This window comes from Macaca mulatta, chromosome 4 (genome assembly GCF_049350105.2).
Source record: "Macaca mulatta isolate MMU2019108-1 chromosome 4, T2T-MMU8v2.0, whole genome shotgun sequence".
Lineage (NCBI taxonomy): Eukaryota > Metazoa > Chordata > Mammalia > Primates > Cercopithecidae > Macaca > Macaca mulatta.
Genome location: NC_133409.1, coordinates 149,183,745 through 149,255,390, shown reverse-complemented (window position 1 = coordinate 149,255,390; position 71,646 = coordinate 149,183,745). Strand labels below are relative to the sequence as shown.

General features: G+C 41.8%; 2 protein-coding genes, 1 long non-coding RNA gene and 1 pseudogene across 6 annotated transcripts; 1 reads left to right on the top strand and 3 right to left on the bottom strand.

Annotated features, from left to right (window-relative positions):
- Positions 1–29,545: 29,545 nt before the first annotated feature.
- Positions 29,546–38,763, bottom strand: MAMU-DPA (major histocompatibility complex, class II, DP alpha). 2 transcript variants are annotated; one of them, XM_015136066.3, is made up of 5 exons: positions 38,577–38,763; positions 34,566–34,811; positions 33,939–34,220; positions 33,559–33,725; positions 29,546–29,888 (listed from the first exon to the last, which is right to left on the bottom strand). In XM_015136066.3, exons 1-4 carry the CDS (start codon positions 38,674–38,676, stop codon positions 33,571–33,573), a joined length of 783 nt encoding a protein of 260 aa, XP_014991552.3. In that variant the 5' UTR covers positions 38,677–38,763; the 3' UTR covers positions 29,546–29,888; positions 33,559–33,570.
- Positions 38,764–41,084: 2,321 nt separating this feature from the next.
- On the top strand, positions 41,085–51,155 carry LOC114675357 (HLA class II histocompatibility antigen, DP beta 1 chain). 3 transcript variants are annotated; one of them, XM_028842594.2, is made up of 6 exons: positions 41,085–41,249; positions 45,060–45,323; positions 49,353–49,634; positions 50,166–50,276; positions 50,607–50,630; positions 50,927–51,155. In XM_028842594.2, exons 1-5 carry the CDS (start codon positions 41,150–41,152, stop codon positions 50,624–50,626), a joined length of 777 nt encoding a protein of 258 aa, XP_028698427.2. In that variant the 5' UTR covers positions 41,085–41,149; the 3' UTR covers positions 50,627–50,630; positions 50,927–51,155. The 3 variants fall into 3 exon arrangements, with proteins under 3 accessions (XP_028698427.2, XP_077856425.1, XP_077856426.1); XM_078000299.1 differs by having other exon boundaries at positions 50,166–50,293; XM_078000300.1 differs by lacking the exon at positions 50,607–50,630 and having other exon boundaries at positions 50,166–50,293.
- Positions 51,156–55,360: 4,205 nt separating this feature from the next.
- LOC144340430 (uncharacterized) lies at positions 55,361–61,481 on the bottom strand. The gene is made up of 3 exons (XR_013416537.1): positions 61,454–61,481; positions 57,666–57,818; positions 55,361–57,371 (listed from the first exon to the last, which is right to left on the bottom strand). It is a non-coding gene; the product is annotated as an uncharacterized LOC144340430 (long non-coding RNA).
- Positions 61,482–68,780: 7,299 nt separating this feature from the next.
- On the bottom strand, positions 68,781–70,732 carry LOC144340618 (collagen alpha-2(XI) chain-like; annotated as a pseudogene).
- Positions 70,733–71,646: the final 914 nt, after the last annotated feature.

Below are 71,646 nucleotides of genomic sequence, written 5' to 3'. Positions count from 1 at the left end.
ATTTATTTATTTATTTGTTTGTTTGTTTATTTATTTATTTTCTTTCTTTCTTTCTTCTTTCTTTTCTTTGAGACAAAGTCTCATTCTTGTCCCCCAGGCTGGAGTGCAATGGTGCGATCTTGGCTCACTGCAACCTCTGCCTCTCGAGTTCAAGTGATTCTCCTGCCTCAGCCTCCAGAGGAGCTGGGATTACAGGCACCTACCACCATGCCCAACTAATTTTTGTATTTTTAGTAGAGACAGGGTTTCACCATGTTGATCAGGCTTGTCTCGAACTCCTGACCTCAGGCGATCCACCTTAGTGGAAGAAATTTCTAAGCAGCAAAGCATTCAAGATGTGACTTGGGTGCTGTTAAAAGCATTCAGTTTTAAAAGGGAAACATCATAAAAGTTTGGAAAATTTGCAGCCTGACAATGTGATAGAAAAGAAAATCCCATTTTCTGAGGAGAAATTCAAGCCAGCTGCAGAAATTTGCATACATAACAAGGAACTGAGTGTTAGTCCCCAAGACAAGTCCCTTCTGCTTCTTCCTCTACCCCTGTATTTTCCTCAGTTCTCTAAATTGACTCAGCTCCAGATCAGGTCAGAATCTTCTCCCATGATCTAGACCTTCAGACTCCCTAGTGAGGTATGTGTTTAGGGGTGGACATCCCCCTTTCCAACTTCCACAATTTGGGCACTCATAGTATTTGGGATGTCTCCCAGGTCCTGCAGGAGCAATCTGCATCCTTCAGAGGGTCTGTGGGTTCTCTCAGCTTTCCCAATTTATTCCTGCGGTAGGTCTGGAGCAAAAATTTATGATACGAGACTCCACACGCTGCTCTGTTCATCCAAATTGGAGGGGCAATCTCTTCCTGCCTCCCATCCACCATGATTCTTTCCCCTATTCTGTTGTATTCTATCAGTTTATGTGTCTTTTTTTTTTATACCAGTACTCTACTGTTTTGGTTACTACAGCCTTATAAAATGTTTTGAACTCAGGTATTGTGATACATCCAGCTTTGGTCTTTTGGCTCAGGATGGCTTTGCCTAGTCAGGTTCTTTTTTGGTTCTATAAAAGTTTTAGGATTGTTTTTTCTATTTTTGTGGAAAATAACATTGGTATTTTGATAGGGATCACATTAAATCTGTAGATTGCTTTGGGCACTATGGTCATTTTAGTGATATTAATTCTTCTGATCCATTAGCATGGAATTTCTTTCCATTTGTTTGTGTCCACTTCAATTTCTTTCATCAGTATTTTGTAGTTTTCCTTGTAGGGATCTTTCACCTCTTTGGTAGAATTTATTCCTAAGTATTTTATCATATTTTTTGTAGCTGTTGTAAATGAAATTGCCTTCTTCATTTCTTTCTCAGCTATTTCATTGTTAGTGAATAGAAATGCTACTTATTTCTGTATGTTGATTTTGTATCCTGCAAGTCTACTGAATTTCTCATCAGTTCTAAGAGTGTTCTGGTGGAGTGTTTGGTTTTTCTAAATATAAGATTATTTTGGAACTTGCTTTATGAGCTCTTGCCAGCAAGATGGTGGATAGGAGACAGGGCTACTGTTCAGCACCTCCTTGGATGGACAGAATAGTACTATGTTGAGTAGGAGGGGTGAAAGTGAGTATACTTGTCTTTTTCCAGTTCCTAGAGAAAAAGCTTTCAAGTTTTCACCATTCTGTATGATGTTAGCTGTGGGTTTTTGTTACATAAAGCCTTTATTATATTAAGGCATGATCCTTCTATGCCTAGTTTGTTTAGAGTTTTTACCATGAAAAGGCATTGAATTTTGTCAAATGCTTCTTCTGCATTTATTGAGAGAGTCATATGGATTTTGGCCTTCACTGTGTTGATGTGATGTATCACGTTGACTGATTATTGTATGTTGAAACATTCTTGCATCCTTGGTGTAAATCCTTCTTGATCACATTATATTATTGTTTTGATCTACTGTTTGGTTCAGTTTGCTACTATTTTGGTTAGTATTTTTCCATCTGTATTCTTCAGGATTTTCACCTTTAGTTTTCTTTTCTTGGAGCATCCTTGTCTGGTTTTGCCATTGGGGTAATACTAGCCTTGTAGAATGAGTTTGGGAGAATTCCCTCCTCTTCAGTTTTTTGGACTAGTTGGAGGAAAATTGGTGTTAGTTCTTTGAAAGTTTGGTGGAATTCATCAGTGAAACTATATGCTCTTGGACTTTTCTTTGTTGGGAAATTTTTTGTTACCGATTCAATTTCATTACTCATTATTGGTCTGTTCAGATTTTCTTTCTTCCTGATTCAATCTTGGTAGGTTGTATGTTTCCAGAAATTTGTCCATTTCCTCTTGTTTTTCCAGTTTATTACCATATATTTGTTCATAAACGTTTCTGATTATCTTTTGTATTTCTGTGGGATCAGTTGTAATAGCTTCTTTTTCATTCATGATATTGTTTACTTGGGTATTCTCTTCTTTTCTTTTCTTTTCTTGGTTAGTCTAGTGTGGGGGTTCAGTCAGGATGGTGAGATAAATTGTAAAATTATAGGATATAGACACAAACCTTCTTGGAAGGCTGAAAGGTATTTGCAAAAGTCTCAAGATAGGGTTATGGCTGAAAGCAGCATAATCCTTACCTTGAGTTAATTTCCTGGGGCACAGATACAAAGGAATGTAGAGTAGTTTATCTAAATAGGTTGTTTACATGTGGTCATAAGACCAACCTTTCATCAACTGCGGGTGCATAATTGCTCTCTACTCAGGGAGTCATCAACCAGGTCAATTACCCTCTACTGGTGTTTACTCACGACCTTTGTCATTTAATCTTTACTGAATAAATGTCAGCTTTGCTGGCTGATCAGGACCACGGCTGCAACTCTTTTACAGCACCTTCCTTGGTGTCTGTGTGTGGCCTGCAGTCTCAGCCAAACTGACAAACAAGATATCTGTGTCAGTGTACATCTGTCATCCATTGCTGGGTCAGGATCTGTGGGTCAAACCCCCGCAGCTGGTGCCCTGTGTGAGGAATGCTGCAAAGGGAGAGTGATGGACCCCCTGAAAACAAAGGTGAAAAAGGAACTGCGCAGTCAGTGAGTAATCAAGTCATTGGTGCCCACTAGGGATTTCCAAGTTTGGGGCGGGAGATTGTTCAGGCTAAGGTTTCATCATGGGATAACACTTATCAGCTTAACAGAAACAGTATATAAAATATTGAAACAGCTGCTTAAAGCTAGCAGAGCGTTGGTTTTGCAGGCTCAATTAAGGCACCTAATGCAAACTGTTGTATCCCATAATCCATGGTTCCCCAAAGAAGACACGCTAGACCTAGAGCTCTGGGAACAAGTAGGAGAAATCTTAAGCAACATCATGTTCAAGGGTAACGGGTCCTAGTATCATCTTTAACACTATGGGCCTTAGTAATGGCGGCTTTGGTCCCATTATACCCGGAAGAGCCTAAAAAGGGAAAGGAGGAGGCACCGTCACGTACTTTACCACTCCCGAGTCCCTCAGCCCTGATATCACCAGGCGAAAATAATAAAGAGGAAACGGAGGTTTTGCCTGAGCCCCCTCCTCCAATAGATAGGAAAAAAGACAGGAGACACGCTCCAGCTGTGGGACTTTGTCTTAAGCAAGCAGCATTAGAAGGGGAGCTCTTAGCCTGCCCGGCAATGCAAGACCGACAACGCAATTAGGTACATGAACCCATTTCTTTTAATGCTTATAAGGAGCTAAGGAAAAGCATTAAAGAAAATGGAGCCACTAGCCCATTTACGAAAGGAATGATTGAGGCCTTGGCAGACCACTTTTGTATGACTCCATGGGACTGGTCAATGGTAGCTAAAACAGCTTTGAAGCCTAGCCAATACCTCCTCTGAAAGGCAGAATATGATGAGTTGTGTGAGCAACAAGCCAACCAGAATCAAGTAGCCGGGCAAGATATAACAGCTGATATGCTCCAGGGGAAGGGTCCCCATGCCGATGTACAACAACAACAACTAGATTTTGATCCCCAGGCCTATGCTCAAGTGTCTTTGTGCGCTCTCAGGGCTTGGGACCGAATTCCTGAAAGTGGAGTTCAGCAGGGATCTTTTATAAATGTTTAACAAGGGCCTCAGGAGCCATTTGTTGAGTTTATCAGTCAGTTAACCTAGGCAATTAAGAGACAAATTAGTCACGCCCAGGCTGCTGATACCTTATTGTTGCAATTGGCTTTTGAAAACGCTAATGTGCATTGCCAGCAAGCAATGCAGGCAATCAGAGGAAAGGCAGCCACAGTTGCGGAATTTATACAAGCATGTCAGCTGGCGGGAACTGAGACACACAAAGCCAAAATATTGGTTATGGCATTAAGACCTCCTAAAGTGAAAAGGGAGAGAAACCAAAATTGTTTTCTATGTGGACAGCCAGGTCATATGAAGAGGGAATGCCCCCATAATAGAGACCAAGGTAACTCAGGGGAAGAACCCCCTTCTATATGCCCCTGATGTAAAAAGGGGAAACACTGGGCAAATCAATGCAGGTCAAAATTTGATGAAAACGGAAATCCTGTAAGTAATCAGGTAGGAAACGTCATGAGGGGCCGGCCTCAGGCCCTGCTTCAAACTGGAGCAATGCCAGTGGCTTTCCTCAGTCAGATGGAAAGCCCACGGTCCTCTCTCTCAGAGTAGCCACCACTGGGAATGCAGGACTGGACTTACTCTGCTCCAACAAATTAGTGCTGAAAGAAGGAGAAGACCCTAAAAGACTTGCAATCGGGATATGGTGCCCGCTGCCTCCGGGAACAGTGGGATTAGTCCTAGTGCGGTCTAACCTATCCAGTAAAGGAATTAATGTGCTCCCCAGGGTAATTGATAGTGACTACCAAGGTGAGATATTGGTTATGATGGAATGTAAAGGTCTGCATATTCTTCCCCCTGGATCAAAGATAGCTCAGTTACTGATTTTACCATACTGGGTCCTCAATGCCCACAGGAAGGAAAGGGGAAAGGGAGGTTTTGGGAGCACAGAAGCCACAGGAGTATATTGGAATCAGTTAATCACTGATCAGAGACCCATGATTATCTTAAAAATTGGAAATAAGAATTTTACTGGTTTATTGGACACAGGGGTGGACATTTCAATCATTATTGATCAAAACTGGCCAGAAACTTGGCCTTGGGTCACTCAGAAACAAAAAATTGTTGGCACTGGGGAAGCACACACAGCCAAGCAGAGCACACACCCCCTAGCCTGTTGTGATTCAGAAGGAAGAAAGGGAGCTATACAATCTCCAATCATGCCCATCCCTGTTAATCTTTGGGGATGGGACCTATTAGCCCTTCTAATAGGATCTGCAGAGGTCACTCTACAGACCCCTTTCTAACAGTGGCCACTGTTACTATTCTTCCCCTACCCCTGACGTAGCTCTCTCAAGATCCAATTTGAGTAGAACAGTGGCCTCTGAAGGGAGAGAAATTACAAAAAGCCCTTGAATTAGTTGAAGAGCAACTAAAGGCTGGACATGTAGAACCATCTAACAGTCCTTGGAATTCGCCCATTTTCATCATCCCCAAAAACTCTGGGAAATGGAGACTTTTGCATGACCTATGTGCTATTAATGCTAATTTGCAATGTATGGGACCCCTTCAACAGGGCCTCCCTTCCCCCATGGTGATTCCTCATGATTGGCCTACAGTCACTATTGACTTAAAGGACTGCTTTTATACACTTCCCCTAGCAGAACAGGACAGAGAAAAATTTGCATTTACAATACAAGCTATCAATAATGAAAGGACAGCTTGTCTATTTCTTTGGAAAGTGCTTCCTCACGGGATGCTAAACAGTACTTACCATGTGAGTATTATGTAAATCAAGCTTTGCTCCCCAGGAGAAAAGAATTTCCCAATTGTAAGATTATTCATTTTATGAATGATATTTTACCAGCAGCCCCAACAGAGCCAATACTTTTAAATCTATATACCTCTGTAATAAAGAATACACAGCTAAGAGGTTTAATCATTGCACCCAAAAAAGTACAACTTCCTCTCCTTGGAAATATCTTGGGTACATGCTAACTTTCCAGTCAGTAAGACCTCAAAAGGTTAAATTAAATACTAGCAACTTACATACCTTAAATGATTATCAGAAATTACTAGGTGATATCAACTGGCTCTGCCCCACTTTAGGCATTCCTACTTATAAGCTGCAAAACCTGTTTTCTATCTTAAAGGGCAATACAGCCCTGGATTCTCCCAGATATTTAATCTTTGCAGCAAAAAGGAAAATCGAGGAAATAGGACAAGCCGTTTCTCAGACGCAACTAGATCGCATAGACACCCATTTTTCCATCCAGTTGTTTATTTTTCCCACCAAACACTCCCCTACGGGGTAAATAGGATGGATGACCCCAGGACTGCACTTTCTAGAATGGGTTTTTTTTTTTTTTTTTTTTTTTTTGCTCACATACTGGGACTAAAACACTCTCTCCCTATATTCAATTAATCAGTAAAGTAATATATTCAGACCACAAACAATGCAGTCAGTTGCTAGGTTATGATCTTGATATCCTGATATCATATGATCATCAAATTACTTTTTAAGTAAAAAGTATTTTGAAGCAGTTTTGTCTCTATTGTTAGATCTGCAAATAGCTCTCTCTGATTACACAGGACAAATAGAGCATGTTCTTCCTGCTAATAAACTCCTTCATTTCTTATCCTGTACTCCTGTGATTTTGCTGACAAAAATAGTTCACTCCCCCATATCTAATACTTTAACGCTGTTTACTGATGGTTCGGGTAAACATGGAAAGGCGGCAGTCTGGTGGAGACCACATAATTCATTCACTCGATCTGGGTTTACTAGCACTCAGAGAGCTGAGATCAGAGCCCTGATATTGGCCTTGGAAACTTTTTCTACTCAGCTCATCAATATAGTTGGCGATTCTGCCTACTCTGTTTATTTATTGCAAAAACCTTGAAACAGCCCTAATTAAGTCCACTCTGGAGCCCACCCTGTGTGCTCTTTTTCTCTGACTTCAGCAATTGCCACATCAATGTACACATCCTATTTTTATTACACACATTTGAACCCACAGCTCACTGCCTGGCCCATTGGCTTATGGCAATGATCAAGGAGACCTTCAGGTTATGGCATCACTGCTTGACCAAGCCACACAATTGCATCAATTTTTCCACCAAAATTGGAGAAACTTATCTAAGCAATTTCAACTTAGCCAGAGACTGGCTAAACAAATTATCCTACAATGCCCAGATTGCCAGCTAAAAGGCATGTCCCCTCCTTCAACAGGTGTTAACCCTAGAGGATTAGAACCTAATCAGTTATGGCAAACAGCTGTTACACACATCCCTGAATTTGGAAAACTAAGATATGTACATATATCTGTTGATGCCAACACTCATCTAATTAGTGCACATGCTCTTCCTGGAGAGTCCACTATATATGTCATTAAACATCTTCTTTTAACTTTTGCATTTATAGGGCGGCCCAGAAAAATTAAAACTGATCATGGTCCAGCTTATGCCAGCTCACAATTTCAACAATTTTGTCACATGTGGAATATCCAACATTCCATAGGCACCCTGTATAACCCCTAAGGACAGGCCATAGTAGAACGTGCCCTCTCCATCCTTAAAAATATGCTCAACAAACAGAAAAGGGGGAGTATGGGTAAAGACCCTGCAACACTATTGGCACAAGCCTTATTTACCCTTAATTTTTTAAATGTAGATGACAAATTTCAATCAGCTATAGAAAAGCACTTTTTACTAAAACCTCTCAAGACATAAAACCTGCCGTTTTATGGAAAGATGTAAACAGTAATGTATGGTGTGGTCCAAATGAATTGTTAACTTGGGGAAGAGGGTATGTTTGTGTCCACACCCTCTCAAGTCCTCTTTGGATTCCAGCACAACACATCAAACCATACCATGACGTACGTGGCTAGGACCCAACCCAGTACCAGAAATGAAGGAACTAACCCTGCGCAATCCACGGCCCTGGATGATGTGGCTTCCATGGATGACACAAGCCTGAACATCACTTGGGGGATGCTGAAGAGGAAAACTCAGGAGGCTGAAGGAATCCTTCTCCAGACACAGACACCATTCACTCCACATAATTTGCTCCTTGCTATGTTTTCTGTTGTACATTGCAACTCACATAGAGTATTGATCCTTTACTATTATTATTATTATACTTTAAGTTCTAGGGTACCTGTGCACAACGTGCAGGTTTGTTACATAGGTATACATGTGCCATGTTGGTTTGATGTACCCATCAACTCATCATTTGCATTAGGTATTTCTCCTAATGCTATCCCTCCTCCAGGCCCCCATGCCCAACAGGTCCTGGTGTGCGATGTTCCCAGCCCCGTGTCCCTGTGTTCTTATTGTCCAATTCCCATCCATGAGTGAGAACATGCAGTGTTTGGTTTTCTGTCCTTGTGATAGTTTGCTGAGAATGATGGTTTCCAGCTTCATCCATGTCCTGGCAAGGACATGAACTCATTCCTTTTTTATGGTTGCATAGTATTCCATGGCATATATGTACCATATTTTCTTAATCCAGTCTATCATTGATGGACATTTGGGTTGTTTCCAAGTCTTTACTATTGTGAAGAGTGCCACAATAAACATACGTGTGCATGTGTCTTTATAGTAGCATGATTTATAATCCTTTGGGTATATACCCAGTAATGGGATCACTAGGTCAAATGGTATTTCTAGTTCTAGATCCTTGAGGAATTGCCACACTGTCTTCCACAATGGTTGAACTAATTTACACTCCTACCAACAATGTAAAAGCATTCGTATTTCTCCATATCCTCTCCAGCACCTGTTGTCTCCTGACTTTTTAATGATTGCCATTCTAATTGGCATGAGATGGTATCTCATTGTGGTTTTGATTTGCATTTATCTGATGACCAGTGATGATGAGCATTTTTTGATGTGTCTGTTGACTGCATAAATGTCTTCTTTTGAGAAGTGCCTGTTCATATGCTTTGCCCACTTTTTGATGGGGTTGCTTTTTTTTTCTTGAAAATTTAAGTTCTTTGTAGATTTTGGATATTAGGCCTTTGTCAGATGGGTAGATTGCAAAATTTTTCTCTCATTCTGTAGGTAGCCTGTTCCCTCTGATGGTAGTTTCTTTTGCTGTGCAGAAGCTCTTTAGTTTAATTAGATCCCATTTGTCAATTTTGGCTTTTGTTGCCATTGCTTTCAGTGTTTTAGTCAGGAAGTCCTTGCCCATGTCTATGTCCTGAATGGTATTGCCTAGGTTTTCTTCTAGGGTTTTTAAGGTTTTAGGTCTTACATTTAAGTCTTTAATCCATCTTGAGTTAATTTTTGTATAAGGTGTAAGGAAGGGATCTAATTTCAGCTTTCTACGTATGGCTAGCCAGTGTTCCCAGCATCATTTATTAAATAGGGAATCCTTTCCCCATTTCTTGTTTTTGTCAGGTTTGTCAAAGATCAGATGGCTGTAGATGTGTGGTGTTATTTCTCAGGCCTCTGTTGTGTTCCATTGGTCTATATATCTGTTTTGGTACCAGTACCATGCTGTTTTGGTTACTGTACCCTTGTAGTATAGTTTGAAATCAGATGGCGTGATGCCTCCAGCTTTGTTCTTCTTGCTTAGGATTGTCTTGGCAATGTAGGCTCTTTTTTGGTTCCATATGAACTTTAAAGTAGTTTTTTCCAATTCTGTGAAGAAAGTCATTGGTAGCTTGATGGGGATGGCATTGAATCTATAAATTACCTTGGGCAGTATGGCCAGTTTCACAATATTGATTCTTCCTATCCATGAGCATGGAATGTTCTTCCATTTTTTGTGTCCTCTTTTATTTCACTGAGCAGTGGTTTGTAGTTCTCCTTGAAGAGGCCCTTCACATCCCTTGTGAGTTGGATTCCTAGGTATTGTACTCTCTCTGTAGTAATTGTGAATGGGAGTTCACTCATGATTTGGCTCTCTGTCTGTTATTGGTGCATAGGAATGCTTGTGATTTTTGCACTTTGATTTTGTATCCTGAGAGTTTGCTAAAGTTGCTTATCAGCTTAAGGAGATTTTGGGCTGAGACAATGGGGTTTTCTAAATATACAATCATATTATCTGCAAATAGGGACAATTTTACTTCCTCTTTTCCTAATTGGATACCCTTTATTTCTTTCCCTTGATTGATTGCCCTGGCCAGAACTTCCAACACTATGTTGAATAGGAGTGGTGAGAGAGGGCATCCCTGTCTTGTGCCAGTTTTCAAGGGGAATGCTACCAGTTTTTGCCCATTCAGTATGATATTGGCTGTGGGTTTGTCATAAATAGCTCTTATTACTGTGAGATTTGTTCCATCAATCCCGAGTTTATTGAGAGTTTTTAGCATGAAGGGCTATTGAATTTTGTCAAAGGCCTTTTCTGCATCTATTGAGATAATCATGTGCTTTTTGTCATTGGTTCTGTTTACGTGATGGATTACGTTTATTGATTTGCATATGTTGAACGAGCCTTGCATCCCAGGGATGAAGCCAACTTAATTATGGTGGATAAGCTTTTTGATGTGCTGCTGGATTCCGTTTGCCAGTATTTTATTGAGGATTTTCGCATCGGTGTTCATCAGGGATATTGGTCTAAAATTCTCTTTTTTTGTTGTGTCTCTGTCAGGCTTTGGTATCAGGATGATATTGGCCTCATAAAATGAATTAGAGAGGATTCCCTCTTTTTCTATTGATTGGAATAGTTTCAGAAGGAACAGTACCAGCTCCTTTGTACCTCTGGTAGAATTCGGCTTGTGAATCCATCTGGTCCTGGACTTTTTTTGGTTGGTAGGCTATTAATTATTGCCTGAATTTCAGAGCCTGTTATTGGTCTATTCAGAGATTCAACTTCTTGCTGGTTTAGTCTTGGGAGGGTGTAAGTGTCCAGGAATTTATCCATTTCTTCTAGATTTTCTACTTTATTTGCATAGAGGTGTTTATAGTATTCTCTGATGGTACTTTGTATTTCTGTGGGATCGGTGGTGATATTCCCTTTATTATTTTTTATTGCGTCTGTTTGATTCTTCTCTGTTTTCTTCTTTATTAGTCTTGCTAGCAGTCTATTTTGTTGATCTTTTCAAAAAACCAGCTCCTGGATTCATTGATTTTTTGATGGGATTTTGTGTCTCTATCCCCTTCAGTTCTGCTCTGATCTTAGTTATTTCTTGCCTTCTGCTAGCTTTTGAATGTGTTTGCTCTTGCTTCTCTAGTTCTTTTAATTGTGATGTTAGGGTGTCAATTTTAGATCTTTCCTGCTTTTTCTTGTGGGCATTTAGTGCTATAAATTTCCCTCTACACACTGCTTTAAATGTGTCCCAGAGATTCTGATACATTGTGTCTTTGTTCTCATTGGTTTCAAAGAACATCTTTATTTCTGCTTTCTTTTCGTTATGTACCCAGCAGTCATTCAGGAGCAGGTTTTTCAGTTTCCATGTAGTTGTGCAGTTTTTAGTGAGTTTCTGAATCCTGAGTTCTAATTTGATTACACTGTGGTCTGAGAGAGTTTATTGTGATTTCTGGTATTTTACATTTGCTGAGGAGTGTTTTACTTCCAATTATGTGGTCAGTTTTAGAATAAGTGAGATGTGGTGCTGAGAAGAATGAATATTCTGTTGATTCCGGGTGAATAGTTCTGTAGATGTCTATTAGGTCCGTTTGGTGCAGAGCCGAGTTCAAGTCCTGGATATCCTTTTTCCCTTCTGTCTTGTTGACCTGTCTAATATTGACAGTGGGGTGTTAAAGCCTCACATTATTATTGTGTGGGAGTCTAAGTCTCTTTGTAAGTCTCCAAGGACTTGCTTTATGAATCTGGGTGCTTCTGTATTGGATGTATATATATTTAAGATAGTTAACTCTTCTTGTTGAATTGATCCCTTTACCATTATGTAATGGCCTTCTTTGTCTCTTTTGATCTTTGTTGGTTTAAAGTCTGTTTTATCAGAGACTAAGATTGAAACCCCTGCTTCTTTTTTTTTTTCTTTTTTTTTTTTTTTTTTTTTTTGTGCTTTCCATTTGCTTGATAGATCTTCCTCCATCCCTTTATTTTGAGCCTATGTGTGTCTCTGCACGTGAGATGGGTCTCCTGAATACAGCAAACTGATAGATCTTGACTCTTTATCTAATTTGCCAGTCTGTGTCTTTTAATTGGGGCATTTTGCCCATTTACATTTAAGGTTAATATTGCTATGTGTGAATTTGATCCTGTCATTATGATGTTAACTGGTTATTTTGTGCATTAATTGATGCAGTTTCTTTATAGCATCGATGGTCTTTACAATTTGGCATATTTTTGCAGTGTCTGGTACCAGTTGTTCCTTTCCATGTTTAGTGGTTCCTTTAGCAGCTCTTGTAAAGCAAGCCTGATGGTGACAAAATCTCTCAGCATTTGCTTGTCTGTAAAGGCTTTAATTTCTCCTTCACTTAGGAAGCTTAGTTTGGCTGGATATAAAATTCTGGATTGAAAATGCTTTTCTTTAAGAATGTTGAATATTGGCCCCCACTCTCCTCTGGCTTGTGGAGTTTCTGCCGAGAGATCTGCTGTTAGTCTGATGGGCTTCCCTTTGTGGGTAACCTTACCTTTCTCTCTGGCTGCCCTTAATATTTTTTCCTTCATTTCAACCTTGGTGAATCTGACAATTATGTGTCTTGGAGTTGCTCTTCTCGTGGATTATCTTTGTGGTGTTCTCTGTATTTCCTGAGTTTGAATGTTGGCCTGCTTTGCTAGGTTGGGGAAGTTTTCCTGGATAATATCCTGAAGAGTGTTTTCTACTTGGTTCCATTTTCCCCATCACTTTCAGGTACAACAAACAAACGTAGATTTGGTCTTGTCACATAGTCCCATATTTCTTGGAGGCTTTTTTCATTTCTTTTTACTCTTTTTTCTCTAATCTTATCTTCTCACTTTATTTCATTAATTTGATCTTCAATCACTGATATCCTTTCTTACACTTGATTGAATTGGCTATTGAAGCTTGTGCATGCATCACGAAGTTCTCATGCTGTGGTTTTCAGCTCCATCAGGTCATTTAAAGTCTTCTCTACACTGTTTATTCTAGTTAGCCATTCATCTAGCCTTTTTTCATATTGTTAGCTTCCTTGCGATGGGTTAGAATGTGCTCCTTTAGCTCAGAGAAGTTTGTTATTTCTGACCTTCCGAAGCCTACTTCTGTCAACTCATTGAAGTCATTCTCTGTCCAGTTTTGTTCCATTGCTGGCGAGGAGCTGCAATCCTTTGGAGGAGAAGAGGCATTCTGGTTTTTGGAATTTTCAGCTTTTCTGCTCTGGTTTCTCTCCATCTTTGTGGTTTTATCTACCTTTGGTCTTTGATGTTGGAAACTACAGGTGGGGTTTTGGTGTGGATGTCCTTTTTGTTGATGTTGATGTTATTTCTTTCTGTTAGTTTTCCTTCTAACAGTCAGGCCTCTCAGCTACAGGTCTGTTGGAGTTTGCTGGAGGTCCACTCCAGACCCTGTTTGCCTGGGTGTCACCAGCAGAGGCTGCAGAACAGTAAATACTGTTGACTGATCCTTCCTCTGGAAGTGTTATCCCAGAGGGGCACCCACCTGTATGAGGTGTCTGTTGGCTCCTGTTGGGAAGCATCTCCCAGTGAGGCTGACTGGGGGTCAGTGACCCACTTAAGGAGGCAGTCTGTCCATTCTCAGAGCTTGAATGCCATGCTGGAAGAACCACTGCTCTCTTCAGAGCTGTCAGACAGGGACGTTTAAGTCTGCAGAAGTTGTCTGCTGCCTTTTGTTCAGCTATGCCCTGCTCACAGAGGTGGAGCCTATAGAGGCAGTAGGCCTTGCTGAGCTGTGGAAGGCTCTGCCCAGTTTAAGCTTCCCAGCTGCTTTGTTTACCTACTCAAGTCTCAGCAATGGTGGATGCCCTTCGCCTGCCAGGCTGCAGCCTCACAGGTCGATCTCAGACTGCTGCACTAGCAGTGAGCAAGACTCTGTGGATGTGGGACCTGCCAAGCCAAGCACAGGAGGGAATCTCCTGGTCTGACGTTTGCTAAGACCGTGGGAAAAGCACAATATTTGGGCAGGAGTGTACCCTTTTTTTCCCAGGTACAGACTGTCACAGCTTCTCTTGGCTAGGAAAGGGAAATCCCCTGACCTCTTGTGCTTCCCGGGTGAGACAATGCCCCGCCCTGCTTCAGCTTGCCCTCCATGGGGCTGCACCCACTGTCCAACCAGTCCGAATGAGATGAACCAAGTACCTCAGTTGGTAATGCAGAAATCACCCATCTTCTGCGTCGATCTCCCTGGGAGCTGCAGACCGGAGCTCTTCCTATTCAGCCATCTTGGAAGTGACCCTGGGTGTTGATCCTTTTTATGCTCTCGCTTTATCTGCAACCTGTACCTGCTACACTCTATTGGGCTCATATCTTCGATCCACCTTTCTTTCACCCTGTCACCTGGGCAGAGACTCTCTTCCCAACCTTTAATCATGTAACTGCTTAGCTAGGAGGGATAGATTTACTCCCAGTGGGGTCCCTCAATAATGGCACACATTGGACTAAGGTGCCAGATAACCCTACATATCACTCCACTATCCTTCCACTGTGTCTAAGTTATAAAGGCTATAACCCTTACTGTGTACTTGCCCAAACACAATTATGGCTACATCATGGCAAAAGAAATGCCTTAAAATCTAAGCTGCATGTAGCCTGAAACTGGGTAATGTAATCAATGCCTCTTTCCCAAACATTCCTTCTTGTGCTAAAGAACAAAGCTGGGAAAGTAATGGATTCCACTTTAGCCGGGAGGTCTGTCATGGAGACGAAGCCCGTAGCCTCCAGCTAGGCAATTATAATACCTTAGCTGGGCGTGGTGGCGCCTACCTGTAATCACAGTTACTTGGGAGGCTGAGGCAGGAGAATCGCTTGAACCTGGAGGCAGAGGTTGCAGTGAGCTTACATGGACTTCATGCTGCCCTGGAATATGTAGGGGTGTGACAAGATGCACTGGCATTCCAACAGCAACTAAACTGCACTGGGAGTATAAACGTATCTGTGTCACTTCTTTACCAGGGAATCAATCAATACATAGTTGGGATGAGGTGAAACAACACCTCTGGGGAACCTTTCATGGCAATTTAACAGCAGATGTAAAACAGTATAAAACTAAAATTTTAGAATCCCTTCCCACTATAGATCTACACACCCAATAAACAGCCATATGGAAGGGTGTGCAAGATCATCTCTCCTGGTTAGACCCCCACTCCTGGGGTTCACTCTTTGACTGAAAAAGAATGTTGCTAATTATACTCATGATTGTCTTATGTTGTTTGCTAATTCTAGGATACAAAGCCAGAATAAGAGCAATGACTGCCTAGACTGACAGATCTGTTGCTGCACACATCTGTATGCTTCAGTCAACAGAACCCGATGCAAAAAACAGAAAAGGAGGAGATGTGGGGGTTCAGTCAGGATGGCGGGAGAAATAGTAAAATTATAGGATATAGACACAAACCTTCTTGGAAGGCCAGAAGGTAATTGCAAAAAACTCAAGACAGTGTTGTGGCCGAAAGCAGCATAATCCTTACCTTGAGTTAATTTCTTGGGACATGGATACAAAGGAATGTAGAGTAGTTTATATAAATAGCTTGTTTACTCTTCTGGTCATAAGACCAACCTTTCATCAACTGTGGGTGCATAATTGCTCTCCACTCGGGGCAGGGGAGGGGGGTGGTCAGCAACCAGGTCAATTACCCTCTAGTGGTGTTTACTCACGACCTTTGTCATTTAATCTTTATTGACTAAATGCCAGCTTTGCTGACTGATCAGGGCCATGGCTGCAACTCTTTACAGCACCTTCCTTGGTGTCTGTGTGGGGCCTGGACCCTCAGCCGAACTGACAAGCAAGATATCTGTGTCAGTGTACATCTGTCATCCTCGCTGGGTCAGGGTCTGCAGGTCAGACCCCCATAGCCTAGTTAGTAGTTTATCAATTTGTTTATCTTCTCAACTTTTTCTTTCGTTGATGCTTTGTATTTTTTAACATCGATATTGTATTTTCTTCTGCTCTGATCTTTATTATTTTTCTTCTGCTGATTTGGTGTTTTGTGTGTTCTTGCTGTTCTATTTTTGTAGAAGTGCATTGTTAGATTATCTATTTGAAATTTTTCTACTTTTTTGATGTAGGTGTTTATTGCTATAAACTTCCCTTTTAGCATGCTTTTGCTGTATTCCACAGGTTTGGGTAAGTTATATTTCCATTTTTATTTGTTTCAAGAAATTTTTTATTTCCCTCTTAATTTCTTTCTTTCTTTTTGTTTGTTTGTTTGTTTGTTTGAGGCAAAGTCTCACTCTCTCACTCTGTCACCCAGGCTGGAGTGCAGTGGCACAATCTTGGCTCACTGCAACCTCCACCTTCCGGGTTCAAGTGATTCTCCTGCCTCAGCCTCCTGATCAGCTGGAACTACAGGTGTGCACCACCATACCCAGCTAATTTTTGTATTTTTTAGTAGAGACAGGGGTTTCACCATATTGACCAGGCTGGTCTCGAACTCCTGACTTCATGATCCACTTGCCTCTGCCTCCCAAAGTGCTGGGATTACAGGTGTGAGCCACCACACTGGCCTCCCTCTTAATTTCTTTATTTACCCAGTGGTCATTCAAGAGCACATTGTTTAATTTCCATGTATTTGTATAGTTTTCAAAGTTCCTCTTGGTATTGATTTCTAGTTTTATTCCATTGTGGTATGAGGAGATATAATTTCAATTTTTAAAAATTTGTTGAGGCTTGTTCTGTGGCCTAACGTATGGTCTATCCTGGAGAATGTTCATGTGCTGATGAGAAGATTGTGTATTCTACAGTCGCTGGATAAAATATCCTGTAAATGTCTGTTAGGTCCATTTGGTCTAAAGATCATTTTATGTCTAATATTTCTTTGTTGATTTTCCATCTAGATGATCTGACTACTGCTAAGAGGAGGGTGTTGAAGTCCCCCATTAATATTTTATTGGAATTTATCTCTTTTTAGATCTAGTAATATTTGTTTTATAAATCTAGATACTCTAATGGGTGTGTGTGTATATATATATAATTGTTATATTCTCTTCCTAGATTGATCCCTTTATCATTATGTAATGACCTTCTTTGTCCTATTTTACTGTTTTTGCCTTAAAGTCTGTTTTATCTGATATAAGTATAGCTACTGCTGCTCTTTTTTATTGCATAAAATATCTTTTTCTATCCCTTTACTTTCAGTGTATATAAGTCTTTGCAGGTAAAACACATTTCTTTTTTTTGTTTGTTTGTTTTTTTATTTGTTTTTTTTTTTTTTTTTTTTTTGAGACGGAGTCTTGCTCTGTTCCCCAGGCTGGAGTGCAGTGGCGCGATCTCGGCTCACTGCAAGCTCTGCCTCCTGGGATCATGCCATTCTCCTGCCTCAGCCTCCTGAGTAGCTGGGACTACAGGTGCCCGCCACCGTGCCCTGCTAATTTTTTTTGTATTTTTAATAGAGACGGGGTTTCACCGTGGTCTCGATCTCCTGACCTTGTGATCCGCCCACCTCAGCCTCCCGAAGTACTGGGATTACAGGCGTGAGCCACCGCGCCCAGCCTAAAACACATTTCTTGTAGGCAGCATATAGTTGGATCATATTTTATCACCCATTCATCCAGTCTTTCTTTTCTTTCTTCATGTCTCTCTCTCTCTCTCTTTCTTTCTGTTTCTTTCTTTTTCTTTCTTCCTGCTTTCCTTCCTTCCTTCCTTCCTTCCTTCCTCCCTCCCTCCCTTCCTCCCTCCCTCCCTCCCTTCTTCTTTTCTTTTTTTTTTCTTTTCTTTTCTTTTGTTGACGGAGTCTCACTCTGTCACCAGGCTGGAGTTCAGTGGCATGATCTCGGCTCACTGCAACCTCTGCCTCCCAGGTTCAAGTGATTCTCCTGCCTCAACCTCCCAAGTAGCTGGGATGATAGACATGCGCCACCACACCCAGCTAGTTTTTGTATTTTTTACTAGAGACGGGGTTTCACCATGTTGGCCAGGATGGTCTTGATCTCTTGACCTTGTGATCAACTGCCTCAGCCTCCCAAAGTGCTGGGATTTTCTTTCCTTCTTTCTTTCTTTCTTTCTTTCTTTCTTTCTTTCTTTCTTTCTTTCTTTCTTTCTTTCTTTCTTTTTCTTTTTCTTTCTTTCTTTCTTTCTTTCTTTCTTTCTTTCTTTCTTTCTTTCTTTCTTTCTCTCTCTCTCTTTCCTTCCTTCCTTCCTTCCTTCCTTCCTTCCTTCCTTCCTTCCTTCTTTCCTTCTCTTCCCTCCTCTTCCTTTCTTTCTTTCCTTTTTTTGACCCAGTTTCACTCTGTCACCCAGGCTGGAGTGCACTGGCATGATCTTGGCTCCCTGCAACCTCCACCTTCCAAGTTCAAGTGATTCTTATCCCTCAGCCTCCTAAGTAGCTGGGATTACAGATCCATACCACCACACCTGGCTAATTTTTTTTTTTTTTTTTGTATTTTTAGTAGAGACAAGGTTTTGCTATGTTGGCTAGGCTGGTCTCAAACTCCTCACCTCAAGTGATCCCCCCTACCTTGGCCTTCCAAAGTGCTGAGATTACAGGCACGAGCCACTGCATCTGGCCCAGTCTGGATCTTTTAAGTGGAGAACTTAAAAATTTCATTTACATTCAAAGTAATTGATACATGAGGTTTTGTTTCTATCATATTGTTAATTGTTTCTTCATTGTTTTGTATATTCTTTGTTCTTTTTTTCTCTTATCGTTTTTCATCATACTTTTTCAGTAGTAACACCATTTGCGTGGTTTCTCATTCTCATTTTTGTGTTAGCTGAAGAGTGAGTTCTATATTTTCATGTGTTCTTCATGATGGTAAATGTCATCTATTCATTTCCAAGTTTAGAAGTCTCTTGTGCATTTCTTGTAGGGTCAGTCTAATAAATAATGAATTTCCTCAACTTTTTCTTCTCAGGGAAAGACTTTATTTCTCACTCATTTATGAAGGATCATTTTCTGGGCACAGTACCTTACTGGCAGTTTTATCCTGTCAGCACTTTGAATATAACATACCATTTTTCTTTCATCCTGTGAGATTTCTACTGGGAAATCCACTGTTAGTCTGATAGGGGTAATTTTATAAATGACTGAATTTTTTCTCTTGCTGTTTTTAGAATTCTCTCTTTGTCTTTGACTTTAGAGAGTTTGAATATAATGTGTTGGAAAGAAGACTTTTTTGCATAATATCTGGTTTGATTTTTTTGGGTATATCTGGATGTCTAAATCTCTTGCTAGACATGAGAAATGTTCACCTATTATTTTGTTAAATAGGTTTCCTAACCATTTTGTTCTTTGTTTGCCCTCTAGGACACTGATATTTCAAATATTTGATCACTATATGGTGTTCCATATGTCATGAAGGCTTTGCTCTTTTTAAAAAATTTCTATTATTTATTTCTTTTATAAATACAGGGTCTCTCTCTGTCACCCAGGCTGGAGTGCATTGGTGCAATTTCAGCTCACTGCATCCTCTGCCTCCTGGGCTCAAGAGATCCTCCCACCTCAGCCTTCTGAGTAACTGGAACGACAGGTGCACACCACGGTGCCTGGCCAGTTTTTGTGTTTTTTGTAGAGATGAGGTCTCATTGTGTTGCCCAGGCTGGTCTCAAAGTCCAAGCTGAAGTGGTTCACCTGCCTCAGCCTCCCAAAGTGCTGGGATTACAGGTGTGAGTCACTGCACCCTGGCCTGCTTTGCTCATTGTTAAAAGTCTTTTTTTCATTATTTTTGTCTGACTGGGCTATTTAAAAAGAAATTTCTTCAAGTTCTGAGGTTCTTCCTCTTCTTGGTCTGGTTGATTGTTAAGGCTTTCAAATGCATTTTGTATTTAATTCAAGGACTTCTTCAGTTCCAGGATTTCTCTTTGGTTCTTTTTCATGTTATATATCTCTTTGGTAAATTTCTCATTTAAATCTTCAATTGCTTTTCTGATTTATTTATTTTGTTTCTTGGAGTTCTCTTGTGTCTCACTGAGCTTTGTTATGTCACAATTTTGAATTCTTTCTGGGATTTTGTGAATTTTTTTTAATTGTATTCTGCTTCTGGAGAATTATTGTGTTTCGTTGAAGGTGTCATATTTCCTTGCTTTTTCATGCTTCCCGTGTCCTTACGTTTATATTTGTACATCTCGTGTAATAGTCACTTTTTCCAATTTTTTTAGTTTGTTTTCACTGGGGGGAAAAGCTATTCTCCCACATTAGCCTCCTGAGTAGTTGGGATCACAGGCACATACCACCACACCTGACATTATTATTATTATTATTATTATTATTATAGAAATGGGATCTCACCATATTACCCAGGCTGATCTCAAACTTCTGAACTCAAGTGATTCTCCCACCTCAGCCTACTAAAGTGCTGGGATTACAGGCAGGAGCCACCATGCTGGACCAGATCAGTTCTTTGAGGAAACCTGGAGAATCAAATCTAAGTTAAGTCAGAGTTTGTCTCAAGGAAAGGAAACAGCTGGCAACTTGAAATGGAATGGCTTGATGACAGGTTAGAACCTATGAAGTAGAAGTAACTCAGAAGCACTCCTCAGGGAGTAAACAGCTCTTTCTCTTAACAGTTTCCAGCTCAGTAGAATTTAAAAAGGCTTCTAAGAGGCCAACCAGTCTTTTTGATCCAACATTAAATTGTAAAAACAGATATAGAAGCCAAATTTCACAGTAGATCTAACAAAGTAGCTAATGGGTACTATGCTTCTGAGAACCTGAACAGGCCTCTGAGAGCTAAAACTAGAAGAAAAGTAAAGACTCCAGACTCCAGCACCAAGCAGACTTGCCTTGGCTATTTACAACCTGAAGCTCTAAGGAAAAACTATTTTAGCACACACCAAAACTATTCCTATGTGCTAACAGGTATGGAGACTTGTACTTATATACTGTTTTATTCTTTTCTAACTCATTTCCATGCACTATTTCTATTTTTTTCTCCTTAATTTTACCTTGCATGAGTTTGCTCACTTTTTATGCATACCTGTTTAGATTTGTACTTATATACTGTATTATTCTTTTCTAACTCATTTCCATGCACTATTTCTATTTTTTCTCCTTAGTTTTACCTTGCAAGAGTTTGCTCATTTTTTATTCATACCTGTTTATCAATCCTAAAATACTAAAAGGATCCAGGCAGGGCAGCTCTAATTGGTGGCTGCATGGGTGCTACTTCCTGTGAGGCAGCAATTCTAACCCTAGTTGGCATACACTTCAGATTTTCTCAACAGCAGAGGCCTTGACCTTCCCAAGAACCCACTTCAACCTTCAGTTCTCTCACTTCTATGTCCACGTGACACCTCTGATACATTTTCCTACTATGATACAGAACTATTCTCTTGATAGCATGCCACTTCTCTTTACAGAATTCAAGGATACAATATCTCTGTTTAACACCTCTCCCTTCTCTGCAACTCACTCAGGACAATCTCAGTACCTCTATTACCTGGCACAAGTGAGGATGCCTCACACTCAAATTAAGCAGAAGTAATAATTCTTGTCATCACAGCTTTCTCCAAACCTGCTCCATCAGCATTTTACTCTCACTCTTAGAGCTTAGCTTCAACCATCAAACAGACAGTTGAGTGTTCAATAGCCCCTTTCTGGGACAGATTTTTTTAGTTCACTGTGTATTCTAACCCTGAGCAATGGAGCCCCTGGCTAAGAGAGAGAAGGGAAAGCAGAGAAGGAAGTGCTGCAATGCTACCTTTTTGGAGAGGAAATGGAGACAAATAGTTTTTATGGGTGTAACACACAGCCTCCACTGTCCCACAGTAAGAGTAATTGAGCTTAAATACTAAAAAAAAAAAAAAAAAAAAAGGCTTTTTCTATGTGAGCTGAAAAAAGAAAGAGAGAGCAAAAGTGAGGACAGACTGGAATAATCTTTCTCGAAGTTCTCTCACCCTAAGGAAGAACCTTCTGTGCCTCTGTCATACACAAGTGCTTAGGGCTTACATAAGCCCCATCTGCACGTTGCTAGGAGCAGATCCTGCTACTCAAGACAATAAAAAAGGAATCAATTGTGTACCTTACATATTTAGAGATACGTGAGTACACTTTTTTCATAAATAAAGCAACACACACTTGCCTGACTTCCTAGGACCTCCATAATTGAGGTATAGTTATTTGGAGTCAGAGATTCTTAAACCAATCCTGGTTCTGCTTTTTTCACTTCACTAGATCAAACTTGACCAGATTCTTTAATGGCTCCAAAATCACAACCCTTTGAACTATTGTACTCTTGTTTTCCATTTTCCTTTATACTACTGTACAGGTGGTACAGATTTTTCTTAAAAATCTATGTCTGACAAACAGAGAGCCAAATCAGGAATGAACTTCCATTCACAATTGCTTCAAAGAGAATAAAATACCTAGGAATTCATCTTACAAGGGATGTAAAGGACCTCTTCAAGGAGAACTACAAACCACTGCTCAGTGAAATAAAAGAGGATACAAACAAATACAAACATACCATGCTCATGGATAGGAAGAATCAATATCGTGAAAATGACCATACTGCCCAAGGTAATTTATAGATTCAACGCCATCCCCATCAAGCTACCAATGACTTTCTTCACAGAATTGGAAAACACTGCTTTAAAGTTCATATGGAACCAAAAAAGAGCCTGCATTGCCAAGACAATCGTAAGTCAAAAGAACAAAGCTGGAGGCATCATGCTACCTGACTTCAAACTATACTACAAGGCTACAGTAACCAAAACAGCATGGTACTGGTACCGAAACAGAGATATAGACCAATGGAACAGAACAGAGTCCTCAGAAATAATATCACACATCTACAGCCATCTGATCTTTGACAAACCTGACAAAAACAAGAAATGGGGAAAGGATTCCCTATTTAATAAATGGTGCTGGGAAAATTGGCTAGCCATAAGTAGAAAGCTGAAACTGGATCCTTTCCTTACTCCTTCAATTAATTCAAGATGGATTAGAGACTTAAATGTTAGACCTAATACCATAAAACCCCTAGAAGAAAACCTACGTAATACCATTCAGGACATAGGCATGGGCAAGGACTTCATGTCTAAAACACCAAAAGCAATGGCAACAAAAGCCAAAATTGACAAATGGGATCTAATTAAACTAAAGAGCTTCTGCATAGCAAAAGAAACTACCATCAGAGTGAACAGGCAACCTACAGAATGGGAAAAAGTTTTTGCAACCTACTCATCTGACAAAGAGCTAATATCCAGAACCTACAAAGAACTTGAACAAATTTACAAGAAAAAAACAAACAACCCCATCAAAAAGTGGGCAAAGGATATGAACGGACATTTCTCAAAAGAAGACATGCATACAGCCATCAGACACATGAAAAAATGCTCATCATCACTGGCCATCAGAGAAATGCAAATCAAAACCACAATGAGATACCATCTCATGCCAGTTAGAATGGCAATCATTAAAAAGTCAGGAAAAAACAGGTGCTGGAGAGGATGTGGAGAAATAGGAACACTTTTACACTGTTGGTGGGATTGTAAACTACTTCAACCATTGTGGAAAACAGTATGGCGATTCCTCAAGGATCTAGAACTAGAAATCCCATATGACCCAGCCATCCCATTACTGGGTATATACCCAAAGGATTATAAATCATGCTGCTATAAAGACACATGCACACGTATGTTTATTGCGGCACTATTCACAATAGCAAAGACTTGGAATCAACCCAAATGTCCATCAGTAACAGACTGGATTAAGAAAATGTGGCACGGCCAGGCGCGGTGGCTCAAGCCTGTAATCCCAGCACTTTAGGAGGCCGAGACAGGTGGATCACGAGGTCAGGAGATCGAGACCATCCTGGCTAACATGGTGAAACCCTATCTCTACTAAAAAAAAATACAAAAAACTTGCCGGGCGAGGTGGTGGGCACCTGTAGTTCCAGCTACTCGGGAGGCTGAGGCAGGAGAATGGCGTAAACCCAGGAGGCGGAGCTTGCAGTGAGCTAAGATCTGGCCACTGCACCCTAGCCTGGGTGACAGAGCCAGACTCCATCTCAAAAAAAAAAGAAAATAAAAGAAAATGTGGCACATATACACCATGGAATACTATGCAGCCATAAAAAGGGATGAGTTTGTGTCCTTTGTAGGTACATGGATGCAGCTGGAAACCATCATTCTCATCTACTGCAAGAACAGAAAACCAAACACCGCATGTTCTCACTCATAGGTGGGAACTGAACAATGAGATCACTTGGACTCGGGAAGGGGAACATCACACACCAGGGCCTATTATGGGGAGGGGGGAGGGGGGAGGGATGGCACTGGGAGTTATACCTGATGTAAACGACGAGTTGATGGGTGCTGACAAGTTGATGGGTGCAGCACAACAACATGGCACAAGTATACATATGTAACAAACCTGCACGTTGTGCACATGTACCCTAGAACTTAAAGTATTAAAAAAAAAAAAAAAACTATGTCTGAGTGTGCAGAACTTCAGCTAAAGTCCAAGTAGGGAATGGGAGATCTATCACCTTCCTTATTACAGAAATATTACTGATATTAATGCAGCCTAATGTTATGTTAAGTCCTTTAACAGGTATATCAAACTATTGGATCTTATTAAATTGGTGCCAAAACAGATAGTTATAAGTGAGATGGAGAGACAGGACATTCTCTTCCCATATCCCTCTCTTCCTTACCCTATTTACCCCAAAATACTGAGGCAAGAAATAATGCATACTCCTTTGTGCACTGCTCCCCCATTTCTCATTCTTAAATGGAGACATACTTAAGGCATAATCTTCAGCCATTTGCTCATCTCTCTACACTCGTTCTCCTGCAGATCTCAGTCACCCTCATGGCATCAATCATTATGTCACAGAAAACCCATTAGTGTACAGTCTCTGGCTTCATGTTAGTATATGTCCTGGGTGCGACCATCTGGATGTTCCATCATTACCTCAAACTCGGTCCTTAATTTCTCTGTTAAAAACATCTCTTCCCTGCAAACCATGCTTTGTGTTCAGCATGCTCATCTGTCATCCAGCTTAAGAAGGATATCTTCTGCCCATTATTTGATTTTTGTACGAAAACAAAAGCTTTGTTATAGAAATCAGCATACCATTTTTTTTCAATCTGGAGAGAAGATATTCGGGTGACTGAAAGTATGGTCGGGTGTCAGATATAGATGTGCAAATGCTTTCTTGCTGTCCTGTCAGTCTCAGTACATTCACTTTATAGCTGCTGGCAATATCAAAGATTCTTTTTTTGTTTGTATAAACTCTAATTTCTACCAAGGTGTCACGGATTTTTAAAATTAGTATTTCATTACAAATGTCTCAGCATTGGTTAATTTTTGCCAGGACCATTATTAATTAAGCAAATAAATTCAACAGCCATTTGGGAAAAAAAAGAAGGCCATCTTCTTTTTTCAATAATGTATTATATAGTCATAGTCAATAGTTTCATTTATATAGAATGCATAGAAACTGTTCACACAATATCCAGCATTTTGTATTTTTCCAGTAGGGAACATTTCTTCACTGAATTCCACTTTCATATTAGATAATTTAATAGTTTTATGGAGGAAGTAAAATGCTCCCCCCCAAAATTGAAAAATTCAGTTGCTGGCTTTCATGAACACACCTTATCAGGTGAAGTAATTCCCTTTTATTTCTAGTTTTCTAGGACTCTATCATGAATGAGCAAATGCTTTTTTTCTGCATCCATTTACATAAGTATAAAATTTTTCTTTTGTATTCTGTTAAGATGTGGAATCACATTGATTTTTTTTGCATGTTAAACATGCCTTCCATTCCTGGCATAAACTCTTGTGATCATGTTATATCATCCTTTTTAATATATTGTCAAATTCAATTTTATAATGTTTTGTTAAACATTTTTGTGGCTATGTTTGTGATGTATGCATGTCTTTAGTTTCCTTTTCTTTTAATGTCATTGTTTGGTGTTAGTATACTGGACTTGTAAATTATTGGGATGTGTTTTCTTCTGCTGTTTTATTGAAAGAGTTTGTATTGAGTTGGTATGGTTTCTTCCTGAAATGTATAATAGAATTAATCAGTGAAGCCATCTGATCTGGAAACCATTTGGCCTTCTCTGTGAGAAGGATTTTTTAAATTACAAACTTAATTTCTTTCATCGATTCAGATTCTTCTTGATTTAGTTTTGGTAATTTGAATCATTCAAGAAATGTTTCTATTTCATGTTGCTAAAATAAAAATTTTAGACAAATTGAATTTAATGGAGTTTATTTAGCAAAGAACAATTCATGAATTAGACAACCCTCAGGACCCAGAAAGACTCAGAGAGCTCTATCCAGCAACATGAGAAGGCAGCGTTTATAGATAAAAACAGGAAGTGATACTCAAAAATAGCCAATTGGTTACAGCTCAGTGTTTGCCTTATATGGGCATGGTGTGATGAGGCATTTGCTTTATGGGGAACATAGTATGATCACTTGGCAGCCTGTGATTGCCTGAGACTCAGCTGTTTATTACAACACTCTTAAGTTAGACTGTAGTTTGTTTGCATAATGCCATTATGTTAGGTGAGTTTGCTATGTAGGAACTCAAGATATTGAGAAAGATTTATACCACATTTAATTTAATTTAACAATATAAATTGTCAAATTTATTGTCATTTTTGTTTATTGGCATTTTCATAGTATTTTGTCATAATACTTTTTTTTTTTTTTTTTTTTTGAGACGGAGTCTCGCTCTGTCGCCCGGGCTGGAGTGCAGTGGCCGGATCTCAGCTCACTGCAAGCTCCGCCTCCCGGGTTTACGCCATTCTCCTGCCTCAGCCTCCCAAGTCATAATACTTTTAATGTCTGTATGATTTGTTGTGATGTACCCACTTCCATTCCTGATACTGGGGATTTGAGTCTTATCTCTTTTTCTTGATCCATCTAGCTAGAGATTCATGAATATATTGAGCCTTTTTGAAAACCAGCAATTGACTTTATTTTCTTTACTGCTTGTCCATTTTATTGCATTTATTTCTGCTCTTATTAATCTTGGGATTAATTTGATCTTTTTTTCCTAGCTTCTAAAGATGGGAGCATAGATAATTGATTTTAGAGTTTTCTTCCTTTCCAATTATGTAAAGTTATAAATTATTCTCTAATTACTGTATCATACTAATTTTGATGTAGTGTGCTTTCATATTCATTCAGTTCAAAATATTTTCTAATTTTCCTTCTGACTCTTTTAAAATCCAGGTGATATTCAGTAGTATACTTTTAAATTTCTAGGTATTTGGGACTTTCAAGGTATTTTTCTGTTATTGGTTTCTAATTTAATACTATTGTGGTCGAAGAATATATTCTGTATGATTTCAACAGAGACATGTACTTATTTATTTAGATATTTGTTTATATGTGTTTATGACCCAATGTGTAGTCTGTCATGTGGAATATTCTTGAGCATTTGAAAATAATGTGTATTCTGCCACTATTGTGTGAAATATTCTATAGATCTTGATTAGATCACACTGGTTTATTGATAATGTTATTTAAATCTTCTGTGTCCTCATTGAGTTTTTTCCTATTTTATTGTTTACTGAGTGCTAGAATACTAAAATATAATTGTGAATCTGTCTATTTCTGCTTTTATTTCTATCATTTTTGGTTTAGTGTGATTTAAGACATATTTTCTAAGAACGTACACATTTAGGGTTGTTATATGTTGGTAATAAAATGATCCTTTTATCATTATGAACTATCCTTCTTTCTCCTTGGTAATATTTCTTATTGTGAGTTCTATATTTCTGATATTAATACAGCCACCAACATTTCCATGGTTGGCATTATTTTCCTTCTCCCGTTCTTCGTTTGTTTGTTTGTTTGTTTTTCTTGTAAGTTCTAGGATGCATGTACAGAAAGTGCAAGTTTGTTACATAGGTATACATATGCCATGCTGCACCTATCAACCCGTCATCTAGGTTTTAAGCCCTGCATACATTCGGTATGTGTCCTAATGCTCTCCTTTCCCTCACCCCCCATCCCCCGACAGGCTCCGGTGTTGATGTTCCCCTCCCTGTGTCCATGTGTTCTCATTGTTCAACTCTCACTTATGAATGAGAACGTGCGGTGTTTGCTTTTCTGTTCCTGTGTTAGTTTGCTGTGAATGATGGCTTCCAGCTTTATACATGTCCCTGCAAAGGACGTGAACTCATTCTTTTTTATGGCTGCAAAGTATTCCATGGTGTATATGTATTCTCTCATTCTTTTACTTTTTACCTGTTTTTGCATTCATATTTAAAGAGGACATTATGTAGACAGCATAAAGTTGGCCTATTCATTTTTTGTGCATTCTGACAATCTTTGCCTTTTACAATGTTTAGACCATATACATTTAATTCAATTATTAGTATGGTTGTTTTTTTTTTTATCAAACAACAATTTTTAATGGTAGAATCTAATCCTTCCTCTTTAAGTTCTAACAGAAACAATGTAGTTGATGGCAATTTTCTTTTTTTTTTTATTATTATACTTTAAGTTCTAGGGTACATGTGAACAACGTGCAGGTTTGTTACATATGTATACTAGTATGGTTGTTTTAAACTCTACCATCTTACAGTTTGTTTTCTCTTTGTCTTATCAGATTTTCCCATTTTTATTTTGAATTAATTATGCTTAGTATTCTATTTTATCTTCTCCATTGGCATCTTAGCTATACCTCTTTTTTTTTTTCAGTAATTGTCAGGAGTTTAAAATATTCATCTTAATACATTCTACCTTCAAATAATAACATACCACTTCACAGGTAAAAGAAACTTACAACATTATACTTCCATTTCTCCCATCTATTATCTGTGCCACTGTCATCATGTTTTACTTCTGGGTATTCTATAAAGCCCCAAATAATTTTTACTTTAAACAATTATCTTTTTTAACTTAAAAAATCTAGAAAACGTGTTTTTATATTTATCCACATTTTTACCATCTCATGCTCTTTTCATCTTAATATCCAATGAACACTCATAAAGAAACAAAATCCTTGCTCAATTAAGATATTTTTCTTCATAATCACAACTGTTCTCAAATCTTGAAAGCTCTGGTAATGATGATTTAAGTTCTCCCACATGGAATGACTGTGGCTGGTAAAAATTGCAATGAATGAGGGAATTTTAAAATTTTATTTATTGGCTCTTAGTTTATCATGTAGAAAATATCCTCCATGAGATATTGCTATAATTACAATCCAGCCTTGGGAAGGAAGCTCAGGGGCTGTGAATGGAATCCAAATCTGCCTGAAATCCTGATCCAGACAGACTTAATCTCTTCCCTCAAAGATTTCAAACACTGCAGTCTTCAAACTACATCCAAGAAAATCTTCATCCAAGTAAAATTTCCCCCAAATATCCTTTCTCTACCCCACCTTATCCTATAGTTAGGGAAGAACCCAGGGCTGAATCACTATCCTCATACCTTGCCATTCAGGTGAGATCAGAACCATTAGTAACTTCATCTGCAAAAGAGCTTGAAACCACACTTTCAAGAAATAGTATTCACATGTGACCTGATCCTAGACTTCCAGTAAGAATGACTCAGAGTCTCCCAGCTCTGAAATACTGAAGTATTTATTGGTCTTAGGGTATTCTCGGGAAGGTGACAGTGAAGGATGCTTCAAAGGAGAACAAAGTATAAAAGGCTCAGTGAAGGGATAGTGTCCATATCAGTGCTACCAAAGTGTCAACATTTATTCATTACCTTCCATTTGTTGGAAACTTTACTAAGGAATGACTATTTTAAGGCAAAAGATAAGGAGAGAGCTTGAAGGGTCAGCAATTCAGTCAGCCACTGGGGTAGCGAACACATGAAGTGAGAAGAAAAGCTGAGATGGAGTTTGTAGGGCAGCTGGAGTTCAGATCTCTCCTAAGTCCTCTTCTGTTCAGGTATTTTGTCACCTGCAGCAACACACAGTTACTGTCATTCCTGGGTTCACTACTGAAGCCCAGATCCATCTTCCCCACTCCCTTTATACCTGATCTTCCCATTTCTCTGCCCTGTTCAGGTCCCGGGGAGAAGGTGGTCATTCCTGCATATGCCCTGGTGAACAGCGCATAGGAGCCAAGGAGTTCCCTAAAGTCATCAAATTTCACCCTCAACCCTCAGCTGACTTTGAGGCCATTCTACATGCTTCATGTCTCCAAAGTATCCTGACAAGGGTAAGGGCCACATTACTGAGGGCAGAGAAGAAGCTTAACCCTGCAAAAAACTTGGAAGGGACAAACATCCAAACCATATCAATGAAGGCAATGAAGGAAGGATACTTGCTCACATTGTGTAAACTGCTCTTTGAAAGGATTTCAAAACCAAGATAAATTTTCTAAAATGATCTCTGTTGAACATCTGACAGCAGCACTTCCTCCTTCCTGGAATTCTTTAATTCCTTGGCTTATGTGACAACATATTCTAATTATTCTGCCTCTCTGATTCTTCTCCATTTTTGTTAAATAATCCTCTTTTGATATTTTGTTAATCATGTATCTTTGCATTAATTTTGCTTTTTCAAGATATTTCATTAAAATATGATTCACTTTTATTACTGAGTTCTTTTGGTATCTCCCAAATTTTGCACCTAAGTCAAGTGCATCCCTTATATCACCCTAGTCCCAGCCCTCCTTTCCATACTTCCTCTTAACATCTGACATTCTCCATTCACTTTATTCTGTTATAAATCATTATAGATATAATTATAAATTGAGTGAACAAAGAAAAATAAGGAAGAGTTTCTCCTACTGGATACTAACACACACTAGAATGTCATAGTAATCAAAATACTAGGACACTGGTACAAGAAGAGACAAACAGAACAGTGGAACAAGATGGCACCCAAACAGAGGCCCATCTGTAATGGGAGCTTTCAGTACAGCAAAGGACATGCCATAAACTTATGGAGAAAAGGTGAACTATTTAGTAGTTGTGGGAACACTGGCCCTTTATGTAGAGAAAAATAAAACATGCTCCCCATCAAACACAAAGATGAATCCTAGATGAATTAAAGTAATAAATGTGAAATTTAAAACTACAGGAGATATTTTAAGAGTATCTTTGATATCTTACAGGGAAGACTTCTTTTCAAAAAGACATGCAGGCAGGGCACAGTGGTTCACACCTGTAATCCCAGCACTCTGGGAGGCTGAGGCAGGTAGATCACAAAGTCAGGAGATGGAGACCATCCTGGCCAACATGATAAGACCCCACCTATACTAAAAATACAAAAATTAGCTGGACATGGAGGCACATGCCTGTAATCCCAGCTACTTGGGAGGCTGAGGAAGGAGAATCTCTTGAACCAGGGAGTCAGAGGTTGCAGTGAGCTGAGTTTATGCCACTGCCCTCCAGCCTGGTGACAGAGCAAGATTCCATCAAAAGAAAAGAAAAGAAAAGAAAAGAAAAGAAAAGAAAAGAAAAGAAAAGAAAAGAAAGAAAGGAAGGAAGGAAGGAAAGAGAGAGAAAGAAAGAAAGAAAAGACAAGACAAAACAAAACAAAACAAAACAAAACAAAAAACTGCTGATGGCCTTCATTACAAAATATTAAGGATTTATCTTCAATAAAGGAAACCAAGGAGAAAGTTACCAGAAGTCAGATTAGGGGAAAACATTTGCAATGCCTACAACTGACAAGGGACTACTAGCAGAACTATATAAGGATCTCCTGCAAATCAATAAGAAAAATATAGAAGCCCACAGTATGGGCAAATAATTTGAACAGGCAATTTATAGAAAAGGAACCCCCAAGTGGCTAATCAGTCCCAATTATAGCCCCAATTATAAGCAATTAAAGAAGTGCAAAATAAAACAGCATATTTCTTTATGCACATGAAATTGGCAAAAGTTAGAAAACTGGATAATGTCTGGTGTTGATGTACATTTGGGAGTTGCAGGATATTTCAGGTACTGACAACAGAAGTACAGATGAGTATAGCCATTCTGATGAACAGATGAGCAGTACTTAGTCAAATTAAGGAGCTGCATCTCCATCAACCCAGCAACCCCTTTCTAGGATACATACATTCCAGGAATGCAGATCAGGTCCACATGCATACGCAGGTCCATGTGAGATACAATCATCGCTTGCAATAATGGAGATCCAGGGATAATCCAGGAGCAATATAGATACGTGGATTGATATGATTTGGATATTTGTCCCTTCCTAGTCGCATGTTGAAAATTGATCCCCAGTGTTGCAGCCAGGGCCTGGTGGGAGGTATTTGAATCATGAGAGAGACTCCCTCATGAATAGCTTGGTTCCCTCTCTAGGGTAATGAGTGAGTTCTCACTCTATTAGTGCGCATGAAACCTGGTTGTTAAAAAGAGCCTGGCACCTCTTTCTCTCTCTCTTTCTCCTTCTCTGACCATGTGATGCACCAGCTCCCCTTGCCTTCCACCATGAGTAAAAGCTTCCTGAATCCCCCAACAGAAGCAGATGCCGGTGCCATGTTTCTCGTACAGCCTGCAGATCTGTGAGCCAATTAAAGCTCTTTTCTTCATAAATTAGGTAACTTCAGGTATTCCTTTATAGCAATGCAAAATGGACTAATGCATGGACTTATAGAGCAAAACATTATGGAAGATTTGGAAGAAACAAACTGGATGTACAAAATTAGATCTATAATTTAATGTCATTTTGGCTAATTAAAATACATGTACACTGAACACTAATACGTATTATATAGGATCTATGCAAATGAAAGGAAACAGCAAATTCATTAAAATGTTCGCCTATGAGGTCGGGGTAAGAGGTTAGATATGGGAGTAACGACTGGGGATAAAAGGGACCAAATAAATCGAGAGAGATTGAGAGCTCGGAGGCACCAATGATGATAGTATAATGAACTGAGAAGTCCTTAACCTTTTGTACCTGATGTCCAGCATGAATAACAACAATAATAATGAATTAGATGTGGTCATCTGCATGGAAGTTCACTATCTAATGCTAAGAGAATTCCCAAAACACTTACAAATATAAAACATGGTGAGTGTTATGAAAAATAGAAAACTATAAGATCTCTGGAGGGGCATTTTTTGTGTGGCATTGCCATGGAATGAGTCCAAGTAAAGACAGTAAATAGTACAGGTACCCACCACACTGTGTTGTAATTATATATAGAAATATAGCTCTGCCTCCATTAATAGACAATGGACTCTTGGAGAATTTGAACTTGGTCTTTTCCTTCACAAAATAGGGTGTATAGTATAGTGGATAAACAGTCTTGGATCTAGACTTTCTGGACTGGAAGCTAGCCCTACTACTTCATAGCTGTGGGAACTTGATCAAGGTGCTTAAGGTCTCTGTGTATGTAAAAAGATAGAAGTATTTCTCATGTGAAATGGTGAAAATAATAGTACCTACCTCAAAGACTATTTGTGAGAATAAAGTGAGTTAATAAACATAAATGCTCAGAATAGCGCCTGAGCATATTAACTACTGTTAGTTATCAATGTTGTTGTTGTTTTTATGCGGCTGAATGCTTTTAACCCATTAGAAGATCAATGAACAATTATCGGATTGAATTTTTCCTCCCTTCCTTACATTCTACAAATCCTAGAGCCTTCTCTTTACATTCCCACCTTTACAGTACTTCACAGGGGCCCCTGGGCCCGGGGATCACGGCCAGATCGCAGAGACTTTATGATGAGGACAGTGCCCACGATGATGCCCACTAGGCCCAGCACCAGGCCCAGGGCACAGAGCACAGTCTCCGTTGTCTCAGGCATCTGGATTGGCTCTTGGGCCTCTGGGGGAAGAATGAAGAGATAGGGTCAGGAGGTGCAGTGAGGGTGGTTCTGGTGTGGGATGGGTATGGGAATTGAAGGTTATGGACAGTTAATTGGACATTAGGATGAGGAGAGGACTGAGACCTGGCCAGTGGGGAAAGCTGGTGCAGAGGACACCAGGTCCTTGGAATAGAGGATGCCAGAAGATTATGGAGAGAAAAGGAGCTGCATACCCCAGTGTTTGAGGAGCGGCTGGTCCAAGCCCCAGTGCTCCACCCTGCAGTCATAGTAGTCCTCGGCTGAGGGCACAAAGGTCAGGTAATGGAACTTGTGGAAGCTATAATCTGTTCTGGGCAGGAAGAGGCTCTCAGCGACACCCTCAGTGACCGGCTGCCCGTTGCACAGCCACGTGACGTTGAGCACTGGAGGGAAGAACTTGTCAATGTGGCAGATGAGGGTGTTGGGTTGGCCCAGCTCCACAGGCTCCTTGGGAAACACGGTCACCTCAGGGGGATCTGGGAGGAGAGAGCACCAGGTTAGGCCCCTCTTCTGGGATGAATCACAAAGGCTCCACTTCTTGTGGGGGAGGAGGGTGGTCCTCTACCTCAGCCTTAGATTTTATGGCAGCTCTGAATCACAGAGAGGGGTATCACAGCACTGACCAGCCTCACTCTGCTCACCTTTCTCTCTCCTGAGAAGAGAGGATGCAAGCCCTTGCTGTAGTGGGATCAGCCCATGGCCACTAGGGGAAGAGGATCACACAGCAGGGGGCACTTAGGCTTCCTAGTCTAAGGGTGGCAGAGAGGCCCTCTCATCCCTTCCAGTTGGGCTACAGAGGAAGAGGCAAAGATAGGCAATACCATTGGCGGCCTGAGTGTAGTTGGAACGCTGGATCGTGTTATTCAAGTTGTTGTTCAATATAGCAATGCTAGCCAGCCCGCCCTGAGCCTCAAAGGAAAAGGCTCGGCCAAACTCCTCCAGATGCCAGACGGTCTCCTTCTTGTCCAGATCCACATAGAACATCTCATCCTCATCAAACTCAAACATATACTCCCCTGTTGGTCTATGTGTCTGTACAAACATGGCATAAGTTGATACATGGTCCGCTGCATAAAGAAAATAGAGAAAAACATGACAAAATGTCAATTTGAATATGCAAGTGGTGAAAGCTAGAGAATGAATAAAGACTTATGAATATAAAAAGAAAGAAGGTAAGAGGTCAAAGGCAGGGCATATGGGGAAGAGAGACCAACACCATTAAGGAAATAATACAGAGCAGTTGAGTAGTTATAAAAAGAAAGGAGCGAAGAACAAAATGAAGTTTATCATTGATAAGTCAAGCTGCTTCCTGGCCTTTGAAAGTCTGGGCATCCTGACCCTACAAAATAGCAATAGTAACAATGACAGCTAACATTTGTTGAGCACTTACTTGCGCCAGGCATCCTTCTAAATACTTTACATATTTCACTCGTTGAATTATCACAATAACCCTATGAAGCAAATACATAGCATACTATTTTACAGGTAAGGAAATGCAGAGAGGTTATATATTAATAACTGGCCAAGGTCATACAGCTACTGGTGGAACTAGTAGATTTTTTCTACCCTTAAGGTCTTAATTCTTCTAAGACACAGATGTAAAATTGTTTTTCGAGTCATGGGGTGGGAAAGTGGACATTTTATTTTTCTTATTGCAGAAAGAGAGAAAAAATAGAAAATTGGGAGGACAAAGAAAATATCCTTCAAATTTTAGTGTTCTTGACAGTTTTAAAGTTTCTGTCTTAGTTTATGAACATGAAACTAGAATGTACAGCTTTGTTGCTAATATTTTTCACTTGGGGCATATAAATTCAAAAGTACAATACAGTTATTTTGGCATTTGTTCCAAACTTTTTGTTTCCTTTTAAGAAATATTTTAACATTTATTTTATGTTCAGGGAGGGGTACATGTGCAGGTTTGTTGTACAGGTAAAGTCATGACTCGGGGGTTTAGTGTGCAGATTATTTCCTTACCCAGGTACTAAGCATTCTAAACTTTTCTCACATTTATATTTTGATTTTTGTTTTAGAGGCCAACTAGAAATTATTGCTGAGTTGGAAATACCTGTAGGATTTAATTTATTTTGTTTCTTAATCTGTATTAGTTTGCAAGAAGTAGCAAAGATAAGAGAATAAATGCAATTATCATCATGAAAGAAAACAATGAATGTATATGTGAAAGTCTGGGTTTAGAATGATAAATGCATGAGAGCGAGAAGGTACTACAGGGCTCATTGGCTCTCACCTCCCAACTCACGGATTTCCCTGTGAGTTTGCAGCCCTGACATGTGGGGACCCAGTCTGTGCTTGGCCACTTACAGTGACAGGGAGAATGACTCTGAGTCTCAGAGGAAAAGGCTCAGCCAAACTCCTCCAAAAGGTCTCCTGCTTGTCCAGATCCACATAGAACATCTCATCCTCATCAAACTCAAAAATAAACTCCCTTGTTGGTCTATGTCTCTGTACATGTATGTACAATGACTCTCTGTCACTGTAATTGTAAGTGTCTGGAGGATAGGGTCTGTGTCTTATTTTGCACTGAGAATGACTCCCTGTCACTGTAAGTGGCCAAGCAGAGAGTGGTATTTCAAACTAAACAAATTAAATTAAATCCTATAGGTATTTCACAAGGAAACTTAGCTTCCTTCTCAGTTTAAAGGACTCAAAGGATTCATCAGGAAAAAGAGGGTAAACTAAAAAGACACAACGTCCTCTAGCAATTATTGGGAACTCATCTTCCTAATACGTGAATGTTCCTTATAGTTTTAAAAATGCTTTTTAAAAAACACTTTCACAAGTTCTGCAGTCTAAAGATCAACCAGATATTAAACCGATTATTTTACTTCAAAATATCATTTCCATTTAGACAAAAATGTGTATTAAAAGACTACTATACATCAAACACTGTTAGATGCTAAACATTCAAATAAAAATAACACATAGGTCCTGTTCTACAGACTTGTACAATTCACAGAAGGAAACACAAGAGACAAGACAATAGCATGTTCAGAATAGTAAGTGCAGATACGTGGGTATACACAAGATGCGATCAAACAGCACATCAGGGAAGGCTTCCTGGGGAACAGATAGCTTCAATGTAGACATTCAGAAAACAGGGCAAAAGCCACTTCTTACAGGGAAGACAGCCTGACTGGGAGAAGATACTGAGTTTACTGTGGGGCTATTGCAGTAGACGATCTGGAAGTCATCTAAGGAGAAATAATACATAGACATTTGTGGATGATGGGTGGTCTCTGGAGAGGAGTTTAGGCCAAGGAACTGACAGTCGTCAGAGGCAGGTGCAGGTTAGATGAGATTTTCCAGGAAGAGTGCCAAAAGTCAGAATTGCAGAGATCTCAGGGTATAATGAGAGAATATGATAATTAAGAGGTGATTTAAAGGATGATAAGGAGGATCCAGGGAAACAGGAGAAAAATAAGGACAGGGTAGTTCATCAGAAATAAGTGGATTACAGTGCAAATATTATCAGTAACTCAAGTCAGAGGCACTGAGAAGAACCCACTGGATTTGACCTTCTGCAGAGGTTCCTGATGGCCAAGATAAGAGGGTCCTAAGGGATGTACCGGAGGCAAGTGAGAAGCTTAGCTCCAAGTGTGAGGACACAAAGGAAGTGTCTCTAGGGTAGGATGCAGACTGAAGTCACGGTTGTTTTTTATCAGTTGGTTTGCACTTATGTTTTTAAGGTAAAGGACATGTTTAAATGTTAAGAGACAAGGAACCACTGGGGGCAGGGAAGCCCTGAAGAGACAGCTGAGCTAATTAGGAATTTCTAGGAAGAATCCTAAAAAGTATTCAAATCTATGAAGAGATGCCCATTGTGGTGTTTATTGTAACATAACATTAGAAATAACCCAGGTGGCCATGAACAGGGCAATAGATATTTCTGGTCTCCACAGCCTCACCTCCTGTTTATTCTACACATCTTAAATAAAACTGTCTGAGGCCAGTGTGCATCTTGTATGTTATGGATTCTAACCTTCCCCATCACTAGGTTTTGAGATGACAGCATCATACACAGGCTTGATGTCATTCTCCCTGATGTCAGCTATGGGAAGAAAGAGCATTCACCACAGTCCATCTCTGGCTGAGTCCTTGCAGCTCTCCAAAGTCTAGGCCCGCCTTGCAGTCCCGGATCTCTCAGAACCCGAATCACAAGGCTATCAAGACCATGCAACACTGCTGTCTTGAGAGAGGAAAGCTTGTGACCACCCACAAAGACCCAGGAAGGGCCCTATGGTCCTAGGAGAGACGGAGGATGGGAGGATACATGAAAACTCAGCACTTTCTCTCCTAATGCAGAGCCCATAGCTCGGAGTTCCTGTGAAGCAGCCACAAAAGACAGAGGCTGGGGATCCCAGAGAGATGGGAGGGGTGTGGGGGCCCTGCAGGGCCCTGGTAGAAGTTCACTGTGTGCAAGAATCTGGGGAAGGCAGTGTATGACCCTCAGAGCTGGGTCTGGACTTCAAACTTGGCTCGTTGATCTGCTGTGTAACCTTGGAAAACGTATTCATCTTTTTGAGCTTCAGTTTTTTCAAAATAATTTCTAAATAAAGGGAATGATTTCTAAATGAAGAGAATAATATCTTCATTGAAGTGTCCTGTGAGATGTAAATGGGGAAAGAAACTATGCAGGCGTGTCATAAATTCTGGCTGCTATTGCTGTTATTATTATGAGGGCCAGAGGGAACACAGACTATCATGAGGGCCAGACAGATCAATGAGCCCCTAAAATCTCTGATTCCTGAAGCAACAATTGATGTAAGCCTCCCCATCACTCACCCCGACGCTCTTGTGTCCTCCTGAGCACTCACCCTTGATGGCCCCAGCTCCTCCGAGACTCAGCAGGAAAGCCAAGGAGAGGGTTCTCAAGATAACAGCTCTGGTCTGGAACATTCTGTCTTCAGGGCGCATGTTATAGGGTCTATAATTGATGACCGCGAGCACAGGAACAGTGATGAGGAACTGAGGCTGGGTGGAGGCAGATGAGACTCTGAAACTGTGGGCTTCTAGCACTGGAAATGGTCAAAATGGAGAGGAGTCAGCATGGCTGGGCTTCACCAATCAGAGGAATAACATAGCTGACATTCTCTGTTGCTGGGTAAAGAGGATGCTGGAAGGTGCTGGGGAAGAGATGGGAGAATTTTAGGTACCAGCGTGGTCAAGAGAGCTCCAGTTCACAGCTCGTTTTCAGAGTTAGAGAAAGAGATGTGGAAAGATAAGTCACACCTTCTTCTGATGGCAAATGTTTTCCATTATGTTCCTTCTCCCCACCCCCACCCCCATCCCAGGCAGTCAGATGATCTTTGATGGTTTTTGGTCACTATATTTTAAAGCATGTTTTATGTTACGTTGTCAAGTTTACAAAAATATTCTGCTGATAATTAAGAATGAATGCTCTATCTAATAAAATATGTAATTAATCTTTCTTTCAGGTCCACCTCCCTGAGATATCTACTTTTAATTTAATCATTTCTGCAGAAGTGTTATAATTTCTATTTAGTGGTTTTAATTAACTCGAATGAAGTTGATCTTTAAATATTTATCTATTCCTGGTTACCTTTGTTAGTGAAATTTCTAGATAACTTTTATTATTCAGATATCTTAGTATTTGACTTTTCCTGGTGTTTAAACAGGTATTTATCTTTAAATTACTAGTCATGTTATTTCATTTTCATATAAGAATACCCAGGACAGCATTACCTGTGGTAACAATGTACACCCATATTTTGATCTTGTTTTTGAGAAGGGTTTCTCTAATGCTTTTCTGTTACAGGTAATGTTCATTTTTTAATTTTATATTGTCTTTATCATATTTAAGAAAATATTTTTCTAGTCTCATTTTAAATATTTCAATTTTGAGCTATTTCTTCGACACTCATAGAGAAGATCACAAAACATTTATTATTTAATGTAATGATGAAGTACATAAATTACATTAATATTTTATCTTATTTGTGGTAGCCTTACCTTGCATAAATAACAATTACTAACAGATTAGCACATGAGAAATGCTGTTATTAGTGCTTTGCACGCATTACCTCATTTAAACCTCACATTACACCTGAGGGAGGTATTATTAATGTCTACTGTAAAAATAAATTACCTGAGACATCATCGAGGAATTAAGTATCTGTCTAATTATGGCAGATAAATGACAAGGAGAAGAGTCCCATCCAGGCAATTACTAAAAACCTGAGCTTTTCTCCACAATCCTTTCCTGGCCCCTCAATCCTACTGGACACCTTCTACTACATAATTATTTTCTTATCTTGCATTTTACATGGTAGCCTTCTATTTACATTTTAATATTGATTTAAAGAAATTATGCCAATTTGGTTCTTTTTTGAAATTAGAATTGGTGGTCCAACAGGATCACATTTACAAGTGTCTAAAGTAAGAAGTAGTGTTCTTTGTACGTTTGTAAAAATATTCACTATAAACAAAATAGAATCAGATGCTTTGAAGGAGGTGGGGTCTTTGATGATTCTTTTTTCACTTTCTTCCTTATTTGCTAGTCAATTTATATTCTCTATGGGCTTTATTTTTCCAAAGCAATTTCAGACCTATCAATCTCATTTGATCTTAAGAGCTTTGCTATAAGGCAGGTTCTATCATCTCCATATTGAAGACAAGGAATCGAAGTCCAAAAGAGGTAGTGTCCTTAAAGCTGCATACTTACCTGGTAGGGTGAGTGGTGTGTTCATGCTTCCGGTGTTAGGTCCCTAGACTGAGCCCTGCTAACCCTGATGAGAGTCCTGTGGAAGAACCTGGTATCTCCTGCACATCACAGGACTCACAGACCTCTGGGAGAAAGTAAATATAAATGGGTGCTAATCTTAAACACACCCTTGGACAAAGACAAGACAGACAGACTCCAGGCCTCATTTGAGTTCTGGGATGGATACTCTAATCCCTCTAAACCATGCCACTGACTGACCTTTTACACACTGAGATAGCATTTCTTCCACACCAGGCCATGTCCTGTGAGTGTGTGAGGTGTGGCAGAATTGGGGAAATGATAATCCCCGTAGATGGCCAGCAGAATATTTGAGATCACTGTCAGAGCAAAGAAAACACATCATCTCCCCCAACCTCATGACTTACTTGACTGCTTAAAATGGGTGTCACCATCCTCCATCTGTCATCTTAACTGCATCACAGGTTTTATATTTTCAGACCTTTCCCACTAACCGTCTGCCCGGTGAGTGATGACTCATACACAGCTCAGTGCCCATTGGTTATTTTCTCAGACTCTGTCCAATCCCAGGGTCACAGAAGACTACTTGGGTTCATGGTCTCTAATATTTCAGACAGGAGCTCCCTTTAGTGAGTCCTTCTTTTCCTGACTGCAGCTCATTTCATTTTGCCATCCTTTTCCAGCTCCATGATGGTTCTGCAGGTTTCTGGGACCCCCCAGACAGTGGGTCTGATGGCGGTACTGATGGTGCTGCTCACATCTGTGGTCCAGGGCAGGGCCACTCCAGGTAAGAGCAGAGCTGCCATTCCTGGAGGGTCTGGTTCAGGGAACAATTCCTAGGGGACTTTATCTTTAAGGGATCAAATTCTGAGACAGGCTGCGGGGGCTCCCGCCCTAAGGAGTGTCCTCCCTTCCCAGCTAGAGAAAGAGGTTCGTCCCCTATAGGATAGCTTGTTATCCTACAGGCCTATTCTCTCTCCAAGGACATGGATACAGCAAACAGAGAGAGGTGCCCAGTGGTCAGTATGCTTGTCTTTGGGAAAATGGGGCCAAGAGATCCAGGATAAACTTGATGGACAATGTTTACAGAGAGAGAAGGTGGCAAGTGCAGGCTCCTGGGCATGCTCACATCTGCATCCAGCCTGGAGGGGACTCAGGCAGAGAGCCCTAAGCTGGAGTGTCCAGGCTCTGAGGATCACTGAGGATTACGTGCTCATGAAGAATGCCTCTCATTCCCCAAGGTTGAGCAGGAGCCCACACCCTTTGGACATTGAAGGCAAGATGGGAGGGAGGGTTGGGGACAGGTTTTAGCCCCTGAAGGCATTCTCATTAAAGGTACTTCTCCCAGCCTCCCCGGAACTTGGTGAGAGTACTAGAGGGGGTTGAGACTTGTAGGAAGAATTAGATGAGGTTGTGTGGGTGCATAACAGGGATTGAGTGCAGGTTATCAGACAGCCAAGAAAGCAGTAACCAAGTGAAAAATATCTTCTTCCTGCCGCCTCCCTGTGGCTGGTGTAATATTATGGCATCTATGATCCATTGTTTTTCTCTCAGGATACTCTCAGGATATTTCTAGTCCAAATTTACACCAACACTCTGAGAGGAAGGACTGTAAAGTAGGTGCCTTAGTTTTCCACTGACTTCCACCTTTCCTGCTTACACCCTTCCTCCTAGACCCCTTCACACCCCTCCTAGGACACACCTAGACGGTACTGACATCATGTCACCTCCTTATCTTTCAGGGTAGCAAGGTTGGAATCTCCTGAATACAGCCCCTCAAACCCTAAAACCTCTTATCTATTACCTTGGATTCATTGTCCGGGAAGGGGAGGAGAACTTGAACTTGTAGTCACAGAGGGGTGCTGAGAACTAACCAGTAGGACGGCTCAGCCCTGGGAACTGCAGAGGGGTGAGGCTGGGGAGAGAGGAGGTTGGAGCAGTGCTGGTGACACTGAACAGAGTCCAGCAGAAGGTAAGGGGACGCAGCGCCCCCATTCCATAGGCAGAGCTGTCATGTGGGATGAGGGACAGTGTTGGGAGCCACCAAGGTAACCCAGAGGTGGGAGAGCAGAAGGGGGCATGTGACGCTGGGCAGTGGATAGGAGGAGGGGCAAAGGCTAGGTTGAGGTTTGTAGGGGGAATGAGATGAGGCAGTGGAGCCATGTGACAGGGACTGAGGGTGTGTTACTGCAGCTCCCTGCATAGAATGAATGTTCAATCAAAACCTGCTGGAGGGAGAGCTGGAGCCATAGGGGAGTAGGTAGAGAGGGCAGGGCCGATTCCACAATTCCCCGTATGCTCTTACAACTCCACACACATCCCAAACTTCAAACAGGGCACAAGAGAAAAGGGCTGAGGAGCCGGGCTGTGGCTTAAAGAGGCCGAGGGAGGAAAGCTTGGCTGAGACAATCCATAGGGAGCTAGAGGTTTTTACTATCTTCTGTTCTGAGTGAGAGATGAATTCATTCAGATCAGTGGTTTCAAACTGTGCTCTGGGCAACTCAATTGTTAAGAAACAGGGTAAAGTTTCTTATATACCAAAAAAAAAAAAATGAAGATTTCAAATTATACCATAAAACCCCTCATCGCTTATATCTACTTGGCAGGTAAAATTCCATTTCAAAAGTTAAATGTATTTTAAAAATTACCTAAGACTGGGTAAATAAAAAAGGAATTAAATGCTGCAAAGAAAAAATTCAAAATTCTTATTCTTGAGTGAAAAAATATTCTTTTACTGGTGATTGAAGAGGAGAAACAAAGACTAACAAAAGAAAATGGGAGAATCCACACTCAGAGCGGGGCAACTGAACAGGGAGGGGCGGGTGGATGGCAGAGGAGGAGGAATTTGGTCTCAAGGAGCTGGGGGGCGCTGGGCCTGGAAGTTTATGGGGCTGGGGCCCAAGGCACCAGGAGAAGAGGCGGGTCAGGATATCTGAGTCAAGGCCTGGGATCTTGCCTTAGCAATGACACTGGAGACTAAAGGTGGACTCTATGGTGCCCCTGAGCCCAGCCCCACTCCATCTCCACTGTCCTCTGCGACTAGCTATGCAGCTTTTGTGAGGGTTGATGTTAATAGACTGGAGAAGTTAATTTGTGGAGCATGAAACAGATGAGCAGAACAATCACAGCACCTTAATTTCCCCAATGTGCCCAAGAACAGAGCAGGCCTGAAGAGACTCAAACAGAAACAAACATGTGCCACGTCACTAATACTTCTGTGTAGACACACACCTGCCAGACACTGCTCACTGGCCTCCCTAGGAACAACAGCATGTGGGAAAGGCTGCCAAAGTTCTTTATGTAAAAATTACATCAATGCCGTCTTCCTTGGCGCTGCCTATGGAGCTGGCAGCCATCTCTTCCTCCGCATCGTGGCCTCCCTCAGACTCCTCATGCAGCCCAAGATCCTCAAAAAGAGGACCAACAAGTTCATGCGGCACCACTCAGACTGAAATCTCAAAATTAAGTGTAACTGGCGGAAACCCAGAGGTCTTGACAACAGGGTTCTTAGAAGATTCAAGGGTCAGATCTTGATGCCCAGATCTTGCTTATGGGAGCAACAACAACAAAAAACACATGCTGCCCAGTGGCTTCCAGAAGTTTCTGGTCCACAACATCAAGGAGCTGAAAGTGCTGCTGATGTGCAACAAATCTTACTGTGTTGAGATGGCTCACAGTTTCCTCCAAGAACTGCAAAGCCATTGTGGAAAGAGTCACCCAGCCGGCCGTCAGTCACCAACTGCAATGCCAGGGTGCACAGCAAAGAAAATGAGAGAAAGTTCACGTCCACATTTTGTGTTTAAATAAAACCATAAAAACTGTCCAAAAAAATTAGATCAATTCCTCTAAACCCAAAGGACTCCACTCCAACAGGTCCCTGGTTGTTGTGGTGATTTTCATTGTTTAAAATATTTTCCACATCTTTTCACACCAAGTTTTTCTGCAGCCATGTTTGAAAATTAACTTTCAGGCTACAGAGTCTTTCTTATACTAAAGTTGAAGAAAGTTTTAAGAAATATATTTCTACATTTCCTAAATGCAAAACAACAGGAGCAGGTTGAGGAATTCTCAAGAAACTGGTAGAGAAGAGAGAGCGCCTAGCTATGGAAAAGAGAAAGAAGGAAGGGAGGGCTTCCTGGAGGAGGTGGCATTTGAACCAGGACTAATATCAGGATGGAAATGTCAGGCAGGGAGTTGAGTAGGGGGAGCAGCTCCGCCCTCCACGTCCCCAGCTCCTCCCGCCCCTGGTTTTTCTCCCAGCGACCCCACGTGAAACGTCTCCCCCTCCTCCTCCAGCCGCCAGCAGAAGGGACTGCCTTCCCCTCAGTGTTCGCCCCTCCCTAGTGATCACTCATTCCCCCTGAGCAGTGAATCTCATTCTTTTCAGTAAATTCTCTCTCTGCGTGGTGAGAAAACAGGCCTGGAGAGGCTCAGCGACCTGCCTAGGACCACAGAACTCGGTACTAGGAAAACTCCTATTTTAAAATCCAGCCCTGCGTGGGAAGATTTGGGAAGAATCGTTAAAATTGAGAGAAGGGGGGAGAAACGGGATTAGGTGAGAGTGGCGCCCCCGCTCATGTCCGCCCCCTTCCCGCAGAGAATTACCTGTACCAGGTAAGGCAGGAATGCTACGCGTTTAATGGGACACAGCGCTTCCTGGAGAGATACATCTACAACCGGGAGGAGTACGCGCGCTTCGACAGCGACGTGGGGGAGTTCCGGGCGGTGACAGAGCTGGGACGGCCTGCTGTGGAATACTGGAACAGCCAGAAGGACCGCCTGGAGGAGAAGCGGGCAGTGGTGGACACGGTGTGCAGACACAACTACGAACTGGACGAGGCCGTGACCCTGCAGCGCCGAGGTGAGTGAGGGCTTTGGGCAGGGGGTCCCAGGGCAGCCACGGGGGCCCGAGCCCAGGGCGCAGAAGCAGCCAGGCCGGCCTAAGGGACTTTAGTGCCAGGCAGAAAGGGGACTTTGGGCTGGGGATTCATGGGTGAGCCCATCTGGAGCTTGTCAGGGGAGCGAGCGTGCGGACCTCAACTGGGCTGAGCGTGGAGTGAGGAGGATAGGAGCAGAGAGACCCCCTGGACTTCATCAGGCCTGGCAGCTGACTGCATGTGGGGTGAGGGGAAAGGAGGCCACAGGAGAGCGTGCAGGGATGTGGTGTGGAGATGGAGGTGGAGATGGCACAGCAGGCCACGCAGAGAAGAAACCTGCAGGGAGACGGCTGGGTTTGAGGTTCCTGAGGGGCCAGATGGATGGTCTGATGGTCAGGTAGACAGAAGGGTCTGCAGCCAGGGAGGAGACTGGGCTACATGAGACCACCCAGGGAGAGGGACCCCGGGGAAGAGCTGGATCCCGGGAACTGGACAGTTGTGATTTGGCCAAGACAGAAAAGTCTGTGAAAGAGAGAAAAAACAAAAACAAACAAACAAAAAAACCCAAGTGCAGTGTGAGGAGAGGCCCGCAGAGAAGAGTCCTGGAAGCTGAGGGGAGGGAACCTCAGCAGCATAATGGACAGCGGTGCCAGTGACTTGGAAAGGTCAGAAAACAGAAGATGGAAAGTGGATTTGGAAACCAGGGACACCTGGGGAGAGCAGGTTGACTGCGGTGGTGCAAGCTGGAATGGGAGGGGGTGGATAAGGCTGAGTGTGGCGCATCCACCTCGGGGTTGAGATGGATTTTATTTGTCCTGGGCTCCCCATGGCTGGCACAGGGCAGTGTCTGAGCTCATTCATCCTTTCCTTCAGGAAGTCTGGGTGTAAAGGGATGGAGAGAGGTAAGATGTGTGCAGTAAGAGGATTTCTTAAGGATAAGACAGGAGGGCCTTGGAGCTTTGGCTTCCTCCTGTGAACTTGTGGGGTGAGGAGCCTGGTGCACCAACCTGAGGGACCTGAGAGCAGCATCAGGGCGTGGGGTTGAGCCCTTGGGCTTTTTCTTAGAGAGAGGAAAAAATGAAGGGAGGAGGAGGAGGAAGCTGGGGAGATCACATCTTTGATTTCCTTGTTCCTGGAAAGTGAAAGGAAGTGCACCTGCTAGGAGTGAGAAGGTGGACACATTGGGTGGGGATGAGGTGAGTGACATGAGCTTAGGAAAGTTGCTGAGGTAATGGTTGAGAGACGTGTTCAAATAAAAGTAATGCGATTGGCAAAAACTGTTACTAAGACTTTGTAGAGGCACAAATCAGCAATGTGGCAGCATTTTCTTTCACAGTAATCAACTGCCAGATTGCAGAGAGCCCTGATGCCAGCCTAAGGAGTGTGGGTTTCTCCTCTAGGCCCGCAGGTCCCCAACCTCACTGCTCAGAGGACTCTCCTGGAGACCCTCTGTGATGCACAGATCCCCAGACTCACTGCCCTGAGACTCAGATTTCCTGGGTGGGGAGGTCTGGGGATCTGTTTGTAATCAGCTCCCTAGAGGTTCCCATGTAGCCAGATAAGTATTGTCAGAACACCGAAGATTTTTGAAAAATGAAAAAGACAAGGTTGGAACTGTGTCTTCAGAGTACTACTAAGGGTGCTGGGTAGAGGAGAGACCAGAGGCAGGGAGATGAGGTAGAAACTGCTATTATTGTCTGGGAAATTGCAATGAAGGCATGAATTAGAACAGGGAAAACACAGAGGCAGGGGAGAGGTGGGAAGGGAGAAGAAAGGAGTTGTGACAATTCCAATGTGGATGCCCACCCAAATCTAGAAGTAATTGAGCAAATGTTTTCTGGGCATTAGAGAAGGCAACTAGAACAAGCAGGAATCTTTGCCTTGGTGAAATGTATTTGAACTGGGTCAGAAATGAGGCCACTGGATATCAGGCCTTAGCTCCAGGAACCCCTGCAGGTTACTGATGTGCTCCAGGCTGACCTGCTCCCATCAAAGAATATTGAGCAAGATGCCTCTCATGGAATGTTCTGGGACCTTAAAACAGACACTTAAGTATTCCCCCTGATTTCATGGTTCCCAGGAGCTCTATGGGGAAGAAATTGTACATAATTCACAACTGAGATTTAGACATGGGTTGAATAGTCTAGTGGACATTGAGTTTACAGAGGTGATGAAGTAGTGAGACCCAGGTGCCCCTGAAATAAATTCACATTAAGGGAAGAGGCTGGCAATGTGGATCAGTCTGTAAACAAGGCAAAAATACAATAGGGAGTGAGGGTTGTGGGTCAGTTCAAGACTGCTTTTACCTGGCCCAGCCCCATGTCAGGGTATTTGTGTTCTCCAGGAAGTAGAAAGGAAAGAACTGAGTGATTAGGGACCTAGAAGACTAATTTGAAACACTCCTCTTGATGAGCTGTTCTCTAGGGGATTCCTCTGAATGAGCTGTTCTCTATTGGATTTCCCTGAATGAGCCGTTCTCTAGGAGCACTTGACCCTTTTCTGTGTTTGTTTTTTGTTTTGTATTTGTGTTTGTTTTTGAGACAGGTTCTCACACCGTCTCCCAGGCTGGAGTGCTGTGGCACCATCATGGCTCAGTGCAGCCTCAACCTCCTGGGCTCAAGTGATCCTCCTGCCTCAGCCTCCCATGTAGCTAGCACTACAGATACAGGTACCACCATGTCCAGCTAATTTACTTTTCTGTTTAGAGATGGATTCTCACTATGTTGCCCAGGCTGGTCTCAAAACCCTGGGCTCAAGTGCTCCTCACGCTGCAGCCTCCCAAAGTGCTAAGATTATAGGCATGACCACCCTGCCTGGCCTTTTCTGCCTTCTGAGGAGGAAAAAGATACTGGTGGCAGAGATCCAAAAGAAAAGTTGCAGGTGGCAGTTGTGGAAATCGACCTGAGAACAACAGAACGAGCTGGGGCACAAATGCAGAGATGTAGAGGGAGGCAATACATCTGCGAGACCTTCACGGGACCTGAAGACACAGCACAGAGGAGGAACTCGGAAAGGACGGGATTTCTACTATTCAAGCATGTAGGGGCTCAGGATATTCTGTAAATATGAAGATTTTGAGTTTTTGTAGGTGAGGTAAAAAAATACATAGGTTATTTACAGAATAAGACATGTCAAGCTCTCTTCATTTTCTTTGAATTTTCATGAAATAAAATTATTAGATTAACCCACCATAATTCCATTCTCTGTGTATCTTAATTTCAAGATATTATTTGAGTAAATTTTGCGTCCTTTGTATCAAGATAGAACTTTGAAAAGATAGGTAATTTCACAGTTGGTTAAATATTCTTTGCCCAAATTACTTTGGTTAAAGTTTCTCCTAAATGCACTACAGAGTGCAAACTGTCTCCCTGCCATTCCCCTATATGCTTACTAATTATTATTTTATTCAAGATCATCCATGCTCTACTTGAAGGTCTGTTTCTATCTTTTCAGTGTTACCCCTACCCACTACACTAATCACATTATTCCTATTTTCAACATCTAGGATCAATTACATAGTGAACATGCCTAAGAAATAATGATCAGGCCAGAAGCAGTGGTTCAGGCCTGTAATCCCAGCACTTTGAGAGGCCGAGCGGGCGGATCCCTTGAGGTCAGGAGTTGGTCAAGTGCTCCTAGAGAACCAGCCTGACCAACATGGAGAAACCTTGTCTCTACTAATATTACAAAAATTAACCAGGTGTGGTGGCAGGCACCTATAATCCCAGCTATTCGGGAGGCTGAGGAAGGAGAATTGCTTGAACCCAGGAGCTGGAGGTTGCAGTGAGTCAATATTGCGCCACTGCACTCCAGACTGGGCAAGAGAGCAAGACTCCATCTCAGCAAAAAGAAAGAATGAAAAAAAGAGCAAGATTATGCCTCAAAAAAAAGGAAGGAAGGAAGGAAGGAAGGAAGGAAGGAAGGAAGGAAGGAAGGAAGGAAGGAAGGAAGGAAGGAAGGAAAGGAGGGACAATCTCAAACGCTATTTCACTATTTTTCTTCTCCACTCCTAGTCCAACCAAGGGTGAACATTGCCCCCTCCAAGAAGGGTCCCTTACAGCACCACAACCTGCTCGTCTGCCACGTGACAGATTTCTACCCAGGCAGCATTCAAGTCCGATGGTTCCTGAATGGACAGGAGGAAACAGCTGGGGTTGTGTCCACCAACCTGATCCGTAATGGAGACTGGACCTTCCAGATCCTGGTGATGCTGGAAATGACCCCCCAGCAGGGAGACGTCTACACCTGCCAAGTGGAGCACCCCAGCCTGGACAGTCCTGTCATGGTGGAGTGGAGTGAGTTAGTCTCTGATGACCCTCTAGACCCCACCTCTGAAGAGCAGGGACTCTCTGGCTCTGGGGTCCACTCATCTTGTCTTCTGCGTCTATACCCTGGGGCCATGTCCAACGCCATCTTTCTTCTGTACGGGCTCCTGAGCGTAGTTTCAAACTGGGACAATGGAGACTTGCCTGACCCTGGCCTAGGGGTCCTAAGGATTCATAGTTCCTCTCCTTGTCAGAGAATCTAGGGACACAGACACCTTCCTGAACTGACCTCACACATAGGAATGGATCTCTTCCTTCAGCATTTTAGCCTCTTAGGCATTTTGAGAGGCAACTTCCAGAATCAGCATTTGCCACCTGGTTGAGATCACACCCCTGTTCCAGATATGAGGGTGACTCTTTCTGAATTTCCTCTTAAGCAAGCTTTTCCCCTGGCACAGTCCTCGTCCTAATATTCTGCATCAGGCTCCAGAATTTCAGACAGGACGTGAATAGGGGCGCAGCTGGTGAAGGTAACACTAAACCTGGGTCTGTTCTTCCCAGAGGCACAGTCTGATTCTGCCCGGAGTAAGACGCTGACGGGAGCTGGGGGCTTCGTGCTGGGGCTCATCACCTGTGGAGTGGGCATCTTCATGCACAGGAGGAGCAAGAAAGGTGAGAAGGCCTGCAGGGTGAGCGGGACTTACCTTCCCCTGGCATATTCACACTTACTCCATGATGAGGGGTTCAGACAGAAAAGAAAAGTCAGAAAGCTCTAGAGGCCACTGAAATCAGATAGTCGGGGAACAAACATGACCTAAAGCGAGAGAGGTATCCCAGGCTAGGATCTTAATGCAGCCAGATGCATGAGGTCCCAAGTACTCAGGCTCTTGCGAGGCGTCCATTGAGTGATGGCCAATGGAAATTGGTGGGATGGAAATGTTTCTCAAATTATCTGAGGTGGTTTCAATGGCTGAATATATAACCTTTCCTCTTTCATTTCAGTTCAACGAGGATCTGTATGAACAGGTAATATTCCTGCTTTGATTTCCTTGTGGGGTGGGTTGCAGGAGGATATGAGTCCTTTCTGTGCAATGTGGCACTGAGGCTCCTCTAGGAAGAGAATCTCAGGCCTGAACCCCTCTTTCAACCTCAGCTCTCGGGTGAGTGGGGAAAGAGCATTGCATGGCTCCATTGCTGAAGGAAGCAGAGATCAACTCTGTTCTTTATCAGCCTAAGACTCAGCCTCTCACCATAATTTTTCTCTCTAGGACTTAAAGAAAGGAGGCCCGCAACCTGGGATAACTTGTCCTTTACCCCCACAGGGTTCCTGACCTCACTGAAAAGACTAATATGCCTTAGAACAAGCATTTGCTGTTTCGTTAGCACCTGGTTCCAGGACAGACCTCCAGCTTCCCAAGAGGATACTGCTGCCAAGAAGTTGCTCTGAAGTTAGTTTCTATCATTTTGCTCTTTGATCCAAAGTACTGTTTCTCTCATTGGGCCTCCAACCATGTTCCCTTCTTCTTAGCACCACAAATAATCAAAATCCAACATGAGTGTTTGTTTTCCTTTAAAAATCTGCACCAAATCATCTCTCGTCACTTTTCTCTGAGGGTTTTAGTAAACAGTAGAAGTTAATAAAGAAGTTCATTTTGGTTTATGTGTAGGAAAGAAGAGAACCATGAAAATGGGGATGTGTTAACTATTGTATAATGAGGCCTGTTAGACATGCCACTCTTCTGAATTGACTGTATTTCAGTGAGCTGCCCCCAAATCAAGTTTAGTGCCTTCCTCCATTTAGGTCTCTGACCACTATTCTTAGCTATTCCATAGTGAGCAGACTGCAAATCTGCCTGATAGGACCCATATTCACACAGCACTAATTCAACATATACCTTACTAAGAGGATGTTTTATCATTACTATTAAGAAGTTAAATTAATATCAGAATTTAAAATTATAAATTTTATAAATCTAATACACTTTAACCATTTTCTTTGCATGCCATCACAACTACTACTTAACCAAATATGACTTGGCCTTTCGAATGCATTCAGTAGATGTCATTTGTCGTCTAAGTTTGCATTCATCCACCAGCCTAGGCCTCCTGTCTTCATTTTCATACAGACAGAAATGCCTCTGCACTAGGGAAAGAGCAAAGAAATACGTGTAGCACTTTTCTTCAAACACTGGCCTTTTTGTTTTTTTTTTTTTTTTAACAATCCAACATTGTTATGTGTTTTGCGTCTCATATTGACACCTTTCAGTCAAGGTAGAGGACATGTTTGTTGTAAACTTTCTTTTTTGTGTAGAGGATGGATTCTTCACTCCTGATACACATAAGCAGTGCACAGCAGCTCTCTGATACATCCAGTTGATGCCTTCAATCTCCCTGGCTTCTTACAAGCATCTTCTGGGCCTTGTGTGTCCCTGGGCGCCTGTCCCTGGTCAATTCGCAAAAACTACTGTGCTCCTCTTGCCCACCTCCCCTTGCAAATAATATCCACCATATGGGGACCGGCTGCCTCCAATTCCAAGAGAGGTGGGGCTGAAGGTACAGACTTGGGCTTCACTGGCACAGATATAAGTAAATATAGCTGGAGTCTACAGAGAGGATGGACTAAGTGAGGGAGTCAGGAAAGAGAAGCCACCCATAAGGATAACAAATTATGTCTCATAATCCTCTTAACCTAGGGAATAGGACACAATCATTTTTTCTTTTTAAAACATCCTTATCCCTGCTCAGCCTCGTTTCCTCAAAAACTATAAAGGAAAATGCTACTGACTTGTTTCTGTGTAGTAATTTCAGCTGTCACATAATGAGGTAATGAGGCCAGTATATAGTAAATAAATGAGGACCCTTTATCTGTCTTATTTTCACTTTGGCTTCACAGGAAACTTGTGAGAAACCTTTGCAGCAGAAAATTAATATGATTTTAATCCAGGGATTCAACGATGGAAGGAGGTCATGAGAATAGCAGAAAGTCTTCAAATTGAGATGACTATGAAATCCTCAGAGCCAGAGCACATAAATTCTACCCTCAGAGCCACGGAGCAGTCAACATTCCAAACCATATCCCATCAGAGTCATTCTGTTCCATGCTTGTCACCTGTACCCACGTTACAGGTTAGGGAGTACCCAGAGTGGAGTGAACAATCTCTGGACTAACACCTGGCAGGATCAGAAACTGAGGGATCTGCACCCACATTGCAGGAACAGGATATGTGCTCTTAGGGAACTGACGGTATAAGGAGATAAGGAAAGGCCCTGCAGTCACAGAAAGAAGACATCAGACATGTCTCACTGTGACATATACAGGTGTTTATGAAACTCTGGGATTTCTAAGGAAGAATGCAGTGCAGAAAAAGGTCCCAGAGGAGACAAGAGCTGAGAGACCATCCAAATTGGGAACCACCTTGTCACTAGACTTCAAATTTTCAATATTTATAGTGTTTTCTAAGAGTCAGGCCCTTTGCTGAGTTCTATGTGCAGCAGAATCAAAGGCAGCCAGGAGGCAGAGGAGTCTTGAGGTACATCAGTCACGGGGGCTGAAGAGCAGAGATTCAAAGGAAAGCTGGGACTGGAGCTTTAAAGGAGAGATGAAGCTGGTGACTCCCCTGTGTCAGCCTCTGACTCAGAAAGATGAAATGCAGTAGCACACACCCCGTGGGCTTACTCCCAGCTGAGTGTTGTATCCCCCACCACTTTCCACCTGGTCTCTTCATTTTCTACCCCTCACAGTCCCCTAAGGAGAAGGTGGTCCACCCAACAGATGATGCACCCCCAGATGGTGATCAAGGGGGACCCTAAGGAGAAGTCATTTCATCCTCCCTTTGTGCCCATTTGTCAAGTAGCAGTGAGGCTGAGCCAGGGGATGGTGAAAGTGGAAGGAGGTGGGAGTTGGGCATGGGCTGTGAAGATGCTCTTTAAAGGGATTCTAATAACCACTTGCTACCAGGTCAGTGAACACTTATCACAGTTGACGCCTTTTGAGCACATCACATTGTAAACTGTCCTTGAAAGTCCTGTGCACTTGGCTTATGGGATGAAACATCCTTCTAGTTCTCCTGTCCCTCAGGTTCTTTGAAGTCTCATTGAGCACCTTCCCTTCAACTCCTTTTACACAGTAAGAATAGGATCAGCTGTGCTAAAGTAACAAATACCCAGATATCCAGGTTTGGCTCACGCTACACGTCCAAAGTAAGTTGTCCGGGAAGCTCTGCTCATCATCTTACTCAGGAAGCCAGGCTGACAGGCTTTCTCCTGCACCTCTGCTCCCAGAACCTCCCCAGAAGAATGAAGGGAACCTAAGAAATCATTCACTGGCTCTTAATGATCCCTCCTAGAAAGAACACACTTCTCGCATCTCATTTTCCAATGTAAATCACATGGCTGCAACTAACTTCAAATGAGTGGGAATCCTTGAAAGTGGAAAATATTTAAGAAGTACCTATTAAATAAATAATAAAATACTTCTACAAGAGATATTTATGGAAGACCTACTGTGTACCAGGAGCAATGCTAGGCATTATGGATATCAGTAGCCTTTGGCTCCTGAAAAGTTTACAAACTACCTCCTGGCCTAAGGAGAGGCACAGGGATACTGGCAACGGTCTATTTCTTCACCCAGGTGCTAGTTACATGAGTGCTTGTGGTGATAATCATTCAACGTACGTTCTATTGGTTTGTGTGTTTCTTCCAAATGTCCCCTAGCTCACAATAAAAGGGCTTAAATAGAGAAGTAAAGGAGAATTTGGAAATTTGAAGCAAAAGCAAGAAGCCAATGAATCAAGCACAAATACTGAGTTTTGATAAAGATTGGAATAAGAAACATAATAAATGAGATAATAAATAGGACTTTTGCAACTGAAGTGTAATTAATAAGCAAAAAGTCAGGCTGAGAAACTGCCCCAAGGAAAATATGATGGAGCAAACAATAGAAAATGTAAAGGAAAAGTGAAGAGAAATGAAGGATAGAAACAGACATCTGACATCTTGATAATTAGACATCTAGAAAGTCAGGGAAATAGCGGAGGGAGAGGAAATAACTGAAAACATAATGTTTAGTCTTTATAGAAAGATGAAATAAGTTCATTCAAAATGCTGCATAGAATGTCAGACTATTTGTTAAACAATTTTGTTAGAGCGAAATGACTGAAAACAAACGAGATAATTATGTGAATTAAGAGGATGGAAAAGTAGAAAAACAGCAAAAAGAAAATACACATAAACAGTAAGGACAAAAGCTGAATTCAATGAAATATAAAAATAGGGGAGACAAACAAAATCAAATTTTGAGGCAATGAAAACTTAATGAGACCTCTGGCAAGACTCCTAAGGAAAATACAGGAGATTCAGAATGAAAAGGGGAAATGACTATTTGTACACACATTTTAAAATGCGAAATCTTACAACCAACTCTATACGTATAAATTTGAAAATTTAGATTAAATGGATGCATTTCTAGAAAGATATAAAGGTCAAAACGACAGGAAGAAATAGAAAACTAAAATAGAGTAGAGAATATCAAAGAAATTGTCATGGGAAGCAAAGAATCGCCTTCCAAAAGGCCCTGTCCTGATCATATTGCCGTTAGGGGCATCCTCCCACATTTCCAGGAGCAGATTATGCCTCTTACATGTGTGATTCTAGAAAACAGAATGGAACAGCATTTTTGAGATCATTTTATGAGGTTGGTTCATTCATATTTCCAGAGCCAGTCACTGAATCTAACAGTACATTATAAAAACAATCAGTTTTGACCAATTTAGATTTATTCTAGGAATGCAATGATCCTTCAGTGTCGGAAAATATATAATGTGGTTAACACATTAGTGGACTCCACAAAATTCATATTAATTTAAACTGAATTCAGCTCAAGACATAGACAGAATTTAATCAATTTCATGATGTGTTAAAGATAGTGAACCAAAAGTCTATAGCTTATATATTTCAAAGAAATGAGGTGGATTCCCTGTGAGATTGTGCAAAAGATAGGATGTCCTTCGTTGCTGGAAATGTTTAACGTGGCATTGGGAGTTCTGAACATCCCTCTGCGGGCAGAAGAAAATTAAGGCTGTGTAAAATGGAGGAAGACAGATTGTGGGTGCAGATGAAATAATCTAATACTGGACAAGACTGCAGCCACTGTTGGTCCAAAGCCTGAGTTTAAATCCAAGCTTTGCACTTTGAAGTTGTGTGGCCTTCACCTCCCCCCGTGTCTGATTCCCCCTCTGTAACATGAAATAAATAAGAACCAACCTCCACATGTAAATAAGTGAACACATGAGAAGCACTTAGAATAGTGCCTGGAACACAGTAAGCAACCCAATGAATGTCATTTCTCATTACATTTGTTAGTGTTTTCATCCAGCCCAATGGCACTAAAACATCAGTGCTCAAAGAGCCCCTGGTGAAGCGTTTCTCTTTCCCATTCTTCACCCCTAACTTTTTATCTCGTCTATTCCACTGTGTCCCTAATGCACCTCTAGGATGACTCACAGGAGCCCCTGGACCCAGGGATGCTGTCAGATCGCTTGGTCTTTGAGACGATGGTGCCATTGAGGATCCCCGCCAGGCCCATCAGCAGGCCGAGGGCACAGACCAGCATCTCCATGGTCTCAGGCACCTGGATTAGTTCCCGGATTAGTTATCTGTCTTCTAAGGGAAGACAGAGTAATAAGGTACAGAGAGCAGAGGCTGGGCTTGGGTGTGGGAGGTGTTGGGTATTTGAAATTATGAGATGGTGAAATTTGGATAAAGTGACCATAAAACATAGGATTGAGGGAAGCAGGTGCTGAGGGGTGATGGGTCCAGGAAATAAAGGTGGTGCCAATGCCGTGATGGCAGAGGGAGGGCGCCCCATACCCCAGTGCCTGAGGAGAGGCTGGTGCAGGTGCCAGTGCTCCCCCTGGAGGTCACAGGTGTCCTCAGCCGTGGGAAGGAGGATCGGGTAGTGGAACCTGTGGAAACTGAGCTTCTTGCTGGGCAGGAAGATGGTCTCTGCAATACCCTCAATGACTGACTCCATTGTGCAGCCACGTGATGTTCAGCGCCAGCAGGAAGAACTTATCAACATGGCAGATGAGGGTGTGGGGCTGGCCCAGCGCCACAGGCTCCTTAGGAAAGACAGTCACATCGGGGGGTTCCAAAAGGGGATAGAACCCAAGGAGCCTACTGCCATTGACTGAGTCTCAAAGGTTCCACCACCCCAAGCCCTATATTCACCAGATTAGGGGCCACCTCTCCCAGGCCCATCCTCCTGCTCCCCCAGGGCTCCCGGGCAGGGTCACAGCTTCTCTCCTGACCTGGGCCCCTCAGCCCAGCCTTTCTCTTGAGTAAGAAGAAAACACCTCCCCCTCTGCTGTCCTAAGAACCCAGCTGTGTGGCCCCAACACTGCTCGCTCTCAGGGAAGGGGCTCATTCATGAGTGGGCAGCATGGCCTGTAGTTCTCTGTGTGGCAGAGAGGCCCTCCTATCCCTCCAGCTGGACTGTAGAGCAACAGGCAGCTATAGGCAGTGCCATTTGTGGCCGAGGCCTGTTTGGACCATTGAACCGGGTGTTCGAGTGCTTCCTTGCCGTGACGATGCCAGCAATACACCTCTGAGCGCCACAGTCAAAGGTGTGAATAAACTCTGGTAGATGCCAGACCATCTCGTTCTCATCCAGGTTCACATAGAACTGCTCCTCCTCATCAAACTCAAACATACACTCTCCAGAGGGTCTGTGTGTCTGCACAAACTCTGCATATGTTGACACATGGTCTGCTGCATGAAGGAGAAGAAGATGGAGAATGGATGAATATGAAAGAAGCTATGCAGAATGCAGGAAGCAAACAGGTAACAGGAAGGTTATTGGGAACATGAAGGAATAACACAGAAAATGAGAAATGCAAAATGAAAGAAAAGAAAAGAAGTGAGAAGAAACAAAGACAGAAATGACCCATGGATGATATAGGTTGTTTCTCTTGTCCCCGAAGACTTAACATCCATCTATGATAATGATAATATTGAAGACAATAAGATAATATTTATTGGGCACTTACTATGTGCTAAACTTACTCATTGAGTCTTCACACCACCATGTAGAAGAAATTATTTTCCATAGTAGGAAACTGACCCTAGAGGTAAAGTAAGTTGTCCAAGTCACACAACTCCTGGTAGAAACAATATTGAGTAGTCCTCCTGCCCCACTCCCACAGGATCTCAGAAACCCTACAAGACAATACATTAAAAATTACTGATCTAGCCATAAAGCAAGGCAGGGAAGTGGAAGGATGGAATAAATATTTCAGAGTGGAAAAAAATCGTGAACGACATGAAAATACCTCCAGAGTTCTAGTGGCATTTATTGACTTCAAGTTACATTCTTACTTTGAGAAGAAAAATTGTTCCTTATATAATTTTATCCACAACACTTACATCTTAGGCAGAGTAAATTTAAAAGTATTATCATTCACATAACATTCACAAAATTTTCTTGTGGAGTGTAGTTTCACCTGGAAATACAAGTTGTTGCATTTGAAACACCTATGGGATAGTATCTTAGCTTTACCTGATACGTAAGAAGCAGCAACTGGTTGATAACAAAAAGTGAATTATTATTACAGTGAAAAAGTAAAGATGAGAGAGTTTGGGGTTCAGCCGGAAGAGGAAGTGAAGCAAAATGACACTGCATGATTGATAGTCCCTAAGTGAGGATTTCCCCTCCCAGATCAACACGGGGAGAACCAGTCCTCTACTTAGATGCATAGAGTGACAGCAGGTTCAGTGTCACACACGGATGGTGAGGGTCCCCCACTGAGTTTAGGGTCTAGAGAATTACTCACCTACAGAAATGAAGCCCAGAGGAAAAAAAAATACATGGTGTATAGACTGGACTACATAGATGTAATTGGTTCAGCTTAGGCTACTTTATATTTATTATATTCACAAAATCTGAAAACTAAAAGTTGGCACATTTTGAAGCAAATTCCACACTTCAAATATTAATTTTCATTCAGTTAAATAAATGCTTATTGTGAACTTTCACTCTCCAGGTAATAAGGATGTAACTCTAAAGATAGGGACTTTGTCCTCAATCTACTTGAAATTCAAGAACAAAAGAGACAAAGAAAAGATGATTGCTTCATGTGTGGTTTGATCACCACTGAGTATCACAAGGTACACCAAGAGCTACTTAGGAACAAAGTTAAAATACAATTTAGGAAAGGTTCCTAGGGACAGTGTTCACCTGCAGATAGCAAAACAGAGAAAGGGGAAATGGCTTTCCAGCAGGAGAAGCAGGCTCAGGAGCAGAGAGGCATAAAGCTGCAAGGAGAACTGCAGTTCTTCAGTGTGACTGAAGCCAGGGGAGATGTGGACCGGGCTGCACTGTAACCTGCCTTGTGTGCTGATGGCAGGTGTTTGCATTTTATCCACAGGACACGGGGGAAACTGTGAAGGATCTTAAGCAGGAGAGTAACATGGTCAGATTTGTGTTTATATGGGGCACCGATAGGAAGGATGGGCTGGAGGAGGCTGGACTCAAGGAAAGACCAGTAGGACTTTTAAGCCCTCTGGTAGGAAGTAATGAGAGCGTAGGCCAGGGCAGGAACATGGGGTGAAGAGGACAGCAGATGGGTTTGATGGAAGTAATGACATGAGAGGCCATAGGAATCACTAAATCATCTGCCAGAAGTAGGGCTATGAAGAAGTCTAGGATAACCAGGCAACGTGGAGAATTGTGGCATCAGTGACTGCAAAGGTGATAATGAAGTGATTGAGAGAAGATAAAATTTTCTGTTTGGGACATACTGAATTTTAACTTCTAGGGAAACAAATGTAGTTGATTTGAAGGCAGTGAAATAAATGGATGGGTGTCACGCTACACTAGGTTAGTGACATAAACTGGAAGGAGGCTCATGGTGGGTGAAGTTCTAATTTTGGGTCAGGTCACTCAAGAAAAGTACACAAAGTCAGGAGAGCAGAGATCTGAGTGTGTGCTCCTGCATCCAGATAAACACAGACATGAAGACAGAGGCTGAGAAGGAGAGGACTAGAAAGTGGTAGGAAAACAGAGAGGAAGTGGATTCATAAAAGACAACAGACAAGAGAAAACTTCCAGGAAAGAGGTGAGGATGCATCTCAAATACACTAATGACACACATAAGACAGAAACGGAAGAGTGACCACTGGCTTGAGTTGTATAAAAGTCATTAGTTACCACCATGAGAGCAGCATCAGAGATGAGGGAAAGAAAAAGGGAGAAGTGCATTGGGTTGAGGACTGAATGAAACGGGAGAAAATTGATAATAGGCTGGGCACCGTGGCCCATACCTGTCATCTCAGTGATTTCAGAGGCCGAGACAGGAGGATCACTTGAGGCCAGGAGTTTGAAACCAGCCTAGGAAACATAGAGTCCATCTCAAAGAAAACAATTTTTGATTCCCTGCCTTCCATGAGCAACACAGCAAACATAAGCTCTGCAGATGTGCTCAGACTTGAGCCTGACACTGAAGAGAGTCTGGTGCTGCCAGGCCTCAGACACCAGATTATAATCAGCCTCTTCCCAGATCCTGCATAAGTGAGGCCCACTCTGTGGGGCAAATAGTGCCCAGGGGTGGTACAGGCCCTACAGAGATCACAGACTGTTCACCTGACAAGAAATATCTTGAGGAACTCACTTCACACATCCCTCAAGAAAGGAACCACTGCAGGAGAATATGCAGAAAACCAAAGGAATTCATAGATCCTTTTAAAGAAGTGAGGGGCCACTGCAAATTCCACCAGACAGGTGAAAAACTGTGCGTTTCCAAAGAATGAGAGGGGAAAAATCTGCCTCCAAACACATATCCCCACTGGGGAACCCGAAAATCCAGATTACAGGAAAAGGATTTAACTTTATCTAGACCTGAAACAGACTTAGCATGAAAAATAAAAGTAGGCCAGGCGCGGTGGCTCACGCCTATAATCCCAGCACTTTGGGAGGCCAAGGCGGGCGGATCACGAGGTCTCAGAGATCGAGACCATCCTGACTAACACGGTAAAACCCCATCTCTACTAAAAAGACAAAAAAATTAGCCAGGCGTGGTGGCAGGCACCTGTAGTCCCAGCTATTTGGGAGGCTGAGGCAGGAGAACGGCATAAACCTGGGAGGCTGAGCTTGCAGTAACCCGAGATCGCCCCACTGCACTCCAGCCTTGGTGACAGAGTGAGACTCCATCTCAAAAAAAAAAAAAAAAAAAGTAGATGCAGCAGTGGAAAGAGCCTTGTAGTCACGCCCAGTCTTTAGCTCAAACCTAGGGATGCCATCCCTGACTATATATCACAAGGGCCCTGGAGGAAGTCAGACAGCAAAATTTGGAAAGGGTCACAGTGTGAAAGAAGGATCCAACTGAAATTTGTTATAATTTTGACTGGGCACAAATCCTCTGGAGCAGAATCTGGGGGCGAACAGGAACTGCTGGAGAGAGAGCAGAAGTTACTGCTAACATTGTGGGCAGAGAGGGAGGCACATGGCCTGAGAGCTGTGCTTGCTTTCTAAGCAGGAAACTTACAGCTTGGAGTGAGGTCTGAGTCACTCCTGGAGGCTGCCTGGAGGTAAACTCAATGCTGTTAGTGTGGCACAGCAGGAGCAAGACCTGCCTCCCCCACTGCATGAGAGCTGGCTGAAGCCTATTGCTACCAGCTTTCCCCTACTTCTCTGGTGACAAAGGCAGTCATAATTCCCTCTGGAACGTAATTCCATTGGCTGGAGAAAAACCTCCCACCCCATCCCTCACAGTGGCTGCAGCAAGCCCCGCCCAAGGAGAGTCTGAACTCAGACCCTGCCTAACTCTGCTCACACCTGAGGGCATTTATCTACCCACCTGGTAGCCAATCACAAAAGATGTAAACTCTCTTGGGAGCTTTATGACACCGCCCATTGCCTGAGAAACCGAATGTTTATCTTGGCCAGCTTAGGGCAAGCTTATATCCCCCTTCTACTATTGTAGCTGGTGCTCTCTTGAAAGCATCATATACTGGCTGGAGGCCAAACAACTGAGGACATTACAACAACTCATGACAGAATAACTGCTCCAAGAAAGGAGAAAACAGTTGATTCCACTGTCTGAAAAATCCTGACTAACCAGTGGTTCTCGGTCTGTCCACATGACAACTGCACTGCTTAACATAACCAGCATTTGAGAAAGCCACAAACTAAGTCTATCTACAACCAAGGACTCTCACAGAGTCTACTTCACTCCCCTACCACCTCTACACTAGACCCCAGCAAAGGATCCAAACTAAGAAGAAATCTCTGAATTGCTAGATAGAGAATTCAGAAGGTTGATTTTAAGCTACTCAAAAGGATACCAGAGAAAGATGAAAAACAACTTAAAGAAATTTTTTAAAAACACAGGATATGGATTAAAAATGCTCCAGGGACATAGATATCATAAAGAAGAAACAATCCAACTTCTGGAAATGAAAGACACACTTAGAGCAACACAAATGCACTGGAAAGTTTCAACAATAGGATCAAACAAGTAGAAGGAAGAACTTCGTAGCTCAAACAGCAAGACTTTCTAATTAACCCAGTCAAAGACAAAGAAAAAAGAACTTTAATAAATAAAGCCTCCAAGAAATTTGGGATTATGTTAAATCGCCTAAGAATAATTGGCATTCTTGAGGAAGAACAAAAATCTAAAAGTTTGGAAAACGTATTTGAGGGAATAATCGAGGAAAACTTCCCTGGTCTCACTAGAGATCTACACAACCAAATACAAGAAGCTTAAAGACCACACCTGGGAAATGTATCACAAAAAAGATTATCTCCCAGGCACATTGTCATCAGGTTATCTAAAGTCAAGACAAAGGAAAGAATCTTAGGAGCTGTGAGGCAAAGGCATCAGGTAACCTATGAAGGAAAACCTATCAGATTAACAGTAACCTATAAACCAGAAAGGATTGGGGTCCTATCTTTAGCCTCCTCAAACAAAATAATTTTCTGGCAAGAATTTTGTATCCAGCAAAACTAAGCTTCATAAATGAAGAAGAGACACAATCTTTTTCAGACAAATGCTGAGAGACTGCACCACTACCAAGCCAGCACTACACAAAATGCTAAAAGGAGTTCTAAGTCTTCAAACAAAACCCCAAAATACAGCAAAATAGAACTTCCTCAAAGCATAAATCTCACAGGGCCTATAAAACAATAATGGAAGGAAAAAAAATAAAGAATTCAGGCAACAATTAGCACGAGAAATAGAACAGTACCTCCCATCTCACTATTAACATTGAATGTAAATAGCCTAAACTCTCCACTTAAAAGATACAGAATGGCAGAAAGGATAAAAATTAACCAGTCAAGTATCTGCAGTCTTCAAGAGTCATCTAATGCGTAAGGACTCACAAAAACTTAAGGTAAAGGAGTGGAAAAAGATATTCCAAAATGAATGGAAAACAAAAGCAAGCAGGAGTAGCTATTCTTACATCTGTCAAAACAGACTTTAAAGCAACAACAGTTAAAAAATTCAAAGAGGGACATTATATAATGATAAAAGGGTAAGTCCAACAGGAAAATATCACAATCCTGAACATATATGCACCTAACATGGGAGCTTCCAAATTTATAAAACAATTATTACTAGACATGAGAAATGAGATAGACAGCAACACAATAATAGTGGAGACTTCAATACTCCACTGACAGCACTAGAAAGTCATCAAGACAGAAAGCCAACAATGAAACAATGGACTTAAATTACACTAGAAGAAATAACAGGTATTTACAGAACATTCTACTCAACAACTGTAGAATATACATTCTTCTCATCAGCACATGAAACATTCTCCAAGATAGACCACATAGTAGGCCTCAAAACAAGTCTCAATAAATTTAAGATAATCAAAATTATATCAAGTACCCTCTCAGACCACAGTGGAATAAAATTGGAAATTAACTCCAAAAGAAACCCTCAAAATTATACAAATACATGGAAATTAAATAATCTGCTCCTGAGTGATCTTCGGGTCAACAATGAAATCAAGATGCAAAATTCTTTGAAGTGAAGGATAATAGTGACACAACTTGTGAAAACCACTCAGACACAGTAAAAGCAGTCCTAAGAGGAAAGTTCATAGCATTAAATGCCTGCGTCAAAAAGTCTAAAAGAGCACAAATACAATATGTAAAGTCACACCTCAAGGAACTAGAAAAACAAGAACAAACCAAACCCAAACCCAGCAGAAGAAAAGAAATAACAAAGAGAGGAGAAATAAATGAAATTGAAACTAAAAAAAATACAAAAGATAAATGAAACATGAAGCTGATTATTTGAAATGATAAACAAATTGATAGACTATTAGTGAGATTAACCAAGAAGAGAGAGGATCCAAATAACCTCAATTAGAAATGAAATGGAAGAAAATACCACTGATATTACAGAAATATAAAATATCATTCAAAGCTACTATGAACACCTTCACACACACAAACTCGAAAACCTAGAGGAGATAGATTCCCGGAAATATACAACCCTCCTAGAATAAATCAGGAAGAAATAGAAACTCTGAACAGACCAATAAAAAGCAGAAAGATTGAAATGGTAAGTTTTTAAAATCTGCCAACAATAAAATAATCACGGGTTCACATGGATTTACAGCTGAATTCAATCAGACATTCAAAGAAGAGAATTGGTACCAATCCTACTGAAACTATTTCAAAACATAGAGAAAGAGAGAATCTTCCCTAAATTATTCTATGAACCCAGGATTGCCCTAATACCAAAACCAGGAAAGGATATAACAAACAAGAAAACTACAGACCAATATCTCTGAAGAAAATAGATGCAAAAATCCTCAACAAAATACAAGCTAACGAATCCAACAGTATATCAAAAAGATCATACATGATGATCAATTGGGTTTCATGCCAGGGATGCAAGGATAGTTTAATATGCACAAGTCAGTAAATGTGGTATATCACGTAAACACATTTGAAAACAAAAATCTCAATAGACACAGAAAAAGCATTTGACAAAATCCAGCATTGCTTTATGATTAAAACCCTCAGCAAACTTGACATACAAAGATCATAACTTAAGGTAATGAAAACCATCTATGACAAACCCACAGCCAACCTTATACTGAACGGGGAAAGTTGGAAGCATTCCCCCTGAGAACTGGAACAAGACAAGTACTGGAAATCCTAGCCAGAGCAATCAGACAAATCAGTAAATAGGAAACCAAACTGTTGCTGTTCACTAAGGATATGATTGTATACCTAGAAAACCATAAAGACTTATCCAAAGAGCTCCTAGATCTGATATATGAATTCAGTAAAGTTTCAGGATAAAATATCAATGTACACAAATCAGTAACACTGCTACACACCAACAGTGACCAAGCTGAGAATTAAATCAAGAACTCAACCCCTTTTACAGTAGCTGCAAAAAAAATAAAATACTTAGGAGTTTACCTAACCAAAGAGGTAAAAGACTTCTACAAAGAAAACTAAAAACACGGCCAAAAGAAATTATAGATGACACAAACAAGTAGAACCACGTCCCATGCTCATGTATGGGTAGAATCAATATTGTGAAAATGATGATACTGCCAAAAGCAATTACAAATTCAATGCAGTTCCCATCAAAATGCCATCATCATTCTTTACAGAACTAGAAAAAACAATCCTAAAATTCATATGGAACCACAAAAGAGCCCACATACCCAAAGCAAGATTAATCAAATAGAATAAATCTGGAGGCATCATATTACCTGCAAGGCTATAGTCACCAAAACAGCATGGGAATGATATAAAAACAGGCACATAGACAAATTGAGCAGAATAGAAGTCCCAGAAATAAAGCCAAATATTTACAGCCAATTGATCAAACAAACATAAAGTGGGAAAAGGACATCATCTTCAACAGATGGTACTGGGGAAATTGGCAAGCCACATGTGGAAGAATTAAACTGGATCCTCATCTCTCACCTTATACAAAAATCAACCGAGATCAAAGACTTAAATCTAAGACCCAAAACCATAAAAATTCTGGAAGATAACATCAGAAAAACTCTTGTAGACATTGGCATAGGCAAAGAGTTCATGACCAAGAACCCAAAAGCAAATGCAAAAGAAACAAGATAAGCAGATGAGACCTAATTAAACTAAAAAGTTTATTCAAAGGAAAAGAAATAATCATCAGAGTAAACAGTCCACAGAGTGGGAGAAAATATTTGCAAGCTATACATACGAAAACGGACTAATATTCAGAATCTGCAACGAACTCAAACAAATCAGCAAGAAATAAACAAATAATCCCATCAAAAAGTGGGCTAAGGAGAGGAACAGACAATTCTCAAAAGAAAATATACAAATGGTAGACAAACATATGAAAAAATGCTCAACATCACTAATTATCAGGGAAATGCAAATCAAAACCATTATGTGATTTCAAAACCACTTTACTCTTGCAATAATGGCCATAAGTTAAAAATCAAAAAAATAATAGACGTTGGAGTAGGTGTGATGAAAAGGGAACACTTCTACACTACTGGTGGGAAATTAAACTAGTACAACCACTATGGAAAACAGTACAGAGATGCCTTAAAGAACTAAAATAGATCTACCATTCGATCTAGCAATCCCACTACTGGAGGGAAAGAAGTCATTGTATGAAAAAGACACTCGCACACACATGTTTACAGCACCACAATTCACAATTGCAAAAATATGGAACCACCCCAAATGTCCATCAATCAATGAGTGAATGAAGAAAATGTGATATATATATATATATATATGAGATATATATGATTGATATACCTTAAAATACTACTCAGCCCTAAGAAGGAATGAAATAATAGCATTTGCAGCAACCTAGAGGGAGTTACAGATCATTATTTTAAGGGAAGTAACTCAAGAATGGAAAACCAAATATTGTATGTTCTCACTTATAAGTGGGAGCTAAGCTATGAAGACACAAAGGCATAAGAATGATACAATGGACTTTGAGGACTTAGGGGTATGAGTAGGAGCTGGGTAAGGGATAAAAGACTACACACTGGATACAGTGTACATTCCTCAGGTGATGGGTGCACCAAAACCTCAGAAATCATCACTAAAGAACTTATCCATATAACCAAACACCACCTGTTCCCCAAAAACTATTGAAATAATTTTTTTAAATAAAACTTTTATGGGAAGGATGCTCCGGAGTTCTGAGTAGGAGGCCTGAGCATATGTGAAGAAGGCACAGATGAACACATAGGAGGGATCTCTGAGAAAATAATGGCTACCAGGTCACTGCTAGACTCACCGCAGGGCTTTCTAAACCAGGGGGCCCCTCCAGGAGCATACCCTGTGGAGTCAAAGGTTAAAACTCAGAGGCGACAGGGCCAGCACACCAAACCCCACTCGCTTCTCCTCTTTCCACCACCTCAGTCCTGTGACCAGCGTCACTTACAGGTTCCAGCACTGCAGGCTCTCTCTTCTCTCCCTTCAGCCCCCGGGGTCCATGGGCAGCCTGAGGGAGACACACATGTAACCTGAGCAGCCAGGACACCAGGCCTGCCCCCATCTCAACTCCAACCTTGATTCTTAGGTCCTCTGGAGACCAGACCAGCCCTACACCCAAGCCCCACAGGCCTCCTCTAAATACCTCTGTTCACAAAACTCTCAGGCCTGCCAAGGAGACCTCAGGGTTCCCAGCACCCCAGTTCCCAGTCCCACCTCAGCAAACACAACCTCTCCGAATCCCAGAGAGCCTCTTTTCAGAAAGAGGACTTTGAGTCTTTCAGTCTTTCTCCAGAAAAGAAAAAGTATATGCCCTTATGCACAAAGTTTTATTTAGAATTTGAAGGAGTTCAAAAATGTAAAAACCCCACACAAGTTAAGTATCTATACTCCAAGTAAATTTGGAGAGCATCCCCAGAGATATTCCAAACTGAGGCCTCATAACTGGCTTTTGCAAAAGATATAGTTCTTGGGCTCAGTTATCCAAGCCCCAGAGCAGCCCCCTACAATACACCTCACAGTTCCTCTCCCAGCAAGGATGCTTTGCCCTTCCTCTGGCCCTCATGTACACTCCAAGCCAATCAGTTCCCTTCCTTGCACACCTCCACTCAGATGCCTGTTCCTAATCCAGGCCATAGCCAAGATAAGGGTAGGGAGAAGGTGAAACATTCACCACCACCCCAACTCACCAAAACAAAGATCTTCAAAATGCCCTTCCCCACCTTCATCCTGACAGCAATGATCAGTTTCAAAATTCTCCCATATCCAACATCAATCCCAAAGACCCAGACAGCAGCATAAAGGAAAGGCAGCAGAAGGTTAAGGGTGCCAAGAGTGGGAGGTGTGGGATGAGCAGCAGGGTAGAGAAGGCATCCATAACTGCAAAGCAGGCAGAAGATGGAGCAGAGTAGACAGGAAGCAGTCCCACTGATAAGGAATACTGGAAGATATGAGAGCAACTAAGGGACACAGAACAAAATGACAAATACTTGATGCAAGACTGATGCCAGGGCCAAGGAAAATTAAACATAGCCAAGATGGCCACAAAACAATCCGGACAAACAGGAAGTGGCTGTACAGACAGGAAGCAGCCAAGAAAAGATCCAGGAAGTGAACTTTCAACATTATGGCTACCATGATCCAGAGTGAAAAGAAAGGCACAAAACAGGTAGAATGGGACTCCTGCAAAGGGAATTATGCATGCGAGGCTCAGTGGGTAGATGAGCAGGAGGTACAGAGTAGATGGAATCAGATGAGTGAATAGATAGATGAGTGGAATTGAATAGGTGAGTGAATGAATGGTTGGATGGGAAGTGAGTGGGTGTGGAGATGGGTGCATGAGTGTATTGAAGGAGACAGTGGTTGAGTTCCAGGAAGGATAATGGATAGATGGGTGGCTGAACGGATGCATGCATCCTTGTATGCATAGGTAGATGGGGCGTGTGAGTGGGTGGGTGAGTGAATAGATGGATGGATAAGTTGAAGAGGACAGATGAACAAAAGCATGGTCGAATAGATGGTTGTAAAGAAGGGGAGAGTTGTTAAGCAGGGGGAGGATGGGCAGGTGAGTGGATATAAGCCTTCCTGCATGAGTAGATGGGTAAGCGTATGATGCATATGTGGGTAAATGGTTGGGGGAGTGGGTGGTGGATGTGTGCGTAGGTGGGCTGGTGAATGAGTGAATGGGTGGGGGGGATGAGGAGAGAGATGGGTTCAAGGGATGGATAGATGGGGGGATGAAGACTGAAGGACAGAATAAGCGGTTGTGGACAGTCCTGCCACATGAGTGGACATCTAGTTATTCTGCAGAGATCAGTAGTCCTGAATATAGGAAATGCAAAAAAAAATTCATGAGAAAAAAAAAAAATGAAGGCTTAAGAAATAGGAACATTGGATACTGGGGCCAGAAAGGGAGTGGGCACAAGATAGGGGACCAAAAGTCACTCCCTTCTCTGATTTCTGTGGTTACCTCAAAGACTTCTTCATCCAGGATACAGGCACCAAGGATTATCACCCCACAGGTGTCCAACACTGAACCAGTGCTTCAGGGGAGAGGCCGGGTGACTCACATCTTGCAGTCAACAATGAGGGTGACAGACCGGCCCTTCACGGCCATAGCCACATGGTGCCACCTGGTCATGGAGTGAGAGGTTCAAGTGACTGACTGAATCGGGGACATCAACAGGGTTGGAGAGCAGTTGATGAAAGTTGAAACCAATGATGATGAGAACAGTAATCACAATAGCTGCCATTTATTGAGTGCTTACCATGCACCAGACACTGGACATCACTTTCTCACTGGATTGTGCTGATTCTATTTACTGTCCATCCTAAGATGTAGAAACTGAGGCTCAAAAAATTTAAGTAACTTGCCCAAAGTACAGGCTAACACAACATGCAGACAAAGATGCCACACTCTGAGCCCAAACTCTGGGCTAGAATTGACTGAACTTTGGGCAGTGCGTAGGTGTGGTGTGGCCAAAAGAAGGAACAGGGTTTCACAGTTTAGAGTATACAGGTTCTAGGGCACTTTCTCCTAAAAGTGTGGGCCGGGCAGACCAAAGGAGCAAAAAGACTTACTTGCCAACTACTAGGGTGAGGCCCCAGAAGACCAGCTGAGCAGGGGGTTGAAATCGTCCAGTCTGATCCTCATACAGGAAGCAGACAGGTTGGCCCAGCTCCAGGCTCAACTGTTGGACTCCCTGGGCACTGTAGAGAGTCAGGAGGGGGAGCTTGGAGACCAGGACGGGTCCAGGAAACAGTCAGGAGAAAAATCTTTGGGAAATCCGCCTGATGCCCGAAAGAAATACAAACAGAGTGAGAGGCAAAGAGAGCCAGACCCCACCCCATTACCTCCCTCGCCTTGTCACTACACCTAGGAAGAGGTAGAGGGTGGGTGTGCTGAGTTGGGCAGTTTATGACACTCAGTAGGGGGACAGATACCCCTTGCCCTCCAGACACCATCAGGGAAGGAGGGAACCTCAGACCCAGGAACAAATCCACAGGGGGTGCACCTAGGAGAGTCCATGAGGGTCAGGGGAAAGGACATGCCCTCAGGAGGGAATAAATGGGAGACTTTGTTTCAGAAGGGAGCGGAACTTGCACTTGTGGCCACAGTGGGCTGCTAAGAACTCCTCAGCAGGACAGTTCAGCTGTGGGAACTGGGAAGGGGTGAGACTGGGAAGAGGGGAGGCTGGAGAAGTGTGTGATGACGCTGAACAGTGTGCAGCAGGAGGGAAGGTGTGCAGATGAGAAGAGAACTTGAAGGGTCAGCAATTCCATCAGGCTTTGTGGTAGAGAGCACATGAACTGAGAAAGAAAGCTGAGATGGAGTTTGTAGGACAGCTGGAATTCAGAGCTCTCCTAAGTCCTCTTTCTTTCACATATTTCGTCACCGGCCTCGAGACACATACAGTTACGGTCATCCCTGGGTTCAGTACTGTAAGCCCAGACCCATCTTCCCCACTCCCTTTATACTTGATCCTCCTATTTCTCTGCCCTGTTTAGGTCCCAGGCAGAAGCTACGTGGTCATTTCTGTGCCCGCTCTGGTCCTCCAGGTGAACAGCACTTAGAAGTCAAGGAGTTCCCTAAAGTCAATGAATTTCGCCCCAAACCCCTGCTGACTTTGAGGGCATCTGTAGGCATCGCGTCTCCAACATATCCTGACAAGGGGAAGGGCCACATTTCTGAAGCCAGAGAAGAAGCTCAACTCTGGAATGATGGTGATGAAGGAGAAATAATTGCTCACGTTATGTAAAACTGCTCTCTGTAAGGATTTCAACACCAAGGTAAGATTTCTGAAATGACTTTTATTGAACTTCTGACTCCACTCTACTTCCTCCTTCCTGGAAATCTGTACTTCCTTGGCTTATGTGCCAGTATATTCTGCTAATTCTTCTGCCTCTCTGCTTCTCCATTTTCTTTGAATAGTTCTTTTTTGACATTTTGTTCATTATATATTATTCCATTAATTTAGATTTCTTAAGATATTTCATTAAAACATGATTGACTTTTATTACTGAGTTCTTTTGGTATCTTCCTAAATTTTGTACCTAAGGTAAGTCCCGGCCCGGCTTTCCACACTGTCTCTTAATATCTAACATTCTCCATTCATTTCATTCATTTTAAGTCATTGTAAATCCTTATAGATAGAATTATAAATGTGTGTAAACAATGAAAAATTGAAAAGAGAGAAAATATATCCTATGTCCTACTGGATATTAACATATACTATAAAGTCATAGTAAAAAAATAGTATTAAAAACCTATCGAACACTGTTAAAAACCTGTCGAACACCATTAGATGCTAAATATTCAAATAAAAGTAAGATATACATCTTGTCCTCCAGATGCTTACAATTCACAGAAGGGACCACAAGTGACAAGACAACACAGGCCCAGATGGATAAGTGCAGATATGGGGCATGCACAAGATGCTGCTGTCAAGGCATCAGGGAAGGCTTGCTGGGGAACAGATGGCTTCAGTGTAGACAGTCCGAAAACAGGGCAGAAGCCACTTCTCACACAGCAGGAAGCAGGTTCAAAAGTGTGGGCCCAGT

What these genes read in the sequence shown, in the direction of transcription:
- MAMU-DPA (XM_015136066.3), bottom strand. Translation starts at nt 38,676, where the DNA reads ATGCGCCCTGAAGACAGAATGTTCCAGACCAGAGCTGTTATCTTGAGA. An exon ending in CTACACTCAGGCCGCCAATG is followed by an intron (nt 34,221 to 34,565) that starts GTATTGCCTATC and finishes CTCTCCTCCCAG; the next exon opens with ATCCCCCTGAGGTGACCGTG. An exon ending in GCCGCTCCTCAAACACTGGG is followed by an intron (nt 33,726 to 33,938) that starts GTATGCAGCTCC and finishes TTCTTCCCCCAG; the next exon opens with AGGCCCAAGAGCCAATCCAG.
- LOC114675357 (XM_078000299.1), top strand. Translation starts at nt 41,150, where the DNA reads ATGATGGTTCTGCAGGTTTCTGGGACCCCCCAGACAGTGGGTCTGATG. An exon ending in CGTGACCCTGCAGCGCCGAG is followed by an intron (nt 45,324 to 49,352) that starts GTGAGTGAGGGC and finishes CTCCACTCCTAG; the next exon opens with TCCAACCAAGGGTGAACATT. An exon ending in TCCTGTCATGGTGGAGTGGA is followed by an intron (nt 49,635 to 50,165) that starts GTGAGTTAGTCT and finishes TGTTCTTCCCAG; the next exon opens with AGGCACAGTCTGATTCTGCC.